Raw genomic sequence first — 69,815 nt, 5'->3', positions numbered from 1 at the left:
GGATCGATGTGGAGTGAAGCCCATAGACCAGAGGCAAAAGGACAGTGAAGAAAGAGGTGACTTGTTTCATCTGCTAAGCTGCATATTGCGCAAATTGGAGACGGAACAATATTCTTTGCATGTACTGCCACTGTTGCTTCTTGTTGCCTGGAAGGGGTGAATAGAGCTGGGAATTTCTCTTGCAGTGGCATTTGTATAAGCCATCGATCTTTCCGAAAGCTGGCTCTGATACCATTGCCCACTACAACTGAGGTCAATCTATTCAGATAGGGCAGAAGCTTCAGCCTTGCAGCCCAATGAGGTCCCATGGCTTGCAATGCCAATGCCAAGGAGCACTGTAAAAGAGCTCAAATTCTCTCTTCTCGCGAAAAGAAGAGCTCAAATCCTGTACATATACAATAAGATTAGGAGTACACCACAAAAATAAGGTTTTATGGGTATCATATAGATATATAGTGGATTTTCCTGGAGTATTTTACATTTGTCCATGCCAGGTAACGATATTGACCAGGAAGAGGCAGCTACGTTATACTCGCATGGTCAGTCACGCACTGACGATAGCTGAAGGCAAAGCAAGCTTAATTGCATCGATCAGAAAGCTGCAGGAAAACGATCCATGAATCCAAGACCGGGCAAGGGAGGAGAAAGACCAGTTGGTCGATGCTGTCCAAGCACTGATGTTATGTTACAAGAATGTGAGAAGAAAAATAAGGCACTTGCATTGCAGGTCCTAGTTTGAGCGGTTGAGCATGAAACCTTACGTCCCTCAAACAAGTAGCAGATTAAAGATGTGAAGTCGCTTACTGTGTGCCTGCAGGCCAGCCGGTTCTAGAAGCTGAAAGATGCACAAAAAAAACCAGGCAAGATGTGAAGTCTTAGGCCACTAGGTCGTACAAAATTTGTGCAATTAGTCTTAAATTAAGACAGTCTATAGAATATGATACTTCAACTTCCCTATGGACTGTACTGGAATTACAATTGGAGCGGCAGGTCAAGAAGATGCCATTTCCAGGCTTCCAGCTACATGCATATGTGCGTCTACTATTTTTGGTTATGTACTATCAAATCCTGAAAGAGTGTAAGTGCCATTGTGTCAAACAAAGCCAGTAGCCAAGAGGGGTAATTCTTGCAGTTTTGCATTATTTGGGCAGTAGAACTAGTATGACCACCATGGTTTCCCCTGCAGAATGAGATCAGCTGGTCAGGTCAAAACCAGGTAAAATGTCTCGCCACCAGAGAAAGATCAGCTAATGACATATCAAAACGGAAAGCGAAATTGGTAAGTGCTGATGACTGTGTGCGCTTTAGAAGAGACTTAGTGCAAGATAAAAAGATAGAATGAGCAAACTGAAACGAAGAGTCGTTTGGTCAAACCACAAGCTATCATGTCAAGATCCAAACTACTATTAATATCGTTGATTTTGTCATCCAAATTGCTATCAGTGGGGCGCTTCTTATATTGGACAAATACCAAAGAGAATGACTTTTAAATATTGAGAGAGAGAGAGATGATGACGACTTCAGGTCATGAACAAAATAAGATCGTACACAAACGTTTTACGATACGATGCAGCCACACTATTTGTTTTGTCCATCATAAATTGATAAATATTAAACATGACATCAGAGACAGATCTGGTGGGTAGATAATGAGAAAGTATCCAGTGAAAATCATAAGTGAAAACCATACCTAAAAGTTCTCTAAATTCATCAAAAAAATATTAGAGTTAGCAGTAGGCATCACATACATTCACAAGAAATCACAAGTTCAAACTCAACTTCATTTGAGAGGAAAAAAGAGATAAATTTTAGGTGAATAGTGCCATATTACTATTAATCCAAAAATTGTCCTCTTTTTACTCCCAAATAAAGTTCTTCTTTAAAGATACTTTTAACTTTCATACACTAGTTGCTTATGTAAAAGAACTTAGTTTGTGGCAGAAGGGAGAAAAAACTGATATATATATAATATACAAAATCACGGTTTCATCGGTACTCCTCTTTCACACATTGAAAGAAACACGGATGCCCCCATGAAGTTGACAATATTCCGTCTTGCAGTCTAAATCAAGCAATATAGTAGGACAATGCAATGTGTACACCGTGGAGATGCCCAACAGTGTTTTTGCCTTACCAACCCCAGTATTCAATTGTTCAAGTCAGCAACATACATGGGTATTACGGGCTTATGGCCACATGCGATTATGCGCTAATGCATATCGTCACCTAAGTAAGCCGCATAGTGTTAAAACTGAACCTAAAGCTACCTGCCTCTCTCTGTCTCTCTTTTTCTCTCTACTTCGATAGCCAAAGCTCCCTGGAAAAGGAGATAATGGCTGCGCTGCTGTATCTAACCATCCTCTCATCACTCTCCTTCCACCTCTGCTCTCGTGCTTCCCCATGGCGAACCATGACGACCGGCTCACACATCAGAGCTGAGGACCATGACAAGATCTTCCTCCTCTCACCTGATACCACCTTCTCTTGCGGCTTCTATCAGCTTGGCACAAATGCTTTCACCTTCTCCATCTGGTACACCCACACCACCGAGAAAACTGTCGTGTGGACGGCGAATCCCTACTCTCCGGCGAATGGGGGATACTCCCCAGTGAACCTTTACGGCTCCAGGGTGTCGCTGGGCCATGATGGCAACCTGGTCCTCACAGATACCAACTGCACGACGGTGTGGGAAAGCAAGACATCTTCAGGCAAGCATACTACAGTTACCCTTCTTGACACCGGCAATCTTATAATCAAGGATTCCAGCAATAGTACTGTGTGGCAGAGCTTCGACTCACCGACCGATACCTTGCTGCCATGGCAGAACCTGACCAAAAACATAAGGTTAGTCTCTCGTTATCATCACCTCTACTTTGATAACGATAATGTCCTGCGCCTATTATATGACGGCCCAGAGATTACAAGCATCTACTGGCCAAGTCCAGATTATAATGCCGAAAAAAATGGGCGTACTAGATTTAACAGCACCAGGATAGCATTTCTTGATGATGAGGGTAATTTTGTGTCAAGTGATGGATTCAAGATAGAGGCTACAGATTCAGGTCCTAGGATCAAGAGAAGGATTACAATTGATTATGATGGCAATTTTAGAATGTACAGCTTGAATGAGTCAACGGGCAACTGGACTATCACAGGGCAGGCCGTGATACAGATGTGTTATGTGCATGGGCTATGCGGCAAGAATGGGATATGTGACTACTCGGGAGGTCTAAGATGTAGATGTCCTCCAGAATATGTGATGGTTGATCCAACAGATTGGAACAAAGGATGTGAACCAACGTTTACAATCGATAGCAAAAGACCACATGAGGACTTTATGTTTGTCAAACAGCCTCATGCAGACTTCTATGGCTTCGATCTGGGATCAAATAAATCCATCTCATTTGAAGCATGTCAGAATATTTGCTTGAACAGCAGCTCCTGCTTATCATTCACATACAAGGGTGGGGATGGTTTATGTTACACTAAAGGCTTACTCTACAATGGTCAGGTGTACCCATATTTCCCCGGAGACAACTACATGAAAGTACCTAAGAATTCAAGCAAATCAACACCCTCAATCTCCAAACAACAAAGACTCACTTGCAACCTCAGTGCTCCTGAGATCATGCTAGGCTCAGCAAGTATGTATGGAACAAAGAAGGACAATATAAAGTGGGCATACTTCTATGTTTTTGCTGCAATATTGGGAGGTCTAGAGTCGCTTGTAATAGTGACAGGCTGGTACCTTTTTTTCAAGAAGCATAACATACCCAAGTCCATGGAGGATGGATACAAGATGATAACAAACCAGTTCAGGCGATTTACATACCGAGAATTGAAGGAAGCGACTGGAAAATTCAAAGAAGAGCTTGGGAGGGGTGGGGCTGGAATTGTTTATAGAGGAGTACTTGAAGATAAGAAAATAGTGGCAGTAAAGAAGCTTACAGACGTTCGGCAAGGAGAGGAGGAATTCTGGGCAGAAGTGACTCTAATTGGGAGGATCAATCACATAAATTTGGTAAGGATGTGGGGGTTTTGCTCAGAAGGGACAAACAGACTATTGGTATATGAGTATGTGGAGAACGAGTCATTGGACAAGTACCTCTTTGGTGAGAGATGCCATGAAAGGCTGCTAAGTTGGAGCCAAAGGTACAGGATTGCCCTGGGCACAGCCAGGGGTCTTGCTTATCTTCATCACGAATGCCTTGAGTGGGTCGTGCATTGTGATGTGAAACCAGAAAACATACTTCTAAGTAGAGATTTCGATGCCAAGATAGCAGACTTTGGACTAGCCAAACTTGCAAAGCGAGACAGCACTAGTTTCAATTTCACCCATATGAGAGGCACAATGGGCTACATGGCACCAGAATGGGCGTTGAATTTGCCGATCAATGCAAAGGTTGATGTCTACAGCTATGGAGTAGTACTCCTTGAGATTGTGACAGGAATCAGGGTTTCAAGCGGCATAGTGGTAGATGAAAGGCAAGTGGAGTTTCCAGAGTTTGTCCAGGAGGCCAAAAAGATTCAGGCTACAGGGAATGTCACCGATTTAGTGGATGACAGACTGCATGGACACTTTGATCCAGAGCAAGCAATTACAATGGTGAAGGTAGCGCTTTCATGCCTGGAAGAAAGAAGCAAGAGGCCAACAATGGATGAAATTCTGAAGGCTCTCATGTTATGTGATGACGAAGACGACTACCATCCTGCCTATTCATATTAGCCTGCAGCTACTGCATAAATTTTGAGATGTGTACGTAATAGGATATCCTAGATGATGTAATTATAGGCATAGCTAGATATGGTGACAAGGGCTTATTGTTTATGACATTGGAATTATTATATTGCATAATGTAACACATTTTGTTCTGTAGATGAAATGAGTGAATGAATAGTATGCAGGGCTATTCCAGAATTGATTGGTTTGTTCGTTTTCTCTCAATTATCTCTACAAGCCTACAAACTTTAACCGTCATTTTCACAAGCATCAAATCCATAACCCCACCCAAATAACCAGAAACTACTCCATATTAATTCAACATGCAGAGCAAAATAAAATTATCTGCAGCGTGCATAGTTTACAAGGAAACCATGCCCTCACCTCAGAAACACGCACCCTGTAAAGGATTGCGAAGAGCAGATCTCTTCTAGGCGTGATGGCCACCGGATAAGTTGCATTGCACCGAACAATTCTGCTTGAACCCATGGCTTCTGCGTCGCTCAAGGCACACCGGAAGCTTAAAGGAGAGCGCGATGCCAAGTGGTGAACACGGCATGAATGCGACTTAACCAGCAGGGAAGATGAACAGCTTTACCTCGTTTCTCGCCCTCGCAAGGGCAACAGCCTCCCCAGTCCCCACTGCCGGCACCTGACATGAGGGCAGTGATGCCGCCTGCGGCGGCAGAGCGGGGGAGGGAGAGAACCAGCGCGTGCGGCATAGCATACGCATTGGCGCTGCCGTCGCGACGTTCCCGGAGATCGGAAAGCCGACGGGAGTGGGGGGGGGGGGGGGGTGGCGGCTCGCCGCCGCCGCCGCGTGCGTGCGTGGGGAGTGGACACGGCGAGGAAGGCGGAAGGACTAGAGGAGTTCGAGGGAGGCGGCTCGCCGGAGTAGAAGTGGGCCGCCGTTTGATGGGCCATTCGCGTGGGCCTGTCCATCTGGTGATCACAACTGACACAACATGGTCGTAGTATAAGAATTTTGGTATATGATTCGTAATATTAGCAATGCCTTATCCAACCAAAATCTTTATTTTTAGGATGGAAGGAGTAGCTAGAAGTTAAATGCAAATCAAAATGAAATATAGACGTATTTATTTTTTGACAAAAATATATAAGCGTGTTTCAACTTGGAAAACATAATATTGTGGTAGGCCCTTTGTTATAAGGTAAATAAAAAATATTTAGGCATATTTTAAGGTAGAAGTGAACACGTAATACACCACGATTAAATATATAGAAAAATTGGTTATTATTGGTCTATATAGCATGCCTTAACATTGTGAAAGTGATCAATATAACACTTTTTATGTTATGCATAAGATATGCCTTTATGAAAAAAAATAAAAATAATTTATCTTTCCTCTCTCCCCTCACATGGCTATTGATTGAGTTTATTTTCTTAGACTTTTAAGTTAGTTTTTTGGCTTATATGATTTATAAGCTAATGGATATGAATCCTAACTTTAATGACAGAGTCATATATCTACCTCACATAAGCCAAAAAGGTTTCTTCAACTTAGTTCTTGGCTTAATAGTGTATAAGATTAGCTGCATGTTTATTTAGGCTCCCGTTTGGTAGAGTTTCAACTCCTAATTTTAACTCCAGGAGTTGAGTATGGAGCGGAGTTGTGGAGCTGCTTGAATCCAGCTCCACATCTTTAGTTCATTTTGTGAGACAGCTCCACCCAGCTCCACTCTCACTTTAGGTGGAGCTGAAAGCTTGAAACTGTTTGATTGAGCTCCTGCCACAGGAGGGGTGGAGCTGGAGCTGTGCCAAACAGGCCCTCAGACTTTTTAGCCTATAAGCTGGTTTATAAGCCTAAATAAAGAGTGACCTTTTTTTGGCATATCTCAAATCCTAACCAGGCTTAAATTGAGGCGGAAATAGAGGAAGACGCCTTACAGTCATTCCAACAATGCCACTGCAGAACGACATATTTAGTACTAGGCTGTGTTCGGAAGCACATGTTCCCAACACGTACAATGTGCATGGAAAACGGAGCGATCCATTAGCGTGTGATTAATTAAGTATTACTCCCTCCATCCCAAAATATAGCAACCTAGGATAGGATGAGACCCATCCTAAGACTACGAATCTAGACATGCTGATGGGTCTCATCCCATCCTAGATTGCTATATTTTGAAACGGAGGGAGTACCTCCGTTTTAGGTTATAAGACTTTTTAGCATTGCCCACATTCATATAAATGTTAATGAAAGGCACACATATGTGCCTAGATTCATTAACATTTATATGAATGTGGCAGTGCTAGAAAGTTTTATAATATAAAACGGAGGAAGTATTAGCTAATTTTTTTTCAAAAATGGATCAATATTTTTTTAAGCAACTTTCGTATAGAAACTTTTGCAAAAATCACATTGTTTAGCAGTAAACAATTTGAAAAGTGTGAGCGTGGAATACGAGAGAGAGGGGTTGGGAACCCAGGATTCCAAACATGGTATTATTATTTTGAGTACTATGGTTGTGTTTAGTTCCTTGGCCAAAATATTTTTTGAAGTATACAGACACACATTTGAAGTATTAAATATAGTATAATAACAAAACAAATTACAGATTCCTCCTGTAAACTGCGAGACGAATTTATTAAGCCTAATTAATACGTCATCAGTAAATGTTTACTGTAGCATCACATTATTAAATCATGGCGTAATTAGGCTAAAAAGATTTGTCTCGTAATTTACATGCAAACTGTGCAATTAGTTTTTTTTGTCCACATTTAATGTTCTATGCATATGTCCAAATATTCGATGTGACGTTTTTAGAAAAAAAAAATGAATCTAAACACAGGCTATGTAAGGGTTGGGTCTGATTCCTTCAGATGAAACGTCCCTGTTCAATTTACCCACCAATCTGAAGAGCATGGACTTTAGAGACGGTCCACCAGACCACCACATAAGGCATATATGAACAAAGCCGTACGACGGGATAAAAGAATGACGAGATGCCATAGGTGATAGGTTTGGTGAGAGTCATCATGACTCGCGCGACTGGGCTTTGCCGAGCATTTATAAATGGCCAACTACTAATGGCCTCTGTTTCAGAATAAGTTTATCTTTTAGCTATTGAAACACAAATTAAAACGAAGTGAAAAAAAATAAAAATGTTCTTCACCAATCGAAAAGGAAATATTAATGGGTGAGTAGGTGTATCAAAGAAATAAAACTCATCTTTCGACACATATTGATGGGTGGGTATGCTTATTGAAGGAATAAAACTCATCTTTTGACAGATAGATTAAAAAGTAAACTTATTTAGGATAAAAAGTAGAACCTAAAATTAACTTATTTTAGAACAAATGAAGTACTCCGTATTTAGCCTGTTGATCCGTTCTGGCCGTTCATAATTACATGGATGGACAAAAACTTCATCTATGTTGTTGACAAATATATTGAGAAGAAATATAGTCGGTTGGTCCCCAAAACAAAATTACAGTTTTCCAATATATACAACACTAGGAGATAACTCTTTCCTCATGGTATCCCCTCACGTATGTAAAACGAAGTAGCTTATTAACACATAATTAATTGAATATTAGCTATATTTTTTAAAAAATAGATTAATATGATTTTAAAAGCAACTTTTATATAGAATTTTTTTTTAAAAAAAAGGACAGTCGTTTAGAAAACGTGCACGCGAATAACGAATGAGGTGAGTTAGTAACTGTAATAACCAAAGAACACAGCCACAGTTTCCATGTTATCTTTCGGTGGAACAAAGAACGAATGTGATGTGTGCTGAGAATCTCAACCTCTCCCAGGCAAAGGAGAGCTGGAGAGGGTACACAGGAACCAAAAAAAAAAGCACACGTCAGATTCTCGGTGATCCAATCCAATGAACAAGATCACGCGAGTAAAGTAACACTCACTGTAGATGAAAATAAGCCAGCCAAACTCACCAGTCACCATCCAGTGGCAATGTGGCATCTCGTCCTATAGTTAACGCATATGGGTATCTCAAGAGATATGGTCACAAGATTGACAAGAATCAGTGAGTGCCCCACAGGCCACAGGGCACAGCCTGCGCACACACAAAGAAGCCAATATCCTTTCCACTCGTCACCCCCCAACAACCAAAAATCCAGATGGGTAAGTTCCTGTGCCCACTCTTCATTTCCTTCATCTCCGTTCTTTTGTGCTGCGCCGCATCTGCATCCCCATGGCAAACCATAGGCACAGGTACATCTCTCCAGGTAGATCATGGAGAAACCTTCCTTGTTTCACCAGACACAACCTTCTCCTGCGGCTTCTACCCATCTGGAGATGACACGAACGCCTTCTACTTCTCCATCTGGTTCACCCATGCCACCGACAGGACGGTGGTCTGGACCGCAGACTCTGGCCTTCCGGTGAACGGCCATGGCTCCAAGATATCCCTGAGCCATGAGGGCAACCTGGCTTTTACCGATGTCAATGGCACCACGGTCTGGGAGAGCAAGACTGGCTGGGGCAAGCACACCACGGTGGCTCTGCTCAACAGTGGCAATATGGTAATCAAGGCCTCCGACTCCGAGGATAAGATCGTGTGGCAGAGCTTCGACTGGCCTACTGACACCCTGCTACCATCGCAGCGTCTCACAAGAGAGAAGAGGTTAGTCTCCCAATCTGGTAACCATTTCCTGTATTTCGACAACGATAATGTCCTCCGGCTCCAGTACAATGGACCAGAAATCACAAGCATATACTGGCCAAGTCCAGACTACACCGCAGTGCAGAACGGCCGGACTAGATTCAACAGCAGCAAGATAGCGGTCCTGGACGACGAGGGCAGGTTCTTGTCAAGCGACGGGTTCAAAATGGTAGCCCTGGATTCAGGTTTAGGGATACAGAGAAGGATCACCGTTGATTATGATGGCAACCTCAGAATGTACAGCTTGAATGCATCAGATGGCAACTGGACTATCACAGGGGAAGGTGTATTGCAGATGTGCTATGTGCATGGATTGTGTGGAAGAAATGGAATTTGTGAGTACTCACCAGGTCTCAGATGTACTTGTCCTCCAGGATACGAGATGACTGATCCCGAGAACTGGAGTAGAGGCTGCAGGCCAACATTCAGCGTCAGCTGTGGCCAGCAACGCGAGGATTTTACGTTCGTCAAGATTCCTCATGGTGACTATTATGGCTTTGATCTGACTTCAAACAAGTCAATCTCGCTTGAAGAATGCATGAGGATTTGTATGGACAGCTGCGTGTGCTTATCTTTTACCTACAAGGGTGGAGATGGTCTGTGTTACACTAAAGGCCTGCTCTACAATGGCCAGGTTTATCCATATTTTCCTGGAGACAACTACATCAAACTTCCTAAGAACGTTGCTTCAACATCCTTGATCTCCAAACATCATGGTCTTACCTGCAAGCCAAATGCTTCAAAAGTTATGTTAGTATCCATAGATGCATACAGAAAAAATTCTGACAACATAATGTGGGCATACTTATATGTCTTTGCTACTATAATAGGAGCAGTTGAGTTGGTCTTTATCATGACAGGGTGGTACTTTCTTTTTAAAATGCATAACATACCCAAGTCCATGGAGGAAGGTTACAAAATGATAACAAGCCAGTTCAGGAGGTTTACATACCGCGAATTGGTGGAAGCAACGGGAAAATTTAAAGAAGAGCTTGGAAAAGGTGGCAGTGGTACAGTTTACAGAGGAATACTTGGGGATAAGAAGGTGGTTGCAGTAAAGAAACTTACAGATGTTAGACAGGGTGAAGAGGAATTTTGGGCAGAAGTGACGTTAATTGGGAGGATCAATCACATAAATTTGGTCAGAATGTGGGGATTCTGCTCAGAGGGTCGTCAGAGGTTATTAGTCTACGAGTATGTGGAAAATGAGTCATTGGATAGGTACCTTTTTGATGACAGTGGCACCAGAAAGTTGCTCTCATGGAGCCAACGGTTCAAGATTGCCTTAGGAACAGCTAGAGGCCTTGCCTACCTCCATCATGAATGCCTTGAATGGGTTGTTCATTGTGATGTTAAGCCAGAAAACATACTGCTGAACCGAGATTTTGAAGCCAAGATAGCAGACTTTGGGCTATCCAAACTTTCAAAGAGAGACAGTTCTACCTTTAACTTCACTCATATGAGAGGCACAATGGGCTACATGGCACCAGAATGGGCACTGAATTTGCCAATCAATGCAAAGGTCGATGTTTACAGCTATGGGGTTGTGCTTCTGGAGATTGTGACTGGGACTAGAGTTTCAAGTGGGATAACAATAGACGAAGAAGACATAGACTTGATGCAATTCGTGCAGGTGGTAAAACAGATGCTCACTAGTGGTGAGGTCCTGGACACTATAGTAGACAGTAGGCTGAAAGGCCATTTCAATTGTGATCAAGCAAAAGCGATGGTGAAAGCAGCTATTTCATGTCTTGAGGAAAGAAGCAAGAGGCCAACAATGGATCAAATCGTAAAAGATCTCATGGTATACGACAATGAAGATTATCACCCAGCATACTTTTGACCACTTGTAATCAGAAAAAATATATATATATATAAAGCGAGCAAAGGCTTAGTCCCCTGCCCATAGGTCCCACGCTATTCTTAGAAGAAAAAACAGTACCAAAATGCAAATATGTCATTCTGTATCATGTGTGCCTTACAACATGAAATAGAAATGTTAGATATATTCTTTTCATTTTCTGCCTTGCATATTTTGTGTGTACTTGGCATTTTCAGATGCAGCCTAGCTGGTATGGGAGATTAACTACATGGCTATAAAAATTCATTTCATGTTTGTGTGGTACAAAGTATGTTATTTGCGCTATTTTGTCTAAATTCTCTGGGTTTTCTGAGGTTGTATAAGAATTTTCTGTTTATTGACTATTTGTAAAAGAAAAGAAAAGGTTATGTAACTTAAACTTCCAGACATGGATATACAGTATAGCAACATTATATTTGTCTTCTAGTTTGATAAACCATAAGCCACATAACAATCTCATGAAAATTTTAGTGAATTTTGACAAACAGGAGAACAATATCATCAAACTTTATTTAAGTCACCAAATTTGCTGTACATTAGTCAACAACTGGCATATGGAAGTCTAGTTTATGTTTTAAAAATTACTACACAAAAGTGTGTTGTAAATAGTGCTTTGTATTATGCATTTACTTGTGCATTCATTGAATAGTGCTTCCTAATATTCCACCGCAAGACACCAACAGGCACAATTGAGATATGTTGGAAGTTCCTCTACTCAAGGTCAAAATCAAAATTATTTTTATCGCTTCCCTATTAGCTACTCCCTCCGTCCCAAAATATAAGGAGTTTTGGTTGGATGGGACACATCCTAGTACTACGAATCTAGACATGTTGTCTGTCCAAATTCGTAGTAATAGGATGTGTCCCATTCAACCAAAACTTCCTATATTTTGGAACAAAGGGAGTAGATGCTAAGATTTGAATAAATATGTGCACCTGACATAATATTTGAGCAAAATAACCTTCGAGAAATCAAAGTAAAATTCAGTGTAATAAATTTATAAATCTAATTTAGCATATACTAATTGACATGGAATGGCACTGGTGAAACTTATTGTACTACTACACCAGCTATGTCATTTTATGAATTGTTCCTACATATAAGCAACTGTGTATGTATTTGCAAAATAAGAATTGAATTATAAAGTCATTACGAATAACGTAATAAAAAACTGAACTGGAGAGGCAAAAATATTACTTGTGTTTAGTACTCTTCTTCATGGCATATTTTGTCTAGCTTGACAGTAAAGTGCAAAAGTATCCTTCCAACCTTCTGTGGCTTGAAAAATCAGCAAGATCTTCCAAAGACTAAAAATTGACACATAAAGCCATTAACCATATCTTTACAAACCTGCATCTTCCTAACATCTCATGTAATGTTTTCACATTCCTTCTCTCAACTTCTCCTCTTCAAAAATAAACCAATGATTGTTCTAACCAGGACTACCATGCAAAGGTCACTTGACTTGAACTATCATGCTGCAGCATGAGCTTTCTTACTATAAGCATTCCATACTCACTGACCAGTGCAATACAACCACCAGTATATACAGGTATGAGACAATCTGATTGAGAACAGGCTGGAAGAAACAATATTTCATAGCATGGGACCATCAGAGACAATAGTTTGTTTGAGAATAAGTTTTGAGAGTACAATAAACCATCGCCACACCCTTTGATAACAGCATCACTGGCTGGTATGACAAGTTTCAAATTACATAGTTCATTCAACACAGCCTGCCAGTATAATGCTCTGCAAGGCATAAAGAAAGTTACAAAGCTCCTGCTGAAAGTGTTGAAATTTCTTAGCTAGTATGTTGCATTAGAGAACACCATAGACTTGGGCATCTCAATACATGTTAGGGTCAAAACTTTATTGTGGGAGAGCCACTCCCTGTGGCAGATCGAACCAATTAGAACAAGTCTAACAAAGTAAACGATAGATGACACAAGAGGTTCATGGTAAGAAACAATAACAAAGTAAAGGGAATTGTCTGTGCATTTCTCCCTGATAGCCAGCAGCACAGTTAACAGTAACACAAATGGTATGAACTTAGTTGGGATTTGCTGTTGTCTGGTCCAAACAGCTTCTCAGTCGGACCCAATCAAAACAGTCGTACACAAACATCAGGGGGGAAAAACGGTTGCCTATAGTTTATAACCAAGATTCAGAATCCCAAGAATAGTATTTTAATTATTGATGGTTCTTGGTCACCTCGATGGCTCAATCACAGACAAATTCTCATGTCGCCCAATCTTAATCTATGTTTCATCAGAATGTAAATTTTCAATTAATCTAAAAATACAATGCAACCAGTTTCTGACAAACTGGAAAATGGTGGGCTTTTCCCTGTTTACAGACACAAAATATTAATAATCTTCACCAGTTTTGTTCCAGTTCATGTCTTTGTAGTTTATACCAGTAACGGGAATCAGTTCATCATATACATATTGTTCAAATAATAATCTTCCCTTCTACAATAATAAGTTTGTCCCAGTTCTGCTGACAAAATTATGAAAATGGCAAGCCACATACAAATAGAACATATGCCTGCCTTCAAACTAAACTTGTCCAACAAAGAATAGCCAGCACAACTGCTTTGCTAAAAGAGCAATAAACCACCACCATGGCAAAATGTATCAAACTGGACAAGCCAAGCCATGGCATGGCTACTTCAGGGAACTGGGCATAGTAAGGCCACTTGGTCTAATATACAAACAAACCCATCCATCAGCCCTCACTCAATTTATGATTCAGTGCAAAGACCAAAGAAACAAGAGTTCAAGATGCCTACTGAAGTAAATTTGTACATGAACTTAATAATCCACTAAAGCTTCAATGAAGTTCACATGAGTAGTTCACTGATTTATCCATATAATGAAGTTCCATGCCAATAACACAAAATCAGTAAATACTTTGTTGGACATTAATTTTATCGTCAAACAATTGCCTTCTTTAGAAATATGTACATGATTATATTCTAAGAAGTACCAAAGTCAAAATTTCTTAAGCATTTCTAAGTAACAGTGTGCTCAAATGTACATAAGAACGCAGTTAAATGTTAGTAGCTCGTCAGAAAGCATACCAGTAACCAGTCTGAAGGTACAACTTGGACACTGTAGGTACTTGTCAATCTTGTTTCAACTGATCAACTCAGTGATTTAATTGAGCTATAATACATAATACAATGAGATTTGAGAAAGCATCACGGATCAGCTAGTTTAAAGATTCCAATATCAGTAACAGTAGACTGCGTATACAACGGAACCACTTAACAGACACAAAATCAATAGCATTGTTTCTCTTCAGTCGATCCAGGTTTCCCAAAAACTATATAACCCAGCACTCCACTGCTGAACATAACCAATAAAGGCAATTTATTTGCAGAAGGCTAGCTTGGGAGTTGCATCAAGGGAGGAGGTGTAATTGCAATGAACTAGCTGCTACCACTGGGGAAACAAGCAAAATCCCATGAGTGCACAAGACCTGGTAAACACTGAAGATAGGCCAGCACAGGAAAAAGATCAGAACTGTGGTATCCTTAGCATTGAAGTACCTTGCATCACACAATCACATCAACTCGAGATCCGATTGAACATAGAAATTGAACCTGGTATCGAGCAAACACATAATCTCATATAACTGCAATGAAGTGTAGTTGGTGCAGTGATATCTGGTGGTATCAATACACCATCTTTAAAGAAAAAACTTAATGGCTGTCCACTTAGATAATAGCTATCATCCTTTATAGTTCCAGCATCTTCGTTGCTTTCCAAATGGCATGTGCACTCCCTTGGAACACAACCATTATCACTGCTACAAACACAATGCCCTTCTCCAGAATTTTCTTCAGAGCCAACAATACCTTGAGAAGTATACCATTTTCTAACTGTTGCTAGAAGATTCACTGACCATGATGACAAAAGGTCATGCATATCATCGACTGCTAAGCAATGCAGACTAGGCCTTACTGAATTTGAAAGAATATCATGAACCATCTTATAAACAGCATTGAAACACACAGAGCAACATTTGTAGAGACATGGAGGTTTCAGAACTGAGAGACTTTTCATGGTATCCTGTGATTGAGGATTAACCAAATGACCTAATTTGACATCATCCACAGGGAAATCAGTATTCCGCTCATTGTCACTTCCACGAGCTTCAGTAGACACCATGTTCCTGGATGTTCCTGCACTGTCGGTACTAGTTGAGGATGCAACAGCATTTTTCCTTTGCAACTCATTGAAATCCGCAACAGATACTGTGTGGCTTTCAGGTCTTTCAATATTAGATATGCGGTTTTCTTCTCCATTGATTACTCTGGACATTTGCCCATCATTGTCAACCCCACAAGATTGCCCATCATTTATTACTGCATCTGCTGGGGTAAGTGAATCTGTGTGCACATCAAGTGAAGCTGAATGGATAAGATCAGGTTCCACTGCATTTATGCTGGATATAGATGTCACATTATCATTGTCAAGGTCGCAGACAATGTCATGGATTTCAAGATGGCCTGGAGCATGTTGGACTGAATTCTCTTGCATCTCACTAGGGCAGTGAGCAGGAATAACTTCAAGGTCATCTGTATGTTGGCCAGGAGTGCCTTGGGCCTCAGAGCAGCCAGCAGGAGCACCAAGTATGTTTGCTTCTGCAGTGTTGCTGTCGCCTTGACATTCTCTTGTGGATGACTTTCCAACAGTTACCTTTGGACTTGTTTTTACTCTCCTGTTTTCACTATGTAACCTGTAGACAAATATAAAAGTTAAATATCAGGACAATTTTGTCAGAAAACAGCAGTATGAAGTACCAATATTTTTTGCTGACTGCCAGAAGTATACTTTACTAGTTTACTAACTTCAAAAAGAATCAATAATGTGACAACCAATACAAACAAACACAAATATACAGCCCATTGCTTACCTTTGAAAGGTGTATGCCCAGCTGCTCATGATATCATCCAGATAAGCAACTTGGGACAGAATATGGAAGTACCGATATCGACTTCTCTTTTCCAAAATTTTAGTTCGGACCTGTCCAACTAACAGTTCCAAGACTTTTCTCACCTCAGAACAGACTTCCAAAACAGATGCATAAGCACCTCTATATGCTAATAGACCAACAGCAACAAGTCCTCTGACAGACGGAATCTTCTCTTTGCCCTTAAGAACATTGTTTCCTCCAGATAATGATTTATCAGCTGTAATGCTTTGCAATAAACAGGAATTAAATGGCCAGCCTTTCCATGGTCCATTTATATCAGTGCAGGGGCCCTCTCGTAGTTTCGATGTAACCCAACAAAGTTTAGAAAATTGCGGGTGCTGTAGTATCTGAATTCCAAAGGCCATAATAGCTAGTGATTCACTGTCCTTCACAATTCTATTAGAACGATTTGTTGCGACTTTCTCATTGAAATCAATTTTCTCAGTATTGTCCTCTTTATCTTCAACATTAGATGTTGGTGGCTCTTGCTGAGCACTACATGTGCCCAGCTGAGTAGGATGCTCTCTTGAAGAAACCCCACATGAGGGATGCTTGTCCATGTTCAATGGATACTTCGTTAACATGCTGGCTTCCTTACTCCCACTGGATCTATGTTCACCTGGTGCACTAATTTCCATAGGAACAAAGACCTCTTTCTGTTCATCATGATTGTTATGAGCCCTGTCATGCAAAAGTTGAACATGCTGCTGAACTAAATCATGTGATATCCGCAAACAGCATGCGTCAATAACCTCATCCCAGGTAAAGTAGCTGTCAACATTCACAGAGAACCTTGGTATTGTGTGTTCTGAAGAAGCAAGACATTGATCTACAACATGTGTGCTGAAGAAATGTCTTACTCCACTAGGGAGATCTTGAAACTTCAGTTCACTGGTGGCCTGAAAAACAAATTATCAGCTAAATGTGCAATTTGGATGTAAATATCCAGAAGTGTTCCATAAATATATATCATTAGATCTTAAGTCCAAGTAAATCAGGGTTTATCATCAGAAAATCAGGGGTAATGGCCAATAGCAGTAATCCAACATTCACGGTGTTCCAGATGATCATAATATGAAAATTTACACAGCAACAAATGGGGTCAAACTACTCGTCATTTGCACAGGGGTAATCCAGAATAAATGAACAGTTAAGCAGTTTGCAAGTGTAATGCTTGTTAAGCAATTGTCCTACACTTTTTATATGTTAACTGAAGCCTGGCCGCTTCTTAGCAATACATTTTCTACTAGAAACGCAAAGATTCTCTTAACTACATTCTGCAACAAGAAGTAGAACAGAGCATATCACTATTCAAGAAGTCAAATGAGCCCTTAGTTTTATATTATACTTGGTTTCCTTGCACTGCCTCTTAAATTATCCCCTGGTATATGGGCCATATATTCCAGCTTCCTTTTCGCCCTTTCTTTTATTTGAAAATGGAAACCCAGAGAAGTAACTTGTGTACTGATTAAGATAATAGCTGTCAACTGATTATCTCCTATGACTATGTATTAAATTATTATTATTATTATTATTATTAACACTTGAGCAGCATTTCAGTTCATTAAATTTGTTTTTCTAAGGACAGAACATTATTTCAAAAATTATTATTCGTTTAGATTATTATACATATTTGGAGGGATAGAGTACAAATTAGGTGATTATATGCCTGAATAAAAATGTCAATACCTATATTTTCAGCTAATGCTAGTCATTTACGCTCATGAACCTACTAAAATCTCAATATATTAGTCATAAATGCAATGCACAATTCAGCTGTAAACATTGTGAGTAAAAGGACAGTATGGATATGCATACATACCCAAAATTTTCAAACAAAAAGGAATTGAAGAAGCATATGAAAAGAAAAGAAATTTACCAGAACACTGATGGATACAGAAGCTAACAATGAACCCATCTGATCAACCAACGAATTCCATACTTCAGAACATGTTTTAATATTTGTTGTTGCTGTGGACCCTAACTTGCTTGTTCCCACATTGAGCACATGATCTTCTGCTTCTTGTTCATGGAACTTGTCGATGGCCCACAAATCAATTCTAGGCATATAGATTATACATCTTCCAAGATTAAGGCATTTTACTGGTCAAGCGAAAGTAAAATACATGATTATTTGCCCATTTCACTGGAAAGAAATGAAGAATGCTAATAGGGTAATACATAAGTAACTACTATATCATTTCACTTCAGCTTAAAGTGGAATTGGGCCATAGCATAATTCTGTTATAATTAAAAGTACTCAGTTTAATTTCTTGCATGATCTTCAATCATTGTATCACCAACTCAGCATAATTTATTGCCTGATCTTCAAAGAATGCATCTCCACTATATTGATTGCAATTGAATCATTATCGGGAAATGGCTTCCAAAAATATAAACAATTTAGCATGGTGCAGGAATCTTCAGATCATATGCAAATTTGTCTTTAACGATATAATTTGAAAATATACAGCTCAATGGAAACAAATTCAACCTTGAATGCCAAAACTCCAGTTTGACTCAACTAACTTAAAGTGTAGTGAAAATGGATAATTAGAAATAAATTTAAATCATTTTCTAAATCGCGATGAACTCGTACTTAGGATGTATTGCGATGTTGAGGTATATACCTCACGAGGAACCAACCAAACACCCTCAAAGATCAACTTTGAGTCAACAGAAAGATCCAACTTGAAGATATAACTGACTTGAACTAATTACTGTTCTTGGTTAAATAGCATTCCCTTTTGAACTGAGTAGGTACTGCTTGTCCAAAATCAGTTCAGGTTGTGAATGGCTGGTTCCCCATATCGAATAAGAAGACACTCTCATCAGTATTGTGGTATATCTGAAGATGATAGCTATGACATATTACATAGTTTGTTTAAATAGACTCTTGAAAAATTTATCAAATGTTAGATCCAGAAAAGCTCCTAATGTTTAATTAACCATTTAAGACCATGTATGAAAGTGTTGAAAAGATAAAACAAAAGGAGAACAAAGAAATGATGATTCGATATGGAAGTTTTGTGCACAATATTTTTTAGGAAAAAAAAACAACATGATGTATTTGAACCAATAAATAGAAACTGGACTTCCTGTCAAAAAAGATAATAAATATGAACAGGAATGGCAGCTACAGATATGGTGTTGAATGGGAGTATAAATAGAGAACGAAGAAGTCAAAGCAAGAAATGTCAGATGTCTTACATGCAATTGCAGATATTGGGAAATGGGGAATGTGGATAGGCAACAGTAGTGCCATGATATATCAATATGACAGGCATGCTCATGCAATAACAGGTTTAAGCTTGAAGAGAGTTATCATTGATTCTTCTATGCAGACAACTTTTGGAGCAAGCATGCATTTATATAACCTCAGAGCCATGCATACAGACAATATTATCACATATTTGTGGACAATGCCTTTAGATGAACAATTATGAGGTAAAGAAATAAAGAAACTTACGAAGAATTTGTGTGAGTCCACTAAGAATATCACCGTTTCCCTCCTGTGCCATAGTTGCAAGATCAAGCTTGTGTATTACAGTATGACCCACAAAACCATGAAGAAGGCAACGGATCAGATGTTGTTGGCCTGATCTGGGCGCTCCAGCAGCTAAAGCTCTAAATCCTGATAATTTATGTGCTAAACCTCCTTTTGGGTGAGAACCGGTGGAATTCAATCTGTGGGCATCAAACTTCTCGTGCTGTTCATTGTGATTTAACACAGAATCATGCTTTCCTAGTTGATAAGCTATTAGACCATAGCCTGACAAGATTGATGCAATTCTTTTTGCAATACCTTTCTGTTGTATCAAAGATGGGAGATAGGAAGACCAAAATGTGTGAGGCACATTATTCTTCTCCATAGATGAGAAGATAACTTGCTTAATAGAAGCAAATGCCTTCAGAAGAGATGAAGGTAACCAGATTCGCTCATCCAAATAGAGGGAGATAAAAAGGTGCAGCAATGGTTTAAGAAGGCACGGCACAAGATAGGAGACAAGAGGAGAGGAAACTAGATCATTTGCAGCAATCCCTGCTTCTCTCTGTGAACAGGGTGGTGGAGCAGCTGCAAGAGCAGCAAGCCAATCCCTTTCCTCCACAAGAATTGATGGTAGAGGAAGTCGCCCATGCTCAAATCCTTTCTCTGCAGAGAGTAAGATTTCCTTCAATGGGCAAGTCCTTTTCAAAGCATTTATTGCAGCTTGGGTGCAAATTGACTGCAGATCAGCACCAGCATATCCAACAGTTTGGCTTGCAATAACTGAGAGGAATGCCCCAGAAATAGGACTTGGCCATTTTTTCGTGTGTAATGAAAGAATAGCGGATCTATCCTCAAAGGTGGGGAGCGGGAAGTATATCTCACGGTCAAATCTTCCTGGCCTCCTAAGAGCAGGATCAATAGCATCAGGACGATTTGTTGCGCCGATTACTATAACTGAACCCCGTGATTTCAAACCATCCAGCAAAGAAAGCAAAGTCGCCACAACTGAATTGTGTGTCTGGTCTTGTCGTCTGGATCTAGAAGGTGCTAAGCCATCTATCTCATCAAAAAATATGATCGAAGGTTGACATCTTTCAGCTACCTGAAACAGAAGTCTTAGTTGTCTCTCAGCATCGCCAACATACTTTCCCAAACAATCAGCACCTTTTCGAGCAAAATAAGCAATCCTTCTGTTCCCCTGAGAGCATGCCCCTATTAGTGCACGCACTACGAGTGTTTTACCAGTACCAGGATGGCCATGCAGCAGAACACCTCTTGGAGGTGTAAGACCTAAAGAACTGAAAAACTCAGGATACAGAAGAGGCAGTATCACCACTTCCTTCATGCTCTGAATAACGTTACTGAGCCCAGCAACAGACTCCCAGCCACAGTACGCCTTTTCATTTTCAGAAGTGCCTCCTATGTAAACAGGTGCAATTCTCGAAAGATCTCTGTTTAGCCTCTTCCCCTCACGTTTCAAGAATTCATCATCTTCTCCACAGTTCTCTAACCATTTTTCCTCAGCCTCTATGTCCTTTCTCCATGCATCATGTGACACCTTTCTGATATCTGCCTTCATCTTTTTTATCTTCATTTTTCTGAGCAGTTCAACATATTTATCTCCTTGAGGTTGGAAGTACTGTCGATGATCATTGCAGGCTATAAGAAACATCCGGTGATCAAATATACAGGCTTCTGCTCGACTACAAGGCTACAAATCGAAAAGGTTAATGCATATTAAGGCCTAAAGGGCAAAACTAGAATGGTAAAATGTGGTTTAAGTAAAAACCAATTACCAAATGGTAGGTTTTCGGACATCGATCAACTCGACACCCAATAGTTGCACCAGGTCTGCCACATCGGCTGCACTTCAAAAGCCTTCCACGGCAAAGTGCTGCTCTTACATTTTTTAGGCAGCCCAAACCAGCAAAGTAAACCTGAAAATGTGACAAAAGCAAGTTTTTCATAACTCCATTCCATTACATCCAAACCACAAGGTCAAAGCATGCACTATGTTGAAGCATTTAGTTTGTTTTGCTTGCAACACACTTAGCTTGTTTTGCTTGCTTCCAAAGTCCGAAGTAACCAATGATAATCCCAAAACATGTATTGGGGGCATATTGTTTTGAGAGAATATGGTCATGAAAATCATAAGGAGACAATGACCCAGTATAAGGCAGAAGGTACAGGAATAGTATGAGGGTGAGAATTTTATAAAATAATGTGGGGCATACCTCAGGACTCCAAACTGCACAATTCTGATGAACCCAGACACGAGCAATGCCAAACTGATCATGTATTGGACCCAATAACCTTCCAAGCCACCCAGGATCATCACCGAACCCGTCCCACATATCATAGTTTGGATCCTCTGAAGGCAAAGCCCCCTCATAGGCTTCATTATCACTGTCAACTGTATCATGTAATGCAACCTTAGGTGGTCTTCCATCAGTCCCTCCACCACAGAGCCCACAACGTCTCCCTTCTTTAATCTCCATGGTACCCTGTTTTTCTTCCGAAACTGGAAATTTGCGGACTCCTTCCTTTGGGGCCTCCTCGGGCAGTACTACATTTGGGGCACCACCTGTCTGTACATCCTGCTGAACCTCTTTCAATTGCTCACTAGGACTAGAACCATCCAGTTCCATTTGCTGCTCAACACAAAGGTTGCTCTCTTCCACAGTCTGCTCATTTTGCACAAGAAGATGCTCGTGTTCATGTGAACTGCCAGTGCCATCCTCAGCATTATTCTCATTGCAAGGTAGCTCATCACCATTTCGCCCTTCTAGTACTGCTGATCCCAGCTCTTCAGTTCTCTCCTTCTCATGTAAACCCTCCTCGTCCCCTACCTCCTCATGCTTGCTTTCGTGTAGATCATTTCCAGGACCAATCGCATCTCCTTTCTCCTCATCCGCTTCGCCTCCTTTTTCCCCATCTTCCTCTTCCACCACATTGACACCCTCGACAGCCTCATGTTCTTCCACATTCAAATCGATGGTTAGATTGATTTCCCTATCCCTCACTTCCCTCCCTCGCATTGGCAAGCTCCCACTTTCCTCGCCCATTGTCTCTTCCTCAGCTCCTTCCCGAAGGTCCACCACCAATGTTCTAACCTGCTCCTCCTCCTCCTCCTCCTCCTCATCCCCCTCCTCCTCATCCTCCTCCTCCTCCTCCTCCTCCTTCAGCTCCACCTCGTAGTCCTCGTCGAACCAGAGGCTCCTAACTCGCTTATCCAGCTTAGCCTTCCCCTTGACCCTATCCCGCAGCCGAGAGCGCCACACCACGTTCCCCGCCTCGTCGTCTTCCTCCTCCTCCTCTTCCTCGCCAATCTCGCGGGCAACCCCCGCCTCGCCCCTCGCCCTACCTCTGCTTCTCCTCCGCGAGCTCCCGCCGCTCGACCCGGCCACCCCGCCGCCGCCGCGCGCCCTCTTACGGCGCGGGGAGGGGAGCGGCGAGGTGTCGAGCAGGGCCGGCGCGCGGCGCACCCGCGTGCTCCGTCGGGGGCCCTCCGCGTCGGAATCCTCGCTCTCGCCGCCGCCGACGACGACGACGGCGGCTCCAGCGGGAGGGGCGGATACCGGCGCGACATCGTGGATGGCGTCGAGGCGCTTCTGCTTCTTCCGGCCGCGGGATCGCGCGGAGCCGCCGCGCCGCCGCTTGGGCCTCGAGGGGGGCATTAGGGTGGAGCGCGAGAGAGAGGGAGGGAGGGAAGGGAATGGGAGAGTGCTCGCGATCGCGCGGCGCCCCGCAGAGGTGGCGAGGGTTTTGGGGGTTCGCTCTCGCAGTCGCAGCGGGCGCGTCTCCTTCCAATTGAGGGGTGCGAACGAGAAGGGGAGGGTGTGAGGGAAATGACGTCAGACACCAATTGGTTGTGTCACTGACAAGTGGGCCTCGTGCAGTTTCTACCTCTAAACTTTTCCTTTTTCTTGTCCAAATTCGTACAGTACGTTTGGTCTGAGAACTGGAGTACAATAAGCTGGGTTATCACCGGGTGTTTGGAAGTTGAGCTGAGGATTAGTTTGTTCCTTCCTTAGTTCCATTCCAAAATTAAGAAATGAAAACTGAAATTATCACTGAAATCTTCTAAATAACGATGCGTTGCAAAATGGGGCATTAAAACGGTAGCGAATACAAAATCAGCAAGGAGAAAGATGGCCAGGAGTCAAGACAGGGGATGGGCAATTGGGCATTTCTGGTTGTGAGTGTCCATGAAGGTTCAAGTTTCCAACGGAAACAGATCAAAAACCGTAACATGCTTGTCAGGTAAATATAATTGAATCGTAGTGTGATTATATTTGTAGTAAGTAGTAACTGTCGTATAACTGTAATTTATATGTTATGTAACTTTAAAAAACCTGTGGTAACACATTGTTCTCACGATGGAGACGTCTCAGGACCGAATCCCTTCACATCGTTTGTCCAGTATAATTTTTTTTCTTTCCTTATTGTACAAATCTTGAAGCAAATCTAATGGTTCAAATATTTTGTTTTTTGATCAGATGTGATCGTGCCATGCACTATAACTAGCATGGTGGCTCGCGCAAATTGCGCGGCTAGCATCATTATATTTTCTCTCATATAATAGCATATATGTTATCTCATTATATTATTCAAATATATTAAAATGACATCATAATTTTAAATTTTGCAATAACTTTACGAAACTACAAATGTGTAATATGCATATTGTATTTTATATACATGTTAGTTACTAATTATCTTTAATATCAAATTTTAGTTATTTGTAAATTATATATATTCCTGTATGGACTCTAGACTCGTCTTTTAATATATTTTTTAATTCCGAATTTTCTGTAAATTGTTTTTCTATATAGACTCTAGGCTCTTCTTCCAATACTATTTATTTTTATTTCTGAATTTTTATTATTTCTAATTGTATTTCTATGTGGACTCTAAACTCATCTTTTAATATTCTTTAATTTTTAATTTCGAATTTCAGTACTTCTAAATTGTATTCCTATATTGACTTTAAACTCTTCTTCCCATGTTTTTCTTAATTTAGAATTTTAGTTATTTGTAAATTGTATTTTTATACGGACTCAAAACTCTACTTTTAATTTTATTATGTTTATTCCTAATTTTAGTTAGTTTTAAATTCCTATATGGACTCTATACTCTACTTCTAATATTCCTTATTTTTAATTCCGAATTTCTTTTTTTTCTTAATTGTATTTCTATATGGACTCTATCCTCTACTTCTAATATTTCTTATTTTTAATTCCGAATTTCTATTATTTCCTAATTGTATTTCTATATAGACTCTATACTCTACTTCTAAGATTCCTTATTATTAATTTCGAATTTAAGTTATTTCCTAATTGTATTTCTATGTGGACTCTAATCTCCTCTTCTACTACTCCTTATTTTTTAATTCCGAATTTCAACTATTTCTAAATTGTATTTCTATATGGACTCTAATCTCCTCTTCTAATATTCCTTATTTTTTAATTCCGAATTTCAGCTATTTCTAGATTGTATTTCTATATGGACTCTGCTTTTTCTTTTTCTCCGATTAATGTGAGAATTTCTAAGCCATGAGAGCGAACATGAAGGCTCCTTTTTCTATTCCTTTAATAATAGGAATAAGTTCACTTAGTGACCCTCAAAAGTGATCGAAATCTAATCAGTGGCCCTAAACCACAAAACCGGATATCTCGACCCCCAAACTCTTAAAACCGGTGCAATTTGACTCCCTTGGTGGTTTTAGAGAGCGGTTTTGCTGACGTGACGCTTACGTGGCGGTATTGACCGGTTATCCTTTACACGTGGCGTTGACGTGGCATTTAGGTGGCATTTAGAATTAAAAATATGTGTGGGACTCATTTGTCATTGACACGCAAAAGAATTTGTGGGACCCACGTGTCCCTTCTCTCTCTCCCCTCCCTCCAGTTCTTCTCCTCCTCGCCGCTCCCCTTCTCTCTCTCGCGGCGACGGCGGCGAGGGCCGGAGCGGCGGCAGGCAGAGACGGCGGCGAGCGGCGGAGGCGCAGGCGTGGCGCGGCGGCCTGCGAGCAGCAGGAGGACGGCGGGAGGCACACGGCGGGGTCGATGATGACGACGTCCTCCACCGTCACCGCCGCCGCCCGCCGTCACGCGACCTCCTTCTCCACCTCCTCCGCTTCATCACCATCCGTATCAACATCAAATAGTTACTGCTAACTCTGCGCATTTATAGAAAAAATAACTAATCTTAGCATAGTTGCATCACCGCTCATCCAAAACCAAAATCTACTCCTCACCTTTACATGGACAAATCATTCGCATGCATAAAAAAGAGAAAAGGAAAGAGAACAAAGGAAAGTGATCCCCAAATGCTATGCATCTACCAAAACCTCCCATTTGCAGCAAAGCAAGATTCAGTGTATTTGTAGGACAGAAATATCTGGCAAGATGACAGCTACTGGCCTACCGCTGCGTGTAGATGACCGCCGGATCCAACGAAGTAGCAGAGCAAGCATGGAATTGAGAAGAAACCATTTTTGCGGTCCAGCAAGGGCGACGCCGCTGGGCTTGCTCGCCGCCTCCTGCTCGCCGACGTCGAGGAAGGGGCACCAAGCAACAGCCGTCAGCTTCCGCTGCTCGCCGCTTCCTGCTTGCCGCGGATCCTGCTTGGTGCGGCTTGGTCGGGTCACCGATGACGGCTGTTGCTTGCCACCGCCTGGCTAGCACACCGATGCCGCCACCGCCGCTCCAGTGCCTGCCGTCGCCACTCCCGCGCCTCCGCCGCTCGCAGGCCGTCGCGCCACGCCCGCACCTCTGCCGCTCGCCGCCATCGCCACTCGAGAGAGAGGGAGCGGCGAGGAGGAAAAGGAACGGGAGGGAGGGGAGAGAGAGAAGGGACACGTGGGTCCCATAAATTCTTTTGCATGTCAATGAAAAATGGGTCCCACATATTTTTAATTCTAAATGCCACCTAAACGCCACGTCAACGCCACGTGTAAAGGAGACCCGGTCAATACCGCCACGTAGGCGCTACGTCAGCAAAACCGCCCTCCAAAACCACCAAGGGAGTTAAATTGCACCGGTTTTAAGAGTTTGGGGGTCGAGATATCCGGTTTTGTAGTTTAAGGTCACGGATTAGATTTCGATCACTTTTGAGGGTCACTGAGTGAACTTATTCCTTAATAATATAATAGATAGATTAGCAACCCACTTTTGGCCCAGTCTGAGCAGTTTAAGCAAACGAGAGGCTTTGTTCGGGCCTTCTGTGGGCCTTTAGTAGCTGACGGGTTGGTGTGGCGGCCCATTTCAAGAACACAGCCCAATTAGTAGTTCTAACTGCATTTCGGTCCAGAGCCGATAAGGTCTCGTCTTGAGTCTTTGACCAATCATCACATTCAGAAACGAGAGATGTCTCGTCTTCCTGCAAGGCCAATTGCAATGGCACACAATCTCCACAACCAGATCAAATAATGACAACCACGTACTGTACGTACGTCTGCACACATCGGCATTTGACAACCGAAGAAAACCTACACATTCTGCTTCCTTTTTCGTTTCGATCTGAGCAGAGAAACGGCAGCTATAGCTACCGTTATCCACGATCTGAAGAGCTAGCTCCCGTTCGGAACAAGCAACGACAGTTCGGGCCCTGGCGGTCGAAAGCGTGGCTCAACGTAGCAGGCATGCATGTGACGCCGCTGTCACTGTTCCTCGTTTGCCTGGCAATGGGGGGTGTCCATTCATGATGGCTTCCAACGCAGCAAAGGTTTTAGCCCCCCCTGCAACTTGTGGGCGGACCAACTAAACCCACCCTCACCTGCAAATCATGCACGGCATTTGCCGCCTGAGACTGCAAGTTTTGATTGATTACTATACCATTTCGTTCCCCTTTTTTTTTGTTCTCTCAGGTGACTCGGATGCTACCAAACGGGAAGGAGACCTGCGCCGTAATCGCACTGCGGGAGAAGGTTAAATCTCGCTTTCGTGGTTGGATAGAGAGGGTAGTAGCTGATAGCCCGGACAAAAGGCCAAAATTAGAGAGTGGTTTTCAGAGAAGAGAGAGCAGCAGAGAACAGCCTAGCTTGCAGATGCAGCTTGCCACATTGCCATGTGATGGCAACAGCTTAATTCAGTTTGCAATGCGCAGAGCAGAGTGCGAGTCAATTAATTGGCAAAGTGGAGACAAATATCGCTATCTGATCAACTACCGCCCCATTTTTTTTTCTCACGACATGTAAGGCTATAACTCCCGCGTGCTGCAGAGCTAGCCTTAGTTCAGGATCAGAGAGCAATCAGTGCTGAGCATTGCCAGTTTGATCAAGAACGCTGTATTCTATTGGTGTGTGTTGGCGCGCGAGATCTTCTTATTTTATTTTATTCAGGCATCTGCTGATCGCTCGGCCTAGATAGTGGCAAGCAGCTCTCTCTACCTGCTCGATCATAACCAAAGTCGAGCTAGACGGCCGGTGCCCGGTATCATGTTTGATTGATCGCTACGTCGGAACTGAATTATCATTGGTCAATTATCGGTGTACGAGCAAGCTATCTATGTAGCCTTTGTTTTCACCTCCATTAGCTATTTAGCTATTTAGCTGTCGTTCAAAAAAAAAATAGCTATTTAGCTGGCCAGTCATGATCCATGGACAGTGTGCAAACTGCTACTGGAGTAGTTCCCAGCATATGATCGATGATCGATCGACGACCAACGTGCGTGCAGGAGCGGTGACAACACGCACGAACCTGTCGGTGACGGTGAGCCCAAGTTCGATGAGTGGTGACGAATTGACTATGGATTTTATATATACTGCTGGTGGTGGAGAGGAAGTCAGCTAGGCGAAGGTGACAGTTTGCATCATATCATGCGCGTACATCTCTCCAATTCTCCATCCCCCCGTCGGCCGGAGTCGTACGTGAGATCGATCGATCATGCCGTGACGTACGCTTTGAAACTCGCAGCTAGCTGCCAGAGAAAAACCGTACGCGACTCGATCGATCGTGTGTCCTTCACGGGCAAACCTCACCTCACCTGCTGCTGCTATTAACTGCCTCGTCCGTCGATCGGAAGAAGCAAATGTCAAACATGTCCCCCTGCAGCTATTAATCACCCGATAGATACGAGACTTGATGGCCGCGCGCGGATGCCTGTGCATCACTGCAGCTACGCACTCCTCGTGCCGTACGTATACCGGGTTTCCCGTGCGCCGCGCCGCCGCCGCAGCAATTCGGAATCAAATCACTACTGCACTGCATGCGCCATCAAATCGTGGCCACCGAACAGTATTACAGTACCAGCACCGTTAGTCCACTCCTCCCTCTCGCTCGCGCGCGTCGCATGAATGTTCCACACGCCGATCATGACCTCCCTCCCGTCCGTCCCGCAACCACCGCCCCGGGCCGGTGGCACGTACCCGTCCCCACCCGAACCAGCTCACCTCCAGCGATGAGGGGCCCCCCACCACCCCACCCCCGCTATATCAACCAATCCTACCACAACGTAGTACACACACACTACACACACTACGCTTCTACGCTACACACCACTATTCTCACAACAATGGCGAGGAGCGTAGCCGTGGTGGTGTTGCTGGCGATGGCGGCGGTGGCGGCGGCGCAGGCGCCGGGTCCCGCTGCGACGCCGGCGGCGGGCGCCACGGGGCCGCCGAACGTGACGGCGGTCCTGGAGAAGGGAGGGCAGTACACGACGTTCATCCGGCTGATGAAGGAGACGCAGCAGGACACGCAGCTGAACAGCCAGCTGAACAACTCCTTCAACGGCAACGGCTACACCGTGTTCGCGCCTACCGACAACGCCTTCAACAACCTCAAGCCGGGCACCCTCAACAGCCTGACGCAGCAGCAGCAGGTGGCGCTCGTCCAGGGCCACGTCCTCCCGCAGTTCTACTCCATGGACTCCTTCCAGACGGCCAGCAACCCCGTCCGCACCCAGGCGTCCGGCACCGACGGCCCCTACACCCTCAACATCACCTCCACCACCAACAGCAACGTCAACGTCTCCACCGGCGTCGTCGAGGTCACCGTCACCAACGCGCTCAGCGCGGTCAAGCCGCTCGCCGTCTACTCCGTCGACAAGGTGCTCCTCCCCTTCGAGCTCTTCGGCGTCAAGGCCCCCGCCGCCGCGCCCACCGCGTCGACCGCCAAGCCCAAGAAGGGTGACTCCACGGAGGCCGCCTCCGGCCCCGCCGGCGCGGAGGACGCCGAGCCCACGGGCGCCGCCAGCGCCAGGGCCGTCGGCTGGGGCGTCGCCGGGCTCGCCGCCGTTGTTGGCTGCCTCTTGTAAGACGGTGTACGGACACGATGGTCGAGGAAGCTAGCCATGTGCATGCATTTATTTTCTTTTCTTTTTTTCCTTTTTTTCCTTTTCTTTCATTCTTCCTCTCTCCATGTTTAAATTTATTTGATTTTGACTAGTTTGTTCTTTACATTATTCTTGTTCTTGGTGGTTTGTAATATTGGGCTATGTGATTGGAGTTTTCTGTCTGAGGCCGGGATGTTAATAATGCATTAGTACATTTTGAGTCATTTCACTTGTTTTCTTCTACTTGCTATTGGTACCACGGTTTAAGATCAGGTATGATCCAATCCAGCGCCGAAAAAACACATATGGTCCATTGGCCACTGGATGTGTTTGGTCCTCTTGCAAAGCAATGTGGTACCCGTCGTTGCTTTAATCATGTTAGGTGAAATAATGATCAAGGACTACTGGATCAGAATAAGATTACTTGGTCCATTGATTTGGGTTTTCCGATCGATCAAAATGGGGATAATGATGGTACAGACGTGTAGTTTTAGCTCTTGGATTTATCAAGCCTTCGGGACAAATTGAAGGCTAGGCTAGTCTACTCATCAGTCATGATGGAGTTGGTGGAACAGAGTCAGGCCCATTCGTTGCACGACCACATGGTGGCAGGTTCGTTTGGTAAAGAGTCGATTATCTTGTATATCTACGTATATTCTCTCTCCTCTTAAACTAATAAGAGTAGCTCAACATGTGTTGTGCTAAATATGTCTCGAGTAGCTAGCTTCATGATTAAAAATGCTTCAGCCAATCAGCCTCACCTGCTTAATCCAATATAAGCTTCTCGATAAAAAAAAAAGGTTTGAATAACATGGTTTGAACAACATTCTATCACTTTGCATCCAAATGTATTTCGATCAACGTTAGATGTGATTAGCCGTACAAATCTCATCACCGGGTCCTTCTTAATCCGATACAAATTACCCAGGGGGAGCCACTGTCACTCTGTCAAGCCAGGTCCTGGGGAGAATGACAGTGTGGGTATTATCAGCTCTTGTAACTATCGCCATTGTCCGTCGGTATCAACTCGTAATTGTCGATGACCAATGATCATATCGTGCACACACGTAGGTAATAAGTAACTTAACTAATTCTGCACTACACCGAACCGCCGCGGCGTTGTCAAATCTGATGGAGATATACAAAGCGGAGGCGCATCGCTTTCAATCATCAACGGCCAGCTAGCGCTGTCGGTATGCGACCTGTTTATGCATACAGATGATGATTATCCAGTACGCTTAGTTGGTAGTACCACGAGAATACTTTACCAGACGACATATATACTTTACTTCTTTTCTTCTTCTATTTTTTTCCCAGGGCATATATACTTTTAGTTGTTCGCTTACAGAGTAGTAGTGACTTGGACCGATTTGAATGACACGGAAAAAAAAAAGTGGCACACCAGCAACTGGCAGAATTGCCCCAGAAGAAAAATGGCCTCAGCCTTCCAGGAAAAATATTTTCTCAGCATTCGGTAACTATACTCTGGATTTTTGTACTTCACATTGGGGGCTTCTGCCTTCCAAGAAAAAGAATTTCTCAGCGTTCGGTAACTATACTTTGGATTTTTTGTACTTCATGTTGGTTGCACTTACACGACGACGTGCTGCCAGAAACGTCACCACAAGTAAAAGATGGAAAGCGTTTGTTGGGCTTGGGCGCCTGCAGGATATGCGTGCATGCTTCAAGTGCTTGTTGCTTCATGATTTGTTGGCGCGTAGAAATAAAAGCGTTTTCATTGCGCCAAGGAAAGAGGAGAGAGAAAATTGCACCTCCATCGCATACATGAATTTTGAAATGACCCGGCATGGGTAGATGGTATATTTTCATTCGAACAGTCACAAGTACCTGGTGATCACAAACTTACTACATCATCAAGGATGCTAGATCAATAAGTGAATAAATAACTTCAGAATCCTACGTCTGGCTTGGCGATTGATAGGCCAAACATTCACCATTATTTCTAAGGCACAAAGGCAGCCATAGGAAACCGGCGAATTTCACAATTTACAGATGCGAGATATGTACAGCCACCACATTTGATTATTTGACAAGCCACTGTGAGGTTAGCAACATCATTTAGCCAGATACATGACGTTGGGCCAAGCTTCAGTCAGAGCGAATTCCACCCATGAAGGTTCTTGGGTCAGGGCAGGTTCCGGTGAACTGAGCCTGGGAGAAGTCGAATCCTGGATTCTACACATCATAGAGACAAGCAAATAAGAACTCAAACAATAAGGGACAGTGGCTGGAGTGCATTTCCACCAGAACAGTACAATAGTGCTAGATCAAATACATGACACAACCAGTTTCTGAAGGATCTTATAGAAGGTATTAGCACAACTTTGTGTCAACAAGGTAAGAAAATATGTCAGATGTTTGCTCTCGTTTTTGGGCCGATACACTACCCCCACATCAGCAGCATAATCATCTTGCAAGTGGCACGCTAATAAGGACTTGCATAGGATGCAATTGATGCAATTTTAATAATTAACTAGAACTTGTCAAAAAAGTCCATTCAATAAATTCTACAATTTGACTTGAGGCATTAGCATGACAACAATGTACTGCTTGCCTATCGTAGGTAGGCGTGCACAATTGAGCATAACTACTCAAACATACTAAAACCAAAGCAAGTGTGGTTTAGGAAAGAAAAAGGAGCAAGTAATTCATTATACCTCTTCTTGAAACCTTTGCAGCATAAGCCGTTTTTGTTCTTGGTCTGCAGCATATGGATCTAAGCTACCTTGGCCTTGTATTGGAGATGACCATGTTTTCCCCTTCTCTCTTTTTTGCAGTGTGATGTGCATTTCACCATCCTCTGTATTGTGATATAACCATTGTCCAGATTCATAGAGCAGCAGAAGATGCATGACTTCAATGACAGATTAAAAATAACACCCTAGCACTAAACCTCGTATGTGTGACTCCTGACTCGCTATCATATCCTTATGCAGCATTGTTAGGTCAATTGATCTCATATTATCAATTCATCATCAATATACCAATTATGGCCATCTATGGTCAGTTGGTCACCACAACATTGTGACTTAACAAAATCAAGCATGTCTTTCCATATTCAGATATTTTCTATGAACGAAGTCAATTAAGCCACTAGAAAACTACAAAAGAGTTGCCAAATAAACTACTTCCACTCGCTGGGTCTGCATTAACTCAGACAAATTAAAACCAGTCGACAGTAACAAATTCTGAATAGTTGTCTGCAAAGCAACCTCAGAGACATTTTTTTTTATTACCAGAACTAGGAGTCCATTCATCAAACTGTTCACTAAACTGGATTGACAATTCATAGAGGAAATAGCTTCCGCAGATATAAAACTGCAAACAACAATTTTAAGAATGCACAAATAGTACCACAAATCCTAACCTATTGTCCAGAATGATGAATCAGTCTTCACTGGGAGTGTCAGGTCATGCTGCAAAAAAGAGGGGGCACAAATCAGATCTTCCAAATTCATGACAGCATACAAGGAGAAACAATATCTTAGCAGAGAATTAGCTTTAATTGTAAAAGGTTAAGGGGAGAAGCACATACGTTGAGGTAGGGTGGATTGCCGCGGATGCCGACCTCAACATGAGTGGCCTGGATGGCGCAGTGAAAGAGCTTGGTGGGCACACCCTTGGGGAGCTCAATGTACATGTTCACTTCCTCCAGTGTTTGGTCCCACTCAAAGACCTTCTGCCCTGCGAATCACACCCAACCCATGACAGAGGATGGGATGGTCAGGGGGCTCCTGAATTTTCTACAAGGTTGCAGAGTACTGGAGGTGTGTGGAGGCTCACCGTTGTGGACGAAGGCGTGCCGCTTCTCGGGTCCCAATTTCTCTGCCATGTCAAGGCTCTGGCATACACATGTGGGATCAAATATTATGTATTAAATAAGGAAGAAAAACAACTCAAGCATCAAATCAACTTTGAAAACAGACCACACGAAATAATTTATTGTTCTGGTAATATTATCAAGTAATAAGCTCTAAAATCAATACTAACAAGCTGCAGTTCATATCAAGGACTTAGAGAACAGGATTACAATCAGAAGCTGAATTTGAATTTTACAATTTGATTGTAGGATTAATTTTAGGTGTTTTCCTTGTCAATTTTATTGCCTAGCTATCTCATGATTGCTAACAATACTAGTAAAAGATCTAACTAAAATTATTCTTAAAAATCAAACTATAAGAATTTAAAATCGTTTTGTATTAAAACACATGAGCTACAAGGGTTAAGAAGGAGAAACAAGCAAATCCTCATATTAAAGCAGGAGCCTGTATATATATAGTAGTTACTGTCATGGACAAACATCAGGGTTGGGTCCAACTTGGGACATGTGGGTTCAGTTGAACCCCAAAACTTTTGGGGAACAAACAAACTGTTACTTGTATTGAGGTTAAGGCTCTGAAATTAAGAGAAGAGCTTCTTCCACATCGAGAAGAGAAGCTAGGGTTAACGAACGCAACCAAATTCCAGACAAAGGTAGTCCCGGTGGGAGAGAGATGAATCAGAAAGAGGATGTGGATGCTCACCAGGATCCCCTCCCCTCCCCTCCCCCTCCCCTGCTCTGCTCGCCGGATGGAGATCGGCGCCCCTCCCCTGTTCAGAGCGAGATGGCGCAAGGAGCGGAGGAGACGAGACGGGAGATTTTTTTTTCTTTTACGCCAAGGGAAGGGGAAGATACTCTAGTTAACAGGGAATATTTGAGTATCTGCTTGGAGCCGATGCGCCCGCGCTGCCGGCGCGCCGCCTCGTCGCCGTTGCCCCGGGCCCCGGCCGCCGCGATGCTGAGTGCTGCTGCGACTTGAGAGCGAGATTGGAAATCGGGGAGGACAGGAGAGAGAGAGAGAGAGAGAGAGAGAGGACGGCTGAATGGCTGATGGAGCTCGGTGGACGGTGGTGGTCCCGGTGGATCTGAGTAATTGTGTTGCTGAGCCTGGGTGTGGGCCAAATTTCGGTGATTCTCGATGTTTCGAGTTTCCTAGGCCTCGATGTGGGCCAAAATTCGTGGTTGTGCCATGTGGGCTGTTCCTGGTAGCCGGCCCAAATCGCGAAAGTCCCCTTCTTCAACCTCCGGACACTGAAATAGAGCTCCAAGCCCCCCTTTCAATGCAGGTGTGGCAAGAATTTTTTTGTGGGGGCTATGTGGGGGCTTACATGGTTCCACCACTAGTAGTAGGGGGCTTAAAACCCCTCTGCCCCCACGTTGCATCCGCCATTGTATATTATAGACGCATAGTAACCACATGTTATAGATTATAGGTAGCAAATAATTAAATGTCACATCTTTAAAGTGATAAATAGTTAAATGGCACGAGTTATATGGATGAAAACGGTTCGTAAACGGAAAGTGTCCATTGGAATTTATCCGGAAACTTTCCGAAATGGAAACGAATTCGGAATTTTTTTTTTTTGAAACAGGAACGAACATGATAATCATACTATCCGTCAGGAACGAAGTCGGAACTTTTTTTCTCGGGATCGGAAATGAAGTATTTCTCATATACAGTTGTTTAGCTTTAGACTTTTCTATTCTAGATAATTAGATTAATACTATGTGCCATAGTATTTATAATTGCAGTTATAGATAAATATAATTCTTTTTCTCTAAGAAAATAAACCGTACAACTAGCTATAATGTTACTAATTGATAAAAAATAGAACTATCAATTTATTGTATTAGAAAAGATGTTGAGCTACATCTATTAATTGATTTGAGAAGTTTAGTCTAAGGTTATTTTTTTTATTATATTCCTTCACTCCCGCGTAGCTCTGCTCGACTCCAATTAGTGTGCTGCTTCGCCACCGCTGAGCTTCGACAAGCGTCGGTCGAGCTCGGCAGACCACTCCTCCACTTCCACCACTCCTCCTCCACCAGCGGTGGTCGAGCTCCCACCGCGCCTAGCTCCGTGCGACCTCCTCCTCTCCTGCCTCCTTGCACTTGGCTACCTCCGCTCCTCCTTGCTATCATAGCCAATGGAGGGAAAGTAGAGGGATAGAAAAGGGGGTGCTTCGACGAGGAGGAAGAGAGAAGAGAGGAAAGAGAAGGGGTGATGATGTGGTCTCATGGTTTTTTCTGACTTTAAGTGCCATGTCTATACTACGTAGGAGTCACGTCAGTCGAAATCATCTTCCAAAACGGTATTGGGATTTTATTTACGCTGGTTTTGGGAGTTGATCGATGAATCATGTATGTACTGCTGTTCGTAGATGAATTTTAGACTCAGTGACAAGTTGAGGGACCTATAGTGAACTTAATCCATTAGCAATTGCGGAGGATTTGGGCCTAGTTGTGGGCTTGTAGCATTTTCATGGCCAGGAAGGTGATGAACGGATCAGGTACTAAATTCCGCGGGTTGGAATTAAAACTAGGCTTCATCCGGCAGCAAACAGTTCTTTTTTGGTTCGTTTCGGGAGCGTCGGTCAACACGGCCCAAGCGCGCGCGAGATTTTTTTTTTTTCTGCTAACTAATCTTTAGCGCCGGTTTTCTCGTTTTCTTTTCGGCGTTTTTTCTTTTCGCTTTTTTTACGTTTTTTTTCATATTTACTTTTTTTAATGTTTAGCACACGTGTTTTTTCAAATGTTTTGAGTTGAAAGATTTTAAATATTGACTTGAAAATTTTTAAATCTGGACTTGAAATTTTCAAATCTTGAGTTGAAAATTTTTGAATCTGAGTTGAAAGTTTTCAAAATTTTCAAATCTAGACTTGAAAGTTTTCGAATCTCGAGTTAAAAATTTTCAAATCTCAAGTTGAAAGTTTTCAAAATTTTCAGATCCGGACTTAAGTTTTCGAATTTTGAGTTGAAAGTTTTCAAATCTCGAGTTGAAAATTTTCAAATCTCAAGTTAAAAGTTTTCAAAATTTTCAAATCCAGAGTTGAAAGTTTTCGAATCTCGATTCTCGAGTTGAAAGTTTTCGAATCTGAGTTGAAAGTTTTCGAATTTTGACTTTAAAATTTGAAACTTAAATCAAAATTGTTCAAATATAGCTTAAAATTCTTTCAATCTGTTAGTAAAAAAATCTCCAAAATATCTTCAGAATCTTTTCTAATTACTATTATTAGTGTTAAGTGTTAACTAATAGATTAATAGTTGTAGTTAAAATCTTAAGGGGGAGGTGCTCGCTAACTGCGCGCCCGCGCTAGTTAGGAGCCCCCGACTGTTTTTACAGGGTGAGCTCCATGCATGCAGGTAGCTTAACCATATAAAACTTCGCCGCGAAGCTGACCTGCACCATCACGAGTGACGATCAAGTGTATGATTGGTTTCCAACCGATCGATAAGTACAATGTCAACAACAAGGAAATTAGTGGAGAGGGTCAGCCAAACAAAGATAAGAGCTTACACGTGCTCCAAACCTATGACTCAAGGCTGATTATATTAGGTTAATCACACTTTGGAGCAAATTATTATGCTCCCTGCTTTCCGTTGTACACTGGTGGCTCACGGCCTCTATGCATTCTGAGTGAGACGCTTGCCGTCTCCGTAGAGACTCGATTTTACACTCTCGAGAGACATTATCATGTTGTTTACGTGTCATTTAAATAAGGAGAAGATTTACTAAGATGTGATCTATTACTCCATAGACATGTAAATTAAAAATCAACTTCTACATATCGTAACAAAAAATAACTGTGAATATACGTCAACTAATTATAGTTTAATTTGTTTTTTTACGGTGATATGTATAAGTTAATTTTGAACTTGCATGATTGTGGAGTGATATATCACATATTAATACATCTTCTTAAATTTTTTTCGTAACCATTTAAGTGACAACCAAACAATGAGGGATCGTCCCTTCGAGAGTTTAAAATATTTTTCTGTCTCTACGTACAATTATACAAAAGGTCATCGGCGCAAAGGTCATAGTGATGTAGAGGAGATTTTACCTGGCGGCCCAAAGGTTCAGAGTTCAACAGAGAGAATGGATCAGACCATTTGTGATATATCCTGTAAAAACATAATAAAGTTTATAAATTTATAGAAAAAAATACTAGAGATATATGTAGTACACTCTCACCGAATATCAACTTCAAAATCAACTTTATTTGAGAATAAAATAATAAATTTCAAGTAAATAGTTTTCTCTCAAATAAAATTGAGTCTAGGCAACTTTCCCGTTCTATGTTGCCTTTTTTTTTTATTTACGGAGGGAGTATTTCTCACAAACAGAGAATGGTGACAATTGGATATATGGTCTCCCCGTACTGAAGGAACCCACGACGTGACATCTTTTCCCATATGCAACATTATCAAATGGCCAACATGTTGTTTCGGATTTCTGCCATACTTATCAAGTTAGTATGATCATATTCTACAATTCTGAACTCTCTAATCTCTAGCTAACATATTTTCTAGTTTCATTAGTTAAAAAAGCTAACACTTCTTTTTTCAATCACATACTCACTCTATCGTAAAATAAGCAAACTTAGTAAGAGATGTGATTGTTCAGAGTTCTAGTATTATAACGTGTTATGTGTGAAATGTTAGTTTTATTTATTTTGATACGAGAGAGTAGTACGGTGCATAATCAGATAAGCCGTGACTTAACTAGCGGTGCAAGACATCTTTCTTCTCTGCGAACAATAATCCCATGGACAACATGAAGGCATGATTACACATGAACAGGGTGCTGCCGCACCGTGCTAACACGTAGTCCACGACAACCGAAAGCTTTACGACACCAACTAAGCGAGTGGATAAGCAGCGACGTGGGTGGGGGCGTGCATATCCGATACACGTCAGCCCGGATCACCCCCCGGGATCAGCGACAGCCACGGCTGACGTCAGCGCGATGGAGACTGACGGCTCCCGCGCGCGCCCCCGCGTCCTCACGAACAAGGCGCGCGAGCCCAGCAACACACGCGTGGGCCGCATGGGCGTATGGCCGGGCCCAACACGAGAGCGCCATCCACGCCGCGCGCGGGGGCGGCCGGGAATTTTTATTTATACATTTTTATTAAAATATTTAAAAAATAAAATTTTTGTTTCGAAAATTTACAAATCTAATCGCCTGCCGTTCTTTGGGGGGCGATTTTGGCAAGGGACCTAAATGCAAATTTTTCAGCACAACTTGTTAGCTATATGATTTTATAATTTAAAATTATATTATATAAAGTTAGATGAAATAAAACTTTATATCAAAATTATAGAGCTCAAGGAGATCTACAACTTTGTAGTTAACAACTTTTTCATTTAATATGTTTTAGATATCCAAATATTCGTTACAAAATATAAAACACATTTAAAAAAATCTCAGATCTACATTTCAAACGACATTGTATGGAGATAAACTTTATATAAAAGTTGTAGATCTTAATAAGATCCATAACTTTATAACTTTGTAGTTTTTCACTTTTCTATTTAAAATTATTTGGAGTATCGAATAAGCATTATTAGTTTTTAAGCAATTAAAACCGGTGGAAAGGGTTTGAACACAAATAAAAAATTTGTATTTAGGTCCCTTACCGTTTTTTGGGAGGGCGATTTTTAAAAATCGCAAATCGCACTTCTAGAGGGCGGCACGCGATTAGATTTGTAAATTTTTGAAACAAAAAATTATTTTTTAAATATTTTAATAAAAAAATGTATAAATAAAAAAAATTCGGGCGGCCGGTGGGGTTGCCGCCGCTTGGTGTACGTTCTCCTGTCGCGCGATTGCCTCGCGCGCGCGCGCGCGCGCCCGCGGAGCCCGCCCCCTGCGGTGCGCAGTTGCGCGTCCGCGTCTCGCGCGCGTTTCGACGATGGATATACTATGCGATTGCGCATGAGGCTAAAAAAAACGTGAACCGACGCGGGACTTGGTCGGGGTACTGCCGACTGCGCCCGCGCGCAAGTGGCGCGTTGACCGCGCGCGCTCGCGGCAAGTTACGCGCGGCTCACATACGACCCGAACGAGAAGTGGACTTTCTGCATCGCGTAAACAAATGCCGAGTTCAACTCGATCGATCCCGTGGATAATATGTGGAGTTTGAGATCTAGCTCGAGGTCAACGGGTACATACATGGACAAGCTAGGGGGTGTATGAACGCTAAGGACTTGCAGTTAGTACTGTTACCTATAGTTAACTCTAACAGCTGGTTTAGTGGTTATGGTTTGGCCTTCGATCGGTTGATCTCACCAGCCTAAAACACGTTGATGTGATTTTTGTACAGCTTCATGTGTAAATATAAGTGTATAATTAGACGGCACTATTGCGCAGGAGGCGATAGTATTAGCTTGTTTTATTTCTCTATAGAAAAAGGACAAATGTGCTCGTATCATACAGTCGCACAGTAAGTCAGTAATATGGAGTAGTAGTAGTCCATCCGTCCATAAATATTTATCGCCGTTGATTTTTTTAAATATGTTTGACCATTCGTCTTATTAAAACAATCACTACTAGAAAATACATTTTTCCCAACGTAGGGATCTGATTTTCGCATGCGGACATAACCCTTGAAACCAAATGACTGCATACAAAAATATAAATTGGGGTGAAGTTCGACGGCGGACCACTTAAACGACGCCTGCGAAAATTATTTTCGCACGCGGACCACTCAAACCACGCCTGCAAAAATGGTACCTACCCCAAAATTTCTAAGTCTTATCTTCTCCTCCACCCCTCCCTACCACTCATTTCCCTCACACAGCTCTCCCCCTCTCTCTCTCCCTCAAACACTTTCCCCTCCCCTCAACGCGCGTCTGGGCGCCGTCCCCCTCCCCTCCCCTCCCCTCCCTCTACCGGCGGCGCCGCAGACGGCGCGGCCGGGGCGGCGGCTCCCCCTCCGGCGGCAGCGGCGACGACGACGACGCCCGGTGCGGCTCCAGCCGGGGGAGGGCGGCGGCAGCGCCCGCGATTTTTTTGTGCTTTTTCAACGCATTTTTGCAGGCGGGCCATTGCCCCGACTGCTGATTTTCGCAGTTGTTGGGCTGCAGACGGTCCTCCCCTCCACCTGAAAAAATCACTTTTGGCCGTTTGCAAAAATACTTTTTCTAATAGTGAATTTAAGTAATTATTAATTATTTTCTTATCACTTGATTCATCGTTAAATATACTTGTATGAATATATATAGTTATACATATTTTATAAAAGTTTCTGAATAAGACGAACGGTTAAACATGTTTAAAAAAGTTAACGGCGGTTAATATCTAGGGACGGAGGAAATTTTGTTCTGGTTGATCTGTCTTTGTCATGCGGATATCGATCGGCCAACGTAAGGTGAAGTTACTGACGTACTTCCTCCGTTCCAAAAAAAAAAGACAAACCCTGATTTTTGTGTCCAACGTTTGACCGTCCATCTTATTTGAAAAAATTATGAAAAAATTAAAAAGATAAGTCACGCATAAAATATTAATCATGTTTTATCATCTAACAACAATAAAAATACGAATTATAAAAAAAATTTATATAAGACAGACAGTCAAAATTGGACACGAAAACTCAGGGTTTGACTTTTTTTTTTTTGGACGGAGTGAGTACGTGCATGCATGTTCTCGTAAGCAGCTGCAGGCGCCACTGGCACTGTGACGAAAGGGCATACCTCTGCCTTTTATTTTGGAGCCTATTAGTATCTTTGTGTACTGTAGTTCCTCCGTCCCATTTTAAACACAGTGACGGATCAACTTTATTATTTATCATTTGACTGTCTGTTTTATTTAAAATTTTTTTTAAAAAAGTAAGTCAAGTATAAAGTGTTTATCATCTAGTAACAATAAAAATACTAATAAAAAATTAAAATAAGACGGATGGTGATACGGAAATCCATAACTACATTTGTAATGGGACAAAGAGAGCATGTTGCTCTGTCTTCATCACAACCGTGTAAGCTATGTGCAAAGAGATTAGAGGAACACACTTTGCTTTATATGCCAATTAACCGTGCCGTAATTAAAGTGCACCTTAACTAACAAGGTATGGTACTGCTTTAGACCACTGCTTGTGACGGCAACATCAACATGCATGCTGCATCTCGACCGATTTTTTTCCCGATTGCTTTAGAAAATGCCTCAGTAGTCAATAGTGCCAAAAAATCTACTGTCACCTCCTATACGCCACCGCACTGCACGAAAGAGTTCGCAGCTAAGCTAGGCCCAAATGGCGATCTAGCAGAATTTAGACCTTTCTCTTAGTTCTTGACATTTTTAAAGCTTCTCCTGATGCGTATTGTCTTCTCCAAACCAAAATGACGGGGCCAAGAAAAGCAACACATCGTCATTCGTGATCCACATGCTGCTTACCGCCACGCAAGAGCGGTATAGCGGACAAACAGTAGTACTACATCTCTTTTTTAATAGATGACGCCGTTGACTTTTTCTCACATATTTAACCATTCGTCTTATTCAAAAATTTTATGCAAATGTATAAGATATAAATCACACTTAAAGTATTATGAGTGATATAACAACTCATAACAAAATAAATTATAATTACGTAATTTTTTTTAATAAGACGAATGGTTAAACATATGAGAAAAAGTCAACGGCGTCATCTATTAAAAAACGGAGGAAGCATATATTATATACCTACTGATGGGATTGGCGGCAATACATTATGCATGCGGATATACACACATAATCTGACCATCTCTTCCTGGATGTACTCAGCCATCGATTAGACCCACAGCTCGACATTAGTTTATGAGACGGGAAGTATGAATGAAAGACCAATTAAACGTCTCTCGTGGAGTCATGGAAGAACAAACAAGAGTACAAAAGGAGTACAAATACCATATATAAGAGAGAGTAGTAACAAAGCTAAGCTAGCTAATACCCCTATGTTTCCTGTTTCCGGTTATAAGACAATATATTATAAAAATTTATTTAATTATAGGTTTAATAAAACTATGTATGTGTTATAAAATCAGTCGAACTTAAAACAGTTTGACTTTAATTAAAGTCAGAACGTCTTACAACCTAAAACGGGGTGAGTAATAATTTAGAAAACGAGAGCTTAGTACTCCTTAATATATTATGCAGGAGCGAGTAGTCCACCAACTGTCCAAGTCCAGACGATCGAGTGACGTCTTGCATTACGTCACTGAGCGCATGTCTGCGTCGCCGATGGCGCGACGCCGTCTACGGCCGCCTGGCCGGAGCTATTATTTGGCGTGTTCTATTACGCCTCACAGTACTTGAAACGTTTTTTTTTTCCCTGTATAAATCACTTCAATCAAATATTGTTATACTGCTCCCTGCAGGTCTTCCCTACCAATGTTGGATGATAACCCGAATGTACCTATCAGCCAAACCCCATCCCTAACTCCATGGCTTATCTATGCCGACACTTTGCTGGAGACGACACCACACCTGGCGGGTCCCCCTTGTCATCGTCATCCGATTGTGCCTTCCCTGATTTTCTTACAAGGGCACGAAAGTACATGATCACACCGTTGCAGTTTAAAACGTGTACTAGTATTAAGTTTGCAAGCAAGATCTGTACAGCCACGCACTTCTTATTTCTCAACAAAAAGTCTTCGATTAAATTTCCGACGGAGCGAGTATAGATAGCACATCATACGTACAGCCGCCGCCGACGACGAAAAAAACCAAACACATGCACCGAGACATTCCAAGACAAACGATCTGATCAATAATCCCGCTGCTGCGAGAGTCAGCGGTCGACCGTGTCCGCTGGTCGCGGCCCCGCAGCCCATCATCACCGGACCGATCCATTCCATCCATCCACCTCCCCCCCAACGCAACGCTCTCGCGTCCGCGTCGCGGCAGCTGTCGTCACGGATCCGGTGTCCCCGGCCGCGGCTGACGCCCCTCCACGCCATCAGCCCATCACCCCCCGCCCGCGACTCGTGCGCAGTCCAAGCGAAAGCTACCCCCCCCCCCCCCCCCCCCCGCCCCCCGGCGTCGCGCGGGCCCCACCATACTACTCCGCGGGCCCCCACGGTGACGTCACCCGCCCACCTCACCTCCGGGGCTCCGACCCCCCTGCTTCTTTCGTGTGTGTATATATCCACCCTCCACCTCTCGTCTCCCCGAGCCATCACGCCAAGACGTACTCCCTCCTTCCATTGTTACACGCGTTCACACGAAACGGCCAGCGAGACGACGTCGTCGATCGGCGAAGCTAGGGTGGGTGCGCTGCGCGCGTGGCGCCGCCGCGAGAGACGATCAGGCCGGGGGAGCAATGTACCAGGCGATCCCGTACAGCAGCACCCGGCCGTGGCTCAGGCCGGAGCCGGCGGCGAGCGTGGTCGACGTCGTGAAGGTGGAGACGACGACGGCCGTCGCGGGTCGGGGCGGTGAGGCGGAGGTCGTGGGGGAGGAGGAGGCGGCGGAGGTGCGGAGGGCGGTGGCGGAGAGCCCGGTGCTGGTGGTGGGGAGGCGCGGGTGCTGCCTCATCCACGTGGTGAAGCGGCTGCTGCAGGGGCTCGGGGTCAACCCGGCCGTGCACGAGGTCGCCGGCGAGGCCGCGCTCAAGGGGGTTGTGCCGGCCGGTGGGGAGGCCGCGGCGCTCCCCGCCGTGTTCGTCGGGGGGAAGCTCCTCGGCGGGCTCGACCGCCTCATGGCCGTCCACATCTCCGGCGAGCTCGTGCCCATCCTCAAGAAGGCCGGTGCCCTCTGGCTTTAAATCACCATCATCTTCCTTCTCTCCTTCCAATTTTTTTCTTCCTTTCTTCACAACATCGTGCCATCGTGGTTCAATCCTGGCCGTTGGATTCTGTTTTACATCGCGGCGGATTTCCTCTAGGATATTTTTCCTCCTTTTCCGTAGGGTGTGCTAAGCTTTGAGAAAAAGAACCAGAGAGAGCTAAAGCTAATGTTGCTAGTTAATAGTAGTAATTCATTTAGCAAAATATATCTTCGTGCGTGCGTACGTGATGATGAGTATTTTACTCCCCACCATGTGAATACGGAGCGAGAGAGGAAGAGGGACAGTGACATTTGCCACATCTGTACAGTTTTGCATTTCTGAATTAATTAATGAGAATGAGACGTTCATTTTGCCCCCATTTCCTGTGGCTTTGAGCCTCTATCTTCTTTCCCCTCTTTACTCAAGTTAAAACGATTAATTACCCTCCGTATACGGCATTGTGGTTTGGTGAGAAGGTTTACCTCGATGCATGCTAGCTACAGCATGCATTCAGATGACATCATGCATACGGCAGATTTTCTATCCACCCAAAAAAAATCAGCCTTAAAAGTGTAGTTTGGCTCGAGATCTATATTTTCACAGCTAATTCAATCGCATATAACAACAAGTTAATCAACTGTTAACGATCAGGAGTAGATTTGCTTTGGAGAAACTGTTGTGAGAGGGAAGGCTGTGTTTGTTAATTTGTGCCCGTACGTGTTGCATGGGACAAAGATGTACGTAAGCAGTGATGAGCTAGCGCAGGGAAATTTTCGGTCGAACGGATCAGCGAGAAGAGAAATCCAACTTCTCCTTGTGAGATCATTGCGCGGCTCGTGTGGTCCAGGCGTGGCTGATTGGCGGAAGCCCTCCACGTACAAGGTATTTACGGACCAATTGACCCCAACTAATTGCTTCGGCAGCGACGGGATCTGCACGAGACCGGAGCAAAAAGATAAAAGGGTGTGTTCGGTTCACGCTAAAATTAAAAATTTAGTTGAAATTAGAATGATGTGATGGAAAAATTAAAGTTTGTGTGTAGAAAAATTTTAATGTGATGAAAAAATTAAAAGTTTAAAGCCAAAGAAAAAAAAAAGAAAAACTTCCTATCACGGAGTACGAAGACAGTACACAGAGTCTGCAGCAACCGGTTCATTCCTCGGACAATCAATCATGGAGGGGAGAGTTCTCTCTAGTCAGACTTTTGGCGTTGTTCAGATATCCATGGCGGTTTAATTTTCGGTGTGTCGGATAGTATTTACTAGCTGTTTTCAGTGTATCGGGTTAATTCAGGTGAGCTGTTCACCAAAGATGAAAAATGAAGGTAAGGAATTTGACTGATCTTCTAACTAGTTCACCTGAACTGGCTGAACATCGTTTGGAAATTCTGAAAACTATTTCAGTTTGACAGCCGCCGGCTCTCGTGAGCGTCGGACGTGGTCACGTATCCAAATGTTCAATGGAACGCGTTTCCCCTCTCCCACTTGTGAAGATATAGGTTGGGCAGAGACCTACCCATTCGATAGGGGTGACAAACAGATCCTTTTTTTTTTTTTTGATTTTGAGAATAACCAACTGACCAAGTGACCAGGTGAAAGGATCGGAAGCGACAAAAGAGGGATCGGCTGTCGCGGTGGGCGCAGGCAGCAGGCGCACGATGCGCCTCCGTCCGCGGATTGCCGCCAGATAACTTTTACACGCATGCAATGCAACTCTGCCCGAGAGGATAGTAGTACTAGATGGCAATTAGCCCATGTGCACCGGCCAGCCACATCAGTCGAGGCCGCGCGTATGCATGGCCCGACCGCAACTAACCGTGGCGGCACCCGTGGTACGTTACTCGCGCGTGGCCGGTCGGCGCCATTTTTGTTTACCTCGCGAGGCGCACGCGAACGCGACAAGCTAGTACTATCTCTCTAGCCGTAGGAAGCTTCCTTCCAGTTTGCCATCCAGCGAGCGTTACGCAGGTGATGCAATCATGCGATCCCGCCTCCCCCATGACGCGCGGCGGACGATGCAACGTGTCCCGGCAGTAACATGCGCGTACGTCCAAGCGACCCCGACCCAACCCAACCCAACCCAATCATGGGCGCACGTTCACGTTGGCGACGGAATCAATCAATCAATCAACCCATGCCCATGCATCAACGACGACGCCCGCGCGCGCGAGCGCACGCACGCGGGGCACACAGGGCCGTGACGAGGCTGTCGGTACGCCGCTGTGCAGAGCGGACGCAGCCCCGCAGCCGCCGCCGCTTAAAAAAATACGAGACCTAGAACAAGTTTGGCGCGATCGGGGCAGGCAGCGCCCCGGTGAGGTCGCCGGCCGAGGAGGGTCGTTTTTTAGCTCTGGCCGACATGCATCGTGGGCTTGGTTCTTCGCATCCGGCTCGATCGTGTGCTGTTTGTTTATAAATGGGATCAGGCGATTTGGGTATAGTAGCATCTTCTGAACTTCTGATTACCTGTTGGCTTGTCCCCTTTTTTCTGTCGTCCTCTCTGCTTCCCAAGGGGCGTGTGCTCCTTCTTCACCCACCCAAGCACCCAATCCTGTGAGGATGTGACTGTACGTACCCTGCACATGTAACAAACCAGATCGTGGCGAACATGCTTCCACGGCGCATTTTGCAATTTCCGTCCTCGATCGCTTGATACGGCGGGACTGATCGTACATTACTCCACCGTTTTGGACCAAGCAGAGCCATTGGTTCGTTGGTACCTGGGGATGTGGGGCTATAGCTAAAACCTCGTGAATGTGAGACACGCGTTCAGTGGGTATCGATAAAGGCCATTTTCTGATGGTGCCTGCCTGTCAGGACGTGTGCTAGAGAGGAGAGGGATGACAAGAACGTGTATGGTCAGCACTCACCACTGTCAGGCTGTTACTTTAGCTGACCCGGATGATACTGTACTTAGGCCTAGGTGAGGTAATTAAGTAATTAACCATGCATTTGAAGTGACAGAGCGTCCTGATCATGGACAAGATTTTCCTAACTGAGTACGTCTACTCGTGTAACAATACAATACAACACAAGATTTTTCCTAACCGAGTACGTCTACTCGTGTAACAATACAATATCATGAATCTCCCTCACAAGTCATAAGTCGTCACTTGTATAGACCGAGATGATCTCATGATAGGTTTAGACCCTACCTGGAATCCAACGTTACTAGTATAGTATTCATTAACAATAGAAAAGGGGAGAAATGACTGCAAGTTGTTGCCAGTTTCTACAAGGACTTTTCGTAACTGAACCATTAGCAGGGGGCATCCAAGAAACGGAAGTTACAGATGTACAAGGCTCAAGAGGATTATCATTCTTCTCTACGCTCTCTAGAAGCTAAAACATGTGGATGACTACTTTCAGTCTAGTACGTTATCGTTGTCTAAGCACTAGTTTAGGGCTTCTGAATTTTTGACTTGAGAGAACAACGAAAAGGAGTTCTGAATTCAGATGAAATCCCGTCTGAATTGTCATAAATCTTAAAGATGCGTATATCTTTTCCTACTACAGAATCACCATCACAGCCTGCAAATTAAACATCATGACATATAATTTTAGGTGCATAGTGCATACTGTCCAAAACAATGGACTGGTTGATGTGGATTACGGATGATGAAAACATAAGTTACACACCCCGTTGATGAGCTCACCGGCACTCTGACGTTAAGCTGACACCTCAGAGATCACGCTGGGTGTCAGCATGTTTGACAAAACACAGCTTGCAGCTGTCAGGTCACAAATTCTAATGCTTTGCCAAGACTCTACTCTATGCTCAAAGTCTTATGCACCCATTTGCCACCAATTAGGACTTGGCCAGTTCTGGGTTTCAAAAACAAAAAGGACTTGGCCAGTTGTCCTTTGCCCGTTTTCAGCTTCAACGTTGTAAAAACTTTGATCAAAGCACTCAGGGCAAGTTTCTAATTCGTTTCTTCGACGTACTACTTACATACGAGTCCTCTTTTGGCATTGAACTAGAGCCTAGAGGAATCCATGTCATAGACGAACAAATATCTTAGAAATGTCATTGAACAAGGGAAATCAAATTGGATTTTAGCCTAATCACAACTTGCCACGAGAGAGAATATTATATTGCTGCTTTGAGCTCAGGAGGATCCACAGATCTACCCCCAGCGATATATGTCTCAGTTTTTCATCCTCTCTAGTACGACCTATGAGTCTACGACGTTTCACCAACCACGCGATTGACTTGTTTTGCTAGGCGCGTGTAATCATTTAGACCAACTCGATCGTCAGCTAATTCTTCTGCCATTAGTTGTGCAGATGGACTGTTTGCTGCATCTCCAAACCATCACCATGAAGTAAGCATCAATAGGCAAATGTAGGTAGGACAGTGAGATAGTATGGATTCAAGTATACCTAGCTGCCGTCACATAAAGTACAAGTGCTATTGTACTTGGAGGTTCACCAAGCTGGTTACATCATCGTCCTAATTAACCTAAATGGAAGAGTGGAGTTGAAGTCAAGAGAATGAGCAATGCTTTGGCTGGTCCTTTGAAAAGGAACAATGAGATATTGAACAGGTCAGGACTCGATCAGGAGTGGCCGGAGCTAGCATCTGGCATGGTCACGATTCATGAGATTGACGCATCATTTAGAACTTTCTGATGTGGCTTGTTCTTCACACGAGGATATTTAGTGAAAAACATAGATACCTTAACACAGCTAATTGTACTATTGTTTAGATTTTTTTCATATCAAATGCAGCAATGCCGACAGTGCGCTTCCAGAAGGTATGTTACTTTCACTCGTGAATTCGGTGGGGACGAGGAGGGAGATTCAGACAACATCACGCTTCAATAAGATCATGCTGTTTCACAGAGCTTTTGTGTGGGGAAAATATCTTAATTAGCCGACAATGGTGATAAGAACAAATATACTCTTATGTTTATGTGGGGCCAGTGTTTTTCGGTTTGGAAGATTCGAATCCGTTCAAAGCTGTGGAACTCATGCATATATGTTGATTGGATCTTCATGCCTAGCTGTGCAGTAGCGTTGTTGTACTCCATCCATTCCAAAATATAATGGATTTTAGATGGATGTGGCATATCCTAGTATTATTTTAGAATGGAGGGAGTATGTGCACTTTTGTACAGTTGTACTACGTGTTAGGTAAGGTACGGGGAGAGAGAGACGGAAAACACTAGCCCTCCATGCCACGATAAACTTATTTGTAAATTCATTTTTAGTACTTATTATATCGTAGTTCGTATGAAAATATATGATAAATGTATTTAGAGTAGATAAAAAGATAGATCATTATATCGAAATTTAATAAAGCAAATGTGTAGTAGTTTTTTCTGGTTTTATACTGTACGTGTGGAATGAGAGAAAAATAAACTTGTGTTTGGACATACTACGGTACAGGCGGCCGCGGCGTCGTGTGCCTTCTGCCTCGGCGGGCCGCGCTACGAGCGCTGCTTGTGGGCAATCCGGGCCCAACCCGATGACGTCACACATCTTTTTCGGCCCGACGGGTGAGACGCGAGGTGGGCCTCCTAAATGCGCGGCCCGCGATGAGGCCGCGAGTGCGCAGCCCGAGAAGTGGCCGAAAAGGCAACACGGGTTTGATCGATACCCAACTGCCTCCTCCCCTCCGCTCGGCGCTCGCCACCGAACCTCCTCCCCTTGCCCTCCTCGCGCCGCCGTAGGCAGGAGGGCCCTGGCCGGCGTGCTCGCTGTAGCTTCGCGCTCTGCTCGCTAAGCGGAGAGCGCATCCGCCAACGGCCTCCGTCGCAAGGTGCGTGCCTCCCCCCGGCGGAGGAAAACCCTAACCGCCTCTACAAAAGGTCTCGACCCTCTGTTTGGTTCGGCTCTCCTTTTGCAAATCTGCCGCTCGTTTTTTTAAGAGTTTAGACGTAGTCACACGTATGTAGCGGAGATGACGCGCTTGAGTAATCGCATGACGTCGATGGCGGAACTCTCGTTCGCGTTCCATCTCGTTGAACGTTTGAAGTCCTGGGGGGTTGCTATTAGGAACTTGAAGAAAAACTGAATCACATGTGATGGTCATAGCTGCAGCCTGCAGGATTCACCTCCTCCCCGGCCTGTTTGAGAGGAGGAAAAAACAGGAAGCGGAATGTGAGTTAAGAGCAGGGAGTCATGGGAGTTACAATTTTAGTCCCATTCTCTTGTTTGTTAGGAATTAGGAGAGAACGAGAGATGATAATTTCAGGGAAATGTAGTAGATATTAGATTTTTTAAGTTGTGTAGATTTCAGAATTTTACATCTCAATCTAAAGGGGGAATTCCATCCCGTTTCCAACCAGGCATTGGAAAGGAGTTTGCCCCCTTCAAACTCCCCATTCCGTATAGCTCTCACCCTCTATGTTAACTCCCATTTCCTTCTGATAGCTCGAATGAGTGTCTAGTGGGTTCGGGATTTTTAATAAATTTGTTTGTTTAATGCACATGTGAGTTTAGATGGGAATGGGGATGGAGAGTGTAGGTGTAAACCCCCACTATTTTAATACCTAGGACCAGGGGTGGGAGTTGGGATGGAATGGAAAAATCTCAGCTCTTCATCAGTATGATTTCCACATTAGTTCCCCATAGATCCCCATATCTCTAACTGTACAAGGGATTAAGAATAAAAAGCAAAGTCCCATGGCTAATCCCTTCAGCCGTGGAACTTCTTCATTTGATCAGGGAGGTTTAGTTTGTAGGACTACAAATTTCAACTGGTTCAACTGGCTAATATTGTGATAGTCATGTGGTTGGCATGATATCTATGCTTGCATCTGCAAGTTTATGGTTCTGATACTGACAGATGTGATATTAGAGTATACAAATAAACATGGCCATAAGTTATCTAATGTGTCTTATTTGCATCTTGTACAGAACAGTTCAATGTATTTATACATCTTGGAGTAGTGCTCCCTCTTACATTAAAGCATTCTATATAGTGGTATATTTATTCCTGGTTATTTTATTTGATTGGATTATAATTATTTTAACTGGTGTGCAGATTAGGTTTTAAAATGGCTGAAATAAAATTCTTTGTTGGACGGATGTAACAAGGCCTACCTGAGAAGGAAGTGTTCTTGTGCAAGGCGAAAAGTTGCTTTGTTTGTTTTACAGTTGCAGGAACAGAGACACTAACACTTTAGTGGGGAACAATATCTTGTTTATGCAGTTCAGCCTTTCAGGGGTTATCCTTTGATGTTAACTCTCTGAATTCAGTGTGCAGATTTAGGTTAACCGAGGGAACAGGGATTAGATAAATGCTCTTCACAGGATAAAACTTCAAGTCATAACCCTCAATGCAATTTTCTTTTATGTTTTTCTATGTCCTAATATTAACATTTTGAGTCAGTGTGCAGACTAGACAAATAAGAAAGCAGTTCGGATTAGTGTTTTCTTGCAAGAACATGAAATATTTTATATATTGCACTGCAGGCTTTAGTAGCTGCTCCTTTTTGGGGCGGATAACCTCAATGTTCAATTGAATGAGTAAAGTTAATGGATACCAATCTGCTGGTAGTGTTATGAGATAAATAACATGTATGAACATAGTTTGACTTAGTTGTCTGGTTTTTCATTTTGTAATTTGCCCTTGAACATGTGTTGTTACAATTTCAGTAAAATACATTGTCCAGGTTTCCCTAAAAAAGATGCAGAAAAGCGTACTTTGCATGACACAACAGGGACTATAACCATCCATGGATATTTTGTCTCTTCTGCTTGATCACTAGGCCCTGAAAAGCTTTGTTGCATCAGAATGCACCAAACAGCTCTGTCAATGTCTTGACAGATTTAGAACACTTACAAAGTTACTGGTTTAAGTTATATCACCTGTCAGTGTTCCATTTATTTTAAATCAGGGATGTGCAAACACAGCACTTTATCTTGACTATCTTAGTCGGTATGGTTTTTCTGAAGCTGATGGGCCACATGCTACTGTAAAAGATTATGAGCTTCAAGTATATGGGAACATTCCTGTTCTTGTTTTTTATGATATTGACCTCTTAACATTTTATCTGCAGGCTTTCAGTCAGGTTCGTTGATTTTGAATCATGGCAGAGCACTTAGCTTCAATATTTGGTACAGAGAAAGATAGGGTCAACTGCCCATTTTACTTCAAGATTGGGGCTTGCCGTCATGGGGATCGGTGCTCTCGTCTTCATAACAGGCCCACCATATCACCAACTGTTGTGTTTGCGAACATGTATCAGCGCCCTGATATGATCACGCCCGGGGTTGATGCTCAAGGCCAGCCGATAGATCCCCGCCAGATGCAGGAGCATTTTGAGGATTTCTATGAGGACATCTTTGAGGAACTAAGCAAGTTTGGTGAGATTGAGAACCTCAACGTCTGCGATAACCTTGCGGATCACATGATAGGCAATGTTTATGTCCAGTTCAGGGAGGAAGATCAGGCAGCTGCAGCTCACACTGCTCTCCAGGGCCGCTTCTACTCTGGGCGCCCGATAATTGTTGACTTTTCTCCTGTGACCGACTTCCGTGAAGCGACCTGCAGGCAGTATGAGGAGAATAGCTGCAACCGTGGTGGATACTGCAATTTCATGCATGTCAAACAGATTGGGACTTGGGAGGGATCTGAGGAAAAAACTCTTTGGCCATTACAGAAAGCCACAACGAGGCAGGAGCCGCAGCCCAAGCCCAAGCCCACGCCATAGGAGGGAGCGACATGATCGTGATGACTATCGAGGACGTGACGATTACCATGGTGGTGGTGGAAGGAGGGGTGGAAGCAACAGACATGAAAGGCATGATGGAGGAAGGTGTAGGCACGGTGGTAGCCCTCCAAGGCGTGCGAGGAGTCCAGTCAGGGAGAGCAGCGAGGAGCGCAGGGCCAAGATCGAACAGTGGAATCGTGAAAGGGACGAAAAGCAGGGGTGACCGGGTGAGTACCTGGAGGCTGGAGGGCAGAGTAACGCAAGCATTTTGTCCGTTTAATTCGTACTCCGGTGGAGTACGTGGTAACTTGTTCTGTAGTCGATGCTATATTTAATTTGTGTTTGACTCGGTAACTTGCAGATCGAGGATCCTTTTGTGAGGCTATTATACATTTCGAAATACTAAGCTATTCCCCTCCAAGTTTGCTTTAGCTCAGTTGCCTGTGTGTAGTTTCTTCCCCGGCTGTTCCAACCGCGAGCTTTTTCTGATGTTCTTTTTTATTTTGTTTCATTTTTTAAGGCCTGCTCGAAGTTGCTTCGCTGAGGAATTCTCGGCTGGTAATTTGACAAGCCCTCGATCGTGTTCTGCATGGTGCTCTACTGTCTTTGCCCGCGGCACACCGCACGCGAGAGGGGATGAACCGGGCAATGTTTGCACAGTATGACACGCTTCTCCTCGAGGATTCCACGGTGAGACCGACATGTCTCCGTGAGGTGAGCAAAAGCGGCCGCTGCTCTTGCAGCTTTGTCCCTCGCTCGCGCGCGCGCGCGATCGAACGGCCATGCGACGACTGACGAAGCGTCTTTTGCCATCATTCCGTGGCGCTGGTCGAGCATGCCACCGGCGGATGGCGCGGTACCGTCAAGCCGGGACGCGGGGGCGGGGGGGGGGGGGGGGGGGGGGGGGTGGTTGGGGGGGCGGGGGCATGCAGATGCATTTTCTCTTTTAATCTGCAGCAGCGGGGTCAGTCCCGTCCCGTGCGATGGAGACTATTCACCACTCGCGCAGCAAGCCAGCAAGTGCACGCCAGGAATAGTATCTTTGGCTGTGTTTAGATCTAAACTTTGGATCTAAGTTTTTAATTTTTCCTATCACATTAACATGTCATACATAACTTTTCAGTCACATCGTACCAATTTCAACCCAAACTTTCAACTTTGGAAGCAACTCAACACAGCCTTTGAGTATCAGAGACCAAGCACAAAAGAAGGACGGGTGGAAAATCACCAGCGTCAGAGCATGCATGAGAGTGGCATCACCCTATATCGCTGCATCTTTTACTGTACCAACCAGAATTTCTAGCATGGATTCTGCTTTGAATGTGGTCGTGGAAGATTCCCTTCAAAATAGTGGAAGACGAATAAAATGGGAGCGGATATCAGTCTAGTTCGTGGGCTTGTTCATCAATGCTGAATATGGCTCATATATATGGCTAGGTAGTTGGAGGACAAGAAGTCCTAATGACAAGGCTAAAAGGTCTGAGGTAAGCTAGTGACAGGGAACTAATTACTAATTAGAAAGATGAAATGGAAGGAGCTACTCTCTCTATCCCATTTTAAACGCAACCATAAGTTTTCGTGTCTAACTTTAATCATCTGTATTATTCGAAATTTTTTTATGATTAGTATTTTTATTATTATATTAGATGATAAAACATGAATAGAATTTTATGCGTGACTTATATTTTTATTTTTTTCGAAAAAATTTTAAATAAGATGGATGATCAAATTTGGATATGGAAACTAATGACTACCTTAGAATGAGACGGAGGGAGTATTACCTATATAATTCTATGCATAGAATGGTGGTAATAATAGAAAGAAACTTGTGAAAATAACACAAGGGAGTTTCTGCCCCTCCTTTTCCGGTTCCACATGCTAAGAAAAGGCTACTGCCGCCCAATTCTAAAGTGTCGTTGGATGATGAAGAAACATAGTTTATGATAATTATTTAAGGGCACAAATAAATAAATTAGATATTGTATAAAATTGAAAAATTAATTTTAAAATGTTCCTTGAGAAATATATATGAAGAAAGGTTTTGCTTGTGTAGGAGCTTGAGAAGTGTGCCTGCGGTGATACTTCATCCGTTAGCTTGGAAGAAAGGACTCTACCGGCCTGGACTGGGTGCAAAACATTCATCGCCATTGTAGCCGACTAGACTACGTGCCAATCCTAATGGTCAACATAATGTAAATATTGCCAAATCATGCTAGGATCATTTTCAGAGTCCATTTCTAAAATAAGTTTTTCCATGGGCTTATTTCATTAGTTTTAAAAAACAAAAGTACTTAAAAAAAATCCAGATTTTGGAAAAGGAAAACTACTACTGATGAGTAGTTTTAGCAAGAGATAGTGTAAGATATATTTTACTTCGAACTAGTTTATAGAGCACTAACCTTCTAAACTATATTTTCTGCTTATTTTACACCCAGATTGTTGAAATTGATTTACTTTACTACTACTGAACGTTGTTTCTCTCTCTTTTTATCTATATAAAAGTCATATATTATACTGAAATTGGGTAGGATGATAGAATATTAAAGTTTGATAGAATGATAGATACATTACAGCTTAAGTCTCAACATTTTTTAGATTTTTTTGTCATTGTTTATATAGGCTGGAAACACCTAATACTAATTTAAACATTGGTATTTTAGAGTTCAAGCAAATAGCCATGAAAAATTTGATGATTTTTTTTTTTGAATTTTGATGATGGTGTTATCTATGACTTCAAAAGGTTGCAACTCAAAATACAACTTATATAAAGAGAAAAAAAGAGAGAGAAATGTTATTAAGAGTAAAGTGAATCATTTTCAAGTAATTTAGAGTAAAATGAGAAAAAAAATACTTTGAGGGTTAAACTATCCAATGAAATGGTGCACTTAAAGTAGGGTATCTAAACCGTGTTTTTTCTATTACCTGGCTTGCTCGTATGTTGGAATTGTTGAAATGCAATGCTTTTTTATTTGTTTTTTTTGGGGGGGGGGGGGGGACAGCTTAATAGGATTATGATTTTTGTTGTAAATACTGCATAGCACTAGTCGGTGCATTATTACGCCCAAATCATACTGCATTTTGAACATTAACAATTTAAGCAAGTTCATGAGCTACTCTATTACACTTTCTTTTACAGTGCATCAGTCAAACTTCCTAGACAACGACATTGTTTTCTTTGTTTCGTATAGTAGGAATATCTCGACAGTCTTGCAATTATAGTGGCACAGTCTATCTTAAGTTCAACTAGCATCGGTACCCATTTAGTTGTAAATTTTAAACCTTTACATCATGCCATCTGTTGCCCGGTGAAAAAAACAGTGGACCATCAGTTCTACCTCCTCCAGCGTGCGCACCTTCTGATGAATCTCCATGAGCAGGGACGGATCCATAATAAGATTAGAGAGAGGACTATCTCCTTCTTTCTCCTTCAACCCCTACTCTTCCTCCTATCCCCTCTTTTCTACTATCAATGGTGATCCAGTGTGGGTGCTGGGGTGACTCGCGATTCAGCGGAGGATCACGAGTCTCCCCAACACCAACGCTTGATCCGCCTCTGCCATGAGGTGAGAACATATCCTGTGGAATTTCTGACCACAATCTTGATTGTACCTTTTCTATCTTCCGAGGAAAAGGCTCCATCCACCACATTGAGTTTCGCCCAGTTGTCCAGTGGAGATCGCCATGGAAAACATTGTACCTTCGTAATGCTATGTGCAGCCCTGCCAATACTTTCTCAGAGTGAAAAATAATTATTGGTGCTACCATTTAATTATATAAGTGAAAGACACATGACTGATACAATGAAAAATAATTTCAAGATTTACACTTCAGTATATTAGTGGTTCAAACCCCTAGACTGAGTAACAAATGACAGAATGCTTACACATTAATTTTTAAAATTAAATTGTAAAATTTAAAATTAGCCGCGGCATAAACAAGCGGCCCCCTCATTGGAAAAGCACGGAGGAAGGGAAAGGAGGTGACAGCGTACTATGTCTATAATGATATAATGATAGAATGTCATTTAGTCAGTAATCACGTGGGACTTGACAAGTTACAACCTGCAAGCACCAACTCTATAATTGGAAGAAGAAGAAGAACAAAACGTGCAAGATAACCTTTGTTTTCTATGTCTAAATTTTCGTTGCCAAATCTAATTTTAATAGCTTATACCTACATGCAAAATTAAGGTTGGTTTGAACAAAACTCTCCTTAAAGCCGAGATCTAACGTCACCTAAATTTCTCCCAAGCCGAGTATGCATCTAATTTAAAGCATGATAAATTTGTGCGGATGGCCGGATATTTTTGGTTTGAAACATAACTTGTGGCAAAAGTAGCCTCAGATTCGTACTTAAAAAAATGATGATTGAAAGCCCCGTTTAATTTTGTTTTTCCATTACACGAGGGATATATATATGCATACCACACAAAATAGATTAGGAGACCTCACCGAATTCGTACCAAATGCACAATTATGTGCAATAGTAAAATACATTCTTTTTATATAGTCAGTTACAACGCGCGCGCTCACCCCTATTAATGCAAATACATACACTCGATCCCTATGAAAACTTCGAAAGACTGGCTAGTATAGCTTGGGATTGAGATTGAGATTGATGAAAGTCACCAACCACATATTATGTTTTCCCCCTCCAACTGTAAGATATACATAGATGGCTATGCATACATGCAGGACATGTGAAGTAACAGATTTTAGATACAGTGGGAATAATCATATTGTTGTATAAGCTCTGTATCTATTTGTTAGTACGGTATAAAGAGATGCTTAAAAGAACCATGCTGTAGAATGAATTTTACTGTATGAATTTTTTTAAAAAAGAACAATCTACACCATAAAGAATGATCCCTAAAGTTGTATACACAATACAATTGCATTTATAGAAACAAAAGTAAGAGAGCTATAGATATCAAACAACCTGTGCAAATCGTGCGAGAAAATCCATTGGCTAGAAAACCGCGGTTGGAAAAGAATGCATGCCACCAATTAAACACGCCTATCTTGCCATATATTACTCACACAAAAATCCAATCTAACTTTTATAATGTGCAAGGTGCCAAACAGGGGACGCGGATTATCATCTTTTCTATTTCCTATTTTAGGTTAGCTCCCCTCTCTTAAACCGTTCCGATAAAAAGCACACAACTTCCTCAATTCCCATGCCAAATCGTTACTAACGTAATAAGAAGGCAAAAATAACTATATTAAGAGACGTGTCTGCTGGTGTGCACCTCTGTACATTTCACGTAATCAGGAAAACATATATTTTTAGACAAATAACAAATTATAAGCGTCCCTCCCTCCTCATCCTCTCCATGTCCTTCACATAGGGAGTCACGACACAAGGAGGGAAAAAAAAGAAAAAAAAAGAAAAGAAAAGAGAGTGATGCTTAGAAGGGAGAAGCGAGAGAAAAGATAAAAAGACCACAAAAGATATAGTATATCTTCAGGACAAACGGTAGAAAAGCAAGCAGACAACACACAGAGAGCCTCTTGCTTCTCTCCTCTCCTCCTACCGGCTACCTCTCCCTCCTCTTCATTCTCTCTCTAAAAAAAGGCAAAGAAAAGCTTGCCGTGCTTATAAATAAGCTTCCCCTTCTCTCCCCGTGCCGGCTCCTCCCCTCTCTCCCGATCCCCTTCCTCCACCTCCCCCCCCCACCCGCCGATCGCCCCCCGCGAGCTCGTCCCGTCGCGGCGGGCGATCGCTCCACCCACCCATCCACCTCCACCTTCCCGCGCGATTCCCCGAGAGGCGAGGCGAGGCGAGGCCGCGATAGCTCCGCTCCGCTCCCCGACCACCACGACGCGGCTGGCGGCGGATCCTCCACTCCACCCACCCACCCCGCTTCCGCCGATCGGATCGCGTGCTCCCCCCGAGGTGACGATCTGTGGGAATTTCCCTGTACCTGCTTGGATTGTTTTTTTTTTTTTGGGTTTCGATTGATTCGTTCGGGGCCCCGATTGCGTTGTGTCGGGGGTGAGTGGAGGGGAAGGAATTGGATTCGGGGGGGGGGGGGGGGGGGGCGGTGGCGTGCGATTTGAGTGCCCCCGTGACGAATTACGTTGGTAATTTTATGAAGGGGGCAGGGTGCGACCGTGAGGACATAGGAAGGGGGTTCGCGAGCATGAACATTTGGGCTAATTTTGGCCCGGATTGTGGGCGATTTCTGCTTTTCTGGTTAGTGGCTTTGCTCTGGAGTGTATCGGTTGCGCTTAATATGTTATGCTTTATCTGCATGTGCGTTTGGTTGGCGTTGAGAACTTTGATTAGAGTGGTATTTTTTGAGGTTTCGGTAAGCATTGTGGGGCTAAAGGGCATCTCTTATGTTTAGGTGAAACTACTAGGCCTCTTCCTTTTCTTTTCTTGGCCTTTACAAATGAAGCTGCATGGGCATACGATTAGTGCAGATAATTACCCTGAGAAATGTGGGGCTCCTATTCGTTCAAGTTGGGTGAGCCTGTGAGGTAAAAAGATTATGATAGCTCGAGCCATTCTTGGAGTTTGGGATATCATACCTTTTGAACTTCTTGTGTGGTTGGTAGTTGTTTGGTAGGTAGTTTTGCATTCTGTTGCTTTTTGCAAAGTTGTGTTAGTTGTTTCATGACTGAAATTCACAATTAGTGGATTAGGGGAATGAGGTTGTATACTTTTGAGATAATAGGATTAGATTGTTTTTTGGACAAAATTTGAGTTTTTTTTTAGTTAGCTGTTGGCATGGCAAGTGCTGTTTGAGGATTTTTGTTGACGACGTTATTACTAATTAGTTTGTGATAATTTTGACTCTGCTGATTATTTTATGATATGGTTGATTGTAAAGGATCTCTTAATTCAGGTTGCAGTATATTATTTTTTGCGAATTTTGTCAAAGAAACAATGGTTTTCTGTATGTTACATGGCAGATATGAATTTAGTTTGCAGTTCTGTTCAGTAATTTGCATGTTTTATGTGTTCATAAAGGTAAAAGTAATTAATTTTAATTGTGCCTATTTCAGTTCTTCCAACAGCTGAATATTTATATTTTCCTTTTGGTTCATGGTCTCTATTACTTCTCCTGTTTTTATTTTCAACCCAAGTAAAGATCAGTGCTGTCATTTGTATGTGCGAGAACCGTTGTACATTAGCTAATGGCACTTAGGTGACATTGTTATTCCAAGGCTCAAAGTTGCTCCCTACAGTTGTTTAAGCTGGTAGCTTGGCATGTATGTACATTTTTAAAAAATCTGTATTACTTGCACATCTCTCTACTGCGTATCACGATTAATTTAGCTTCATCTCTCGAATAGCGTGTGATTTTAACTCGAAAGTTTAAATTTCCATTTACTCATCAAACTTGTATGGAGAAATAACCGTGTGTCCACCTGTTCTTTTTCTAGGATGCACTTTTTGATGAGACCGAATTTACTTTTGGAAAAGTCGAAATCTTCAATACTATGCATAGTTGCTTTAAATTTAGTAATGATCTGGGAAACCAATTAAAAACAATATTTTTTAAGAAAGAAAATAAAGGTGGGATGCAAGGAAAATCCAAAAGGTAGGTCGAGATAAGATACAAGGGATTGTATTTGTGACATGTGGAGGATGAAAGGAGAGGTTGATTGGTGACGTGTCTTGGTGGTATCTGCTCTGACCATAGGTCTGTCGTTGATAATACGAATGTTTGGTGTACTTTATTGAGTAAAAGCTAGCACTTAGTTGTCCCCTAGGTGGACTACATGTCCTAGAGCCTTCAGGAGTGTGGTCACAGCTATTGTTAGCAATCCACTGTTCATGCATAAAAAATGTCATTAACCTTATCTCAGATGGAAATCCTTGTATAGTAATTGAATGCAAGAGGCGTGTGCATGGTTGTCATATTTCACTTTTGGTAATACTGCTTACACACTTCTTCTTTGCTGAGGAATAAAAACTTACTAAGAGGTGCAATTGAGGATACAGATTGATTATTTTGTATAAGTAACTGCATCCTTAAACTTCACCCTGCTCTTGTTATGGTAACATGTTGACTATTTGATATTTCTTGTTTCACCTATGTGTATTTCATCAATTTCTGTTTGGAAGTAATAGCATTATGTTGACAAAAGATGTTTCTATCCAATAGTGAAATCCTCTTTTTTATTAACCTCTTTTGCAATAACAGTTGGAGTATGGGAGAATAGTGCTAGATTGAAGACTTCTTGGCAAATTATAGTTGAACCTTGCAAGCCTTTGCAGAAGTTAGTCATACCAATTGCTTGGAGTAGGAAATGGGGCTTCTTTGTTATGCAACTCAATCTTCTTCAAGTGTGGACCATTAGTTGATTTGTGCCCTAGCTCTGCCACTGCTTGTAGGGCAAAGGTTGAGCATTTAGTTCATATATTGCCATAACCAGATGCTCTCAAGTATGTAGTTGATGTGCAATACCTTCAGCTCATAAAATGCAGTTATAGAACCTTAACTAGTGGCATTCATTTTTAACAATACGCAACTTCAATAATACAAACCCTACTTTGAGCGTTTTAATGGATGATACTACTAGTTCTGGATCAAATTGGCTAGATGTTTGTTTCACTGTTCAAGATATTTTTAATAACCTGCTTGCAGTATCACAGATAGACAAACTTAGGCTTATTTCGGAGCTGCTTGGCTGAGCTGCGGAAAACACAGCGGGTGATTATTAGTGCATAATGAACTAAGTATTAATTATTGCTCCCTCCATCCCAAATTATAAGGCTCAAACACTCCTATCGCAATTACCAAGAATGAATTTAATCACCTCCTCGATTGGATCACATCCATACATGCAAGCAGTGTGATTGGAGGGCTTGATGGTAGCTGATTTAAAACAAACCAAATATAAAGGACCAAGAGGTGCTAGTTAATGCATTCATGCATGCCTTATATTTTGAGACATGAGAAAAAAAGTGGTTGTGCCTTATAGTTTGGGATGGAGGGAGTATAAATTTTAAAAAATGGATTTATTTGATTTGTTAAAGAAACTTCTATATAGACTTATTTTTTTTTTAAAAAAACATGCACCATTTAGCAGTTTGGGAAGTATGATCACACTAAACGAGGGAGTAGCTCACTCCAACAGTCGGGAAGAACAGGGGCTTAGAGAAGCAGTGACATGTCTTATTTAATACATGTATTTATCTGTGGAAGTTTAGCAGCCTACTGTGAGCATACGCAATCTTTAGTACCTCCTGTAGACTGTAGTTATTGTTAATCTCACAAAGCTTATTCTAACATTCTAAAATTATGCATGCTAATTATCTCTTCACCCTGTGGTTTCACGGGTGATAAGCAGAACTATACAAAGTTTATATGCACACATGCACACCCCTTTCAAAGTTTCATACCTATAAATTCATTGTGACAGAAAGGGTCTTAAGTGAAACATCACACGAGGTGGGAACAGTGGTAGATGATAACTAGAAAGATAAGGGAGGGCCAGATAATGAACAAAATTAACAGTGTTTAGAGAGTATTCTCTTTTGGTACATATCTTCTAGTTGCAGTGTCATACACTTGATTCTTCCTAGGTTCTCTAACTTGTCCTAAATTAGCAGTATTTCGCAAAAGATAAGAGAAGGCATACCCGAACAGAAAGCTCTACAGAAGGTCATTAATGCATAAGTGGATGATTAAGCATTAAAACATAATAAATCGAGAAGTCAGTAGGAAACTCCCCAACTATCATCCTAAAAAAACATAAGTTAAGAAGTGCCACATATAGGTATTAATGTTCACAACCCTGGTGCTTGTTATGCTACCAACATGTTATATGGTTTTGTATTTTTCTCCTTCCTCAAAAGCATCCCATCTCTTTATGCAATTCTATGTTATGTTTTGCTTTGCCTTTTCTCTGAAGGTGGTCCATTTCTTAAACTCCACCTTGCACCTGCTCTTTCTTTCCTTTTTTTTTTCTTCAAAGCTAACTACCTAATACCATTGCATCCAGGAATTCAGCTGGGATCTGGACGAAATCCTTTTAAAAGCTTGCTCTTTTTAACGTCTTTATTCAGTATTGTTCTCTTGTGTAGATTGTGGTATAGCTCCCTCCCTAAACATGTCAATTTATCAGTTGATGGTTCCCGAACCATGAACCACCACATGTGTAGGATTAAACTTGTGCTGTTGACCTAGCTAGAACCCTATAATTTAGGGACAATGGCTCATCTCTTGTTACCTATATATATCTAGTTATTATGTTTCTCTGAATCAACTTTCATCAGAACCACTCCTCTTTGTCGTTGCAATATTGACCTTTTGTTTATCAATATGCAAGTCTACTACCATGTAAATTGCCAAGTTCTACATGTGTCACATTATGCATCACATAGCGATTACAATAACTTAACATTTGTTTTTCTTAATCTGATTTTCAGGTAGAGGTGATGATAAATCATAGTTAGTGACTTAGCTTGCAGCAGTTCTTTCTTGCAGCTAAGACAAATAATAATTGGCGTTATGGCATATAGAAATACGGTATGCACTCCCCAAGTAATTGATCTAGAAACTGAACAAGGGCACTCTCATATTCATTCTGAAAGTTTTAATCGCACTGGGAATGATTCATCCAACCAAGGTGCACAACATGCTGTCAGAGGGGTAGGAAATGCTACAAACATTGGTCTATCTGATATGCGAAGTTACTATGATGTGGGCATGAACCATCCACATCAACCTGTTCATAACTTGCCTCCAAATTTAGGAGTTGATTCAGGTTTTGTCTTCCCATCCAGTATGTACAACCCCTGCATGTCGACAACATCTATGAACCAATATGTTTCTCACACTCAGAGCTTCGGATTGCCATCAAACCAAGTTGTTCTAGGAAGCATGGATGAAGGTAGCAGAAATGAAAATGCTGGTGAAAGTGCTAGAGGATTCATTAAAAGGAAAAATGCTGCAGTTGCAGGAAGTTACCACTGTGCTAATGGATTTGCAAGTTCAAGCTCTTCTCATGCATCTCTGAATCCTACACATAGGCCATGGGATCCTTCTTTTGAGTCAAATGTTTTGCCTAACACTGCATCATATAACCCATCAGAGTACCATAGCCAGACCAGTTGGCCATCTATGGAAGGATCTTCCATTCCCGGTAATGGCTTTAACTTGATGGGTGCTCACCCAGAATCAGCACAGCATGGTAATTATGCATTTCCAACTAGTCACATCAGCCAGTGCTTTCAACCTACTAGCAATACATGGATTTCCCAGTCTGCAAATGGTATTGCTGATGGAATTCCACAGTGGGAATATGTCAATGGAATGAATAATGCTCCAGGTAACTTTTCGTTTGATCCTTAGATCGTCATCAATTTATTTCCTTCTTTCTAATGACTTGAATAGTTGTTCAATGTGCCTTGATGTCTGGACTAGTGGTTTAGCTTGCATGGTAAGAGTGGCGAAAATTTCAAAAAATGTCTCCACCTACAGAATGAACTTATGTGTTCACACTAGGAGTAATTGGAAACCTTTATGCTTTCAGCAGGCAGATTTTCCCGTTCAGGTATGACAGAAACAGTGAATGGAAGCTTCCGTGAATATCAGAATGGCCCTTCAACCTTATGTCGAGGACCTTTACCCTATTTTCATCAGCATGCTGGCATGCATGCTCATAATCTGCTTGATCATACACAAGTGCAAGCTCCTTACCAACAATGCCACAATAATCCTGTCTTACATGGTGTAAATCATTCTGGCAACCGGTTCCATTTGGGTCCAAGGATTCCAGTTCTTTTCTCTAATTCTGAACGTACTTTTGGGCCTCCACATCATCCACTCTTGGCAAATCCAGTGAACCACAGAAATATACGAATCCTGCCACCTGAGGTTAGTTTGTACTTCACTTTGTGTCCCTATGATTTGCGATGTGCAATAATTATTTGGGTTGCTGGCTGTTTGACTTATTTGACAATTTTATCTGTGTAGTGAGCTCTCTTCCTGTTAGGGGAAAGTTTGAGACTCTTGTAGCAATTTGGCATATGAACCTGTACATTACTTCTTAAATGCCTTTGATGTGCTAACATCTATATTTTCACAAAACTACATACTTCAAATGAAGAAGATCAACCTTATACTTTCAAACTATTTCACGAAACTACTTCGTTAGTTCGCATTCTCTTTTAAAGTGTAGTTTTCTGAAATGCCATTCTTTGGTAGTTTTTGCATTAGTACTAGTAGTATAGTTTTATGATATCCACAGTCCACTTGACTCTAGCTCAATCTGCATTACATCCCTCAAATATCTGGTTTGTCGAAAAAATACCCCTGAACAATGAAACTGGACATTTTACACCGAAACCGGTGAAAATACCCCCCCCCCCCCTGGGCGTGAAAGGCAATTCAACCCGGTTTTTATTGGTGGTTTTCATGATTTTAATATCCAAATAGTACCCTTTACTTGTATGCCACCTAGTTAGCAAGAGATGTAAAAAGTTGAATCGAAGTAAAAAAAAATGATGTGAATATCATGAAAACCACTATTAAAACCAGGTTATATTGTTCTTTTTTTTTTGTGGGGGGGGGGGGGGGATGGTATTTTGATCGATTTCGATCGTTACAGGGGTGTTAAAAATGTCCGGTTTCATAGTTGAGGGTATCTTTTAGACAAACCTGATAATATTGAGGGGTGTAATATGTTCACCTCTTTGTTATTGATTATTACTCAATCTACAGATATTGTTCTTTTACTTTCCACGAGCACTGGTGCAGGACTTTGACTAATTTTTGTCTTAATATACTGTCAATAATAATAAAACCATATTGTTTGGATCCCGGTGCGGCCTATATTTATATAGTGAATGTGATCTATTGAACCACTTAAGGAGTGTATGTTAGATAAGTTGAATTTTTTTTATACATGTATGTTTGTATGCTTAAGGGTTAGGTTTTTTGTTTTTTGTTTTTTTTTTTTACTGAGACAGTGGTTTTCAGCATTTACAGACATCACATTATCTATGTTAATGCATTTCTAGTCAAAGGAAACAGTACTTGTATATTTTTCATTTTATCTGCATGTTGAATTACTTCCTGTTTCCTGCTGCCATTAGTCCATTTGTTGGGAATTAAGACATATTTGCCCTTGGTTCAGTCTGTTCATATTGCAGTAGAATGTAGGTCACGTTAAACACCTTGCTCTTCAATTCTATATCACACACTCAAAATTGATATATTTTTTCTTCGGTGCTGCAGCATGCTACAATAATGGATTTTTCAAGATTGTATGAAGTGTCAAATGTTGTAGATGAGCATAGAGATATGCGGCTAGATATAGACAGCATGACATATGAGGTATGGATCCCAGCTTATTTAGGTCACCTTTTTTTAGTTGTCCACAGCAGGCCTTATCTGATCTATTCTTTTTATTTGCATTACAGGAGCTTTTAGCATTAGAAGAGCAGATTGGAGATGTAAATACTGGTCTGGCAAAAAGCTACATTGTAGAGAAATTGAAGACTAGCTTATTTGTGCCAGGATCATCCTGCATGTCTAATAAGTCTTCTGAATCTTCCATGGAGAATGATGCTTGCATAATATGCCAGGTCCTTCTCTTTCACTATTATTTTCAGATTAGTTTTGAAATATAATAGCTTATGCATTTCCTGGGACAACTAAACATGCTTGCATAATATGCCAGGTCCTTCTCTCACTATTATTTTCAGATTAGTTTTGAAATATAATAGCTTATGCATTTCCTGGGACAACTAAACCTAGCTTTCGAACGGTCTGGACTTTACACTTTTGGATCCGAAGTTATGGTTAAAGCTTGCAGTGTGGAATTGGCTAGTGTTATATCATAGTAATATGCAACGTTCCATTTTATCACCCACAAAGTATGGTTCCAACAGGTGGGAAAACTTACAAGAGAATTGGTTTATGTAAGATGTACTATGATTTCTAAGTATGTGCAGTGTAAATTAGTATTTGCAAAGGTGGACAGGTCCACGGTGCTCAAATTGTATAAAGTTACTTGAGAGTACGTCTTGGTAAATATCATTCATGATTTCTTGTCAGGCGCTTAAGGAATTTGAATGGGTGTTAAGAGGGACAAGTGTGGGTTGCTAAAACAAGCCATAAGTTCCAATTGGGCTTAGAAAAACAAATACTATTGCACTGGTTCCTTATCTGCATTATCAGATTATGTAGTTTTCTCATCCACCAACATTTAGTCTAGTCAAATTGACATATCCTTGTTCTAAAAATCTTTTCTTGGTATTGCAGGAAGAGTATCAGGTTAAAGAATGCATTGGAACCCTTGACTGTGGCCACAGGTACCACGAAGATTGCATAAAACAATGGTTGATGGTAAAGAATTTATGCCCCATCTGCAAGACGACAGCTTTGTCAACCGGAAGAAGAAGTGGATAACGAACAGGAATAATCTTATTAGTTATTTACTTCGGACAAATATTCAGCTCAATTTTGTATATAAGAAACGGTAGACCATTCTGCTACCTGTATTTGTTGCTCACTTTGTTGTGATCCGGGAGTAACTCAGCTTCCTAAACTGTACAGCCATAACATTGATCATTTTCTTCGGTGTAGAATATTTTAAATTACTCAGTTCGCCCCCATCTGTATCATAAGGCGGACCGACAAAAAAACTCACAATGTCATTTCTAGGCAAACATTGTATCTACCATCAGATTAAAAATCAGAACAGAACATGTGCTCTTCTGTACATTTTGTTTTCTCCTAATTCCGTAACTCGGGAGGACCAAAAAGATTCTTATGGTCGTCGGAGCGTGATTGCATCGATTCGCCTTTTGTTTGTTTATGCATTGTTCGCCCCAAATTATCTGTCGCACGTCCATTTGATTGCCTTGATTCGTCTTTTGATTGTTTATGCATCGTTCGTCACAAATTATCATCCGTCGCACGTCTATCTGGGTGGCATATCTCGAAACGCCACGGCTTATATCAAAATTTGGGCAAATTATCTGTCGAGCTTGAATTAGTCTCTCATTTCTCTCCGGTCCCAAAATGCATGTCGCTATCTCTGATCAACGAATACACGTCTTCAAAATGCAACCTTTTGATCCCAATTCTCAAGTTTGTAGTATCAATCAGCAGTGACGAAAACACACGGTATGAACAAAGCTGTGAACGGTGGCAATTTGCATAGCTCGACGACGATGAGTTTGAGCGAGTCAAAGTCAAGACGAGCAGCACCCTGAGCTGTTCACGGGGGTGACGGCGTCATCCTTGGCGCTGACGTCGATGGTCCGCCCCCGGGGCGGCGCGGCGGGGTCGTCGCCGATGTCGAGCGCGTTCCGGCTGACGACGCGGTAGATCTGCGCGAGCACCTCGGTGAAGGCGCCCTCCACGTTGGTGGCCTCCAGCGCCGACGTCTCCATGGAGAAGGTCCCGTGCGCCTCGGCGAACGCCCTGGCGTCCTCCGCGGGGACGGCGCGGAGGTGGCGCAGGTCGGCCTTGTTGCCCACGAGCATGACGACGATGTTGGCGTCCGTGTGGTCGCGGAGCTCCTTGAGCCACCGCTCCGCGTTCTCGAACGTGATGCGGCGCGTCACGTCGTACACCACCAGCGCGCCCACCGCGCCGCGGTAGTAGGCGCTCGTGATGGCGCGGTACCTGGGGGGGGGGGGGGGGGGGGGGAAGCCAACGAGGTCAATCCAAATATCAAAGGGATATCCAATCCAATCCATTGCGCAAAAGTGAAGCATAGCGAGTTGAACACGTAAAGGTTTTTGTGGAAATGCGCAAGAGAAGCCATGCGTGTGATTTTGCTCACTGGAGCACATGAATCGTTCTACCAATGATGGACTAAATGGAGTCGTTGATTGAAAATGGAGTTGTGCTACTAGAAATCACCAATCAATCTACTAGTAGCGAAAACGAGAGAACAGAAGCAGGGATGATGGTCACAATCTACAAGTAGCGAAATCGAGAGAGCAGAAGCAGGGGAAGATGGTGAATATAGCCAAGCTACAGATGAGATTGGAGACGATGGAAGCAGAGCAAAGTAATGGTACCTCTCTTGGCCGGCGGTGTCCCAGATCTGGGCCTTGACGAGCCTGTCGTCGACGCGGACGGTCTTGGTGGCGAACTCGACGCCGATGGTGGACCTGGTCTCCAGGCTGAACTCGTCCCGCGCGAACCGCGACAGCAGGTTCGACTTCCCCACGCCGCTGTCCCCGATCAGCACCACCTTGAACAGGTAGTCGTACTCCTCCTCCGCCCTGTACCCCGCCGCCGCCGCCGCCGCCGCCGCCGCCATCCCCCCCTCCTCTCGAGCCTCGACTACGTGCAAGCCCGCAACCCACCGATCCGCCGATTCGCTCCGCCTCCCCCGCGCGTTGAGCTGGATGCAGCGAGCGAGCGCACCGCTTCCCTTCAATTATACCCACGCGGCTCGGCGCGGCGCGGCGCGTTCTCTCTTCTTTTCGGGCGAGGTTGCTTTGGATTTTTGGGGGGAAAAAGGAAAAGAAAGGCGTGTGGAGTGTGGTCGCGTGGCGCGGTGCGGACGAGGTCGCCGCGGTTAGCTGCGGGTTGTTGCGCCCCGCGTCGCGCTGCTCTGTCTTTGGTTTGGTCGTATTATTATCGGGCGG

General features: G+C 42.8%; 8 protein-coding genes and 1 pseudogene across 10 annotated transcripts; 6 read left to right on the top strand and 3 right to left on the bottom strand.

The window, feature by feature from the left end:
• The first annotated feature begins 2,307 nt into the window (after window positions 1-2,307).
• LOC127783077 (putative receptor protein kinase ZmPK1) lies at window positions 2,308-5,098 on the top strand. Its single transcript, XM_052310344.1, has one exon. The coding sequence runs from the start codon at window positions 2,333-2,335 to the stop codon at window positions 4,724-4,726; it is 2,394 nt and encodes a 797-aa protein (XP_052166304.1). The 5' UTR covers window positions 2,308-2,332; the 3' UTR covers window positions 4,727-5,098.
• Window positions 5,099-8,663: 3,565 nt separating this feature from the next.
• Window positions 8,664-11,502, top strand: LOC127783086 (putative receptor protein kinase ZmPK1). The gene has a single exon (XM_052310350.1). It carries the CDS (start codon window positions 8,829-8,831, stop codon window positions 11,214-11,216), a length of 2,388 nt encoding a protein of 795 aa, XP_052166310.1. The 5' UTR covers window positions 8,664-8,828; the 3' UTR covers window positions 11,217-11,502.
• Window positions 11,503-14,370: 2,868 nt separating this feature from the next.
• On the bottom strand, window positions 14,371-23,514 carry LOC127783047 (uncharacterized). Its single transcript, XM_052310327.1, has 6 exons — window positions 21,946-23,514; window positions 21,508-21,648; window positions 19,691-21,422; window positions 18,101-18,324; window positions 16,162-17,120; window positions 14,371-15,984 (listed from the first exon to the last, which is right to left on the bottom strand). Exons 1-6 carry the CDS (start codon window positions 23,386-23,388, stop codon window positions 14,811-14,813), a joined length of 5,673 nt encoding a protein of 1,890 aa, XP_052166287.1. The 5' UTR covers window positions 23,389-23,514; the 3' UTR covers window positions 14,371-14,810.
• A 5,656-nt stretch (window positions 23,515-29,170) lies between these two features.
• LOC127783097 (fasciclin-like arabinogalactan protein 11) lies at window positions 29,171-30,213 on the top strand. Its single transcript, XM_052310360.1, has one exon. The coding sequence runs from the start codon at window positions 29,228-29,230 to the stop codon at window positions 29,969-29,971; it is 744 nt and encodes a 247-aa protein (XP_052166320.1). The 5' UTR covers window positions 29,171-29,227; the 3' UTR covers window positions 29,972-30,213.
• Window positions 30,214-31,779: 1,566 nt separating this feature from the next.
• Window positions 31,780-34,871, bottom strand: LOC127783107 (uncharacterized). Of its 2 annotated transcripts, XM_052310368.1 has the most exons (6): window positions 34,534-34,871; window positions 33,794-33,851; window positions 33,546-33,694; window positions 33,378-33,426; window positions 32,668-32,810; window positions 31,780-32,185 (listed from the first exon to the last, which is right to left on the bottom strand). In XM_052310368.1, the coding sequence occupies exons 2-6, from the start codon at window positions 33,840-33,842 to the stop codon at window positions 32,099-32,101; spliced, it is 477 nt and encodes a 158-aa protein (XP_052166328.1). In that variant the 5' UTR covers window positions 33,843-33,851; window positions 34,534-34,871; the 3' UTR covers window positions 31,780-32,098. The 2 variants fall into 2 exon arrangements, with proteins under 2 accessions (XP_052166328.1, XP_052166331.1); XM_052310371.1 differs by lacking the exon at window positions 34,534-34,871 and having other exon boundaries at window positions 33,546-33,689.
• Window positions 34,872-43,960: 9,089 nt separating this feature from the next.
• On the top strand, window positions 43,961-44,954 carry LOC127783122 (monothiol glutaredoxin-S5). The gene has a single exon (XM_052310379.1). The coding sequence runs from the start codon at window positions 44,129-44,131 to the stop codon at window positions 44,570-44,572; it is 444 nt and encodes a 147-aa protein (XP_052166339.1). The 5' UTR covers window positions 43,961-44,128; the 3' UTR covers window positions 44,573-44,954.
• A 5,196-nt stretch (window positions 44,955-50,150) lies between these two features.
• Window positions 50,151-53,729, top strand: LOC127756698 (splicing factor U2af small subunit B-like; annotated as a pseudogene).
• A 5,068-nt stretch (window positions 53,730-58,797) lies between these two features.
• LOC127756685 (probable E3 ubiquitin-protein ligase ZFP1) lies at window positions 58,798-67,927 on the top strand. 2 transcript variants are annotated; one of them, XM_052282059.1, is made up of 6 exons: window positions 58,798-59,135; window positions 63,627-64,528; window positions 64,736-65,076; window positions 66,439-66,537; window positions 66,624-66,788; window positions 67,468-67,927. In XM_052282059.1, the coding sequence occupies exons 2-6, from the start codon at window positions 63,709-63,711 to the stop codon at window positions 67,612-67,614; spliced, it is 1,572 nt and encodes a 523-aa protein (XP_052138019.1). In that variant the 5' UTR covers window positions 58,798-59,135; window positions 63,627-63,708; the 3' UTR covers window positions 67,615-67,927. The 2 variants fall into 2 exon arrangements, with proteins under 2 accessions (XP_052138019.1, XP_052138011.1); XM_052282051.1 differs by having other exon boundaries at window positions 64,733-65,076.
• A 336-nt stretch (window positions 67,928-68,263) lies between these two features.
• Window positions 68,264-69,805, bottom strand: LOC127756707 (ras-related protein RABA1f-like). Its single transcript, XM_052282082.1, has 2 exons — window positions 69,240-69,805; window positions 68,264-68,838 (listed from the first exon to the last, which is right to left on the bottom strand). The coding sequence occupies exons 1-2, from the start codon at window positions 69,482-69,484 to the stop codon at window positions 68,403-68,405; spliced, it is 681 nt and encodes a 226-aa protein (XP_052138042.1). The 5' UTR covers window positions 69,485-69,805; the 3' UTR covers window positions 68,264-68,402.
• Window positions 69,806-69,815: the final 10 nt, after the last annotated feature.

The sequence above is a fragment of the Oryza glaberrima genome, chromosome 1, assembly GCF_000147395.1.
Source record: "Oryza glaberrima chromosome 1, OglaRS2, whole genome shotgun sequence".
Classification (NCBI taxonomy): domain Eukaryota; kingdom Viridiplantae; phylum Streptophyta; class Magnoliopsida; order Poales; family Poaceae; genus Oryza; species Oryza glaberrima.
This window is presented reverse-complemented; position numbering and strand designations above follow the sequence as displayed.

What these genes read in the sequence shown, in the direction of transcription:
- LOC127783097 (XM_052310360.1), top strand. Translation starts at nt 29,228, where the DNA reads ATGGCGAGGAGCGTAGCCGTGGTGGTGTTGCTGGCGATGGCGGCGGTG.
- LOC127756707 (XM_052282082.1), bottom strand. Translation starts at nt 69,484, where the DNA reads ATGGCGGCGGCGGCGGCGGCGGCGGCGGCGGGGTACAGGGCGGAGGAG. An exon ending in GACACCGCCGGCCAAGAGAG is followed by an intron (nt 68,839 to 69,239) that starts GTACCATTACTT and finishes CCCCCCCCCCAG; the next exon opens with GTACCGCGCCATCACGAGCG.
- LOC127756685 (XM_052282051.1), top strand. Translation starts at nt 63,709, where the DNA reads ATGGCATATAGAAATACGGTATGCACTCCCCAAGTAATTGATCTAGAA. An exon ending in TGGAATGAATAATGCTCCAG is followed by an intron (nt 64,529 to 64,732) that starts GTAACTTTTCGT and finishes TTATGCTTTCAG; the next exon opens with CAGGCAGATTTTCCCGTTCA. An exon ending in ATGCTTGCATAATATGCCAG is followed by an intron (nt 66,789 to 67,467) that starts GTCCTTCTCTTT and finishes TTGGTATTGCAG; the next exon opens with GAAGAGTATCAGGTTAAAGA.
- LOC127783122 (XM_052310379.1), top strand. Translation starts at nt 44,129, where the DNA reads ATGTACCAGGCGATCCCGTACAGCAGCACCCGGCCGTGGCTCAGGCCG.
- LOC127783107 (XM_052310368.1), bottom strand. Translation starts at nt 33,842, where the DNA reads ATGGCAGAGAAATTGGGACCCGAGAAGCGGCACGCCTTCGTCCACAAC. An exon ending in GCACGCCTTCGTCCACAACG is followed by an intron (nt 33,695 to 33,793) that starts GTGAGCCTCCAC and finishes TGTGATTCGCAG; the next exon opens with GGCAGAAGGTCTTTGAGTGG. An exon ending in GCAATCCACCCTACCTCAAC is followed by an intron (nt 33,427 to 33,545) that starts GTATGTGCTTCT and finishes TCTTTTTTGCAG; the next exon opens with CATGACCTGACACTCCCAGT.
- LOC127783086 (XM_052310350.1), top strand. Translation starts at nt 8,829, where the DNA reads ATGGGTAAGTTCCTGTGCCCACTCTTCATTTCCTTCATCTCCGTTCTT.
- LOC127783047 (XM_052310327.1), bottom strand. Translation starts at nt 23,388, where the DNA reads ATGCCCCCCTCGAGGCCCAAGCGGCGGCGCGGCGGCTCCGCGCGATCC. An exon ending in GTCCGAAAACCTACCATTTG is followed by an intron (nt 21,423 to 21,507) that starts GTAATTGGTTTT and finishes TTCGATTTGTAG; the next exon opens with CCTTGTAGTCGAGCAGAAGC. An exon ending in CTGTATCCATCAGTGTTCTG is followed by an intron (nt 17,121 to 18,100) that starts GTAAATTTCTTT and finishes TTTGTTTTTCAG; the next exon opens with GCCACCAGTGAACTGAAGTT.
- LOC127783077 (XM_052310344.1), top strand. Translation starts at nt 2,333, where the DNA reads ATGGCTGCGCTGCTGTATCTAACCATCCTCTCATCACTCTCCTTCCAC.